At 42.8% G+C, this 71,423-nt stretch overlaps 3 protein-coding genes across 16 annotated transcripts in view; all 3 read left to right on the forward strand.

The window, feature by feature from the left end:
* The first annotated feature begins 854 nt into the window (after window positions 1–854).
* On the forward strand, window positions 855–47,379 carry LOC109895887 (AP2-associated protein kinase 1). Of its 13 annotated transcripts, XR_004210774.1 has the most exons (21): window positions 855–1,620; window positions 19,753–19,871; window positions 21,467–21,575; window positions 21,700–21,842; window positions 22,077–22,198; window positions 22,365–22,446; window positions 22,609–22,741; window positions 24,414–24,517; window positions 25,067–25,146; window positions 25,243–25,397; window positions 25,802–25,974; window positions 27,215–27,408; window positions 27,700–27,887; window positions 27,997–28,092; window positions 28,504–28,599; window positions 34,919–35,023; window positions 35,220–35,288; window positions 37,680–37,856; window positions 38,365–38,475; window positions 39,238–43,580; window positions 44,520–44,626. XR_004210774.1 is itself a non-coding variant. In XM_031830089.1 (20 exons), the coding sequence occupies exons 1-20, from the start codon at window positions 1,458–1,460 to the stop codon at window positions 45,347–45,349; spliced, it is 3,246 nt and encodes a 1,081-aa protein (XP_031685949.1). In that variant the 5' UTR covers window positions 856–1,457; the 3' UTR covers window positions 45,350–47,379. The 13 variants fall into 13 exon arrangements, 10 of the variants coding, with proteins under 10 accessions (XP_031685949.1, XP_020345547.1, XP_031685950.1 ...); XR_004210775.1 differs by lacking the exon at window positions 28,504–28,599 and having other exon boundaries at window positions 856–1,620; XM_031830089.1 differs by lacking the exon at window positions 39,238–43,580 and having other exon boundaries at window positions 856–1,620; window positions 35,223–35,288; window positions 44,520–47,379.
* A 1,045-nt stretch (window positions 47,380–48,424) lies between these two features.
* nfu1 (NFU1 iron-sulfur cluster scaffold homolog (S. cerevisiae)) lies at window positions 48,425–55,953 on the forward strand. The gene is made up of 8 exons (XM_020489955.2): window positions 48,425–49,029; window positions 49,633–49,733; window positions 49,845–49,980; window positions 50,122–50,188; window positions 50,287–50,404; window positions 54,787–54,850; window positions 54,974–55,148; window positions 55,252–55,953. The coding sequence occupies exons 1-8, from the start codon at window positions 48,971–48,973 to the stop codon at window positions 55,285–55,287; spliced, it is 756 nt and encodes a 251-aa protein (XP_020345544.1). The 5' UTR covers window positions 48,425–48,970; the 3' UTR covers window positions 55,288–55,953.
* Window positions 55,954–63,830: 7,877 nt separating this feature from the next.
* The window catches only part of LOC109895885 (glutamine--fructose-6-phosphate aminotransferase [isomerizing] 1), a 24,818-nt gene continuing 17,225 nt past the window's right edge, over window positions 63,831–71,423 (forward strand). Inside the window, exons 1-10 of one of the 2 annotated variants that reach the window (XM_020489951.2) lie at window positions 63,831–63,912; window positions 67,596–67,703; window positions 68,045–68,152; window positions 68,358–68,483; window positions 69,073–69,131; window positions 69,248–69,382; window positions 69,482–69,543; window positions 69,660–69,739; window positions 69,830–69,944; window positions 70,141–70,304. In XM_020489951.2, the coding sequence (XP_020345540.1) occupies window positions 63,906–63,912; window positions 67,596–67,703; window positions 68,045–68,152; window positions 68,358–68,483; window positions 69,073–69,131; window positions 69,248–69,382; window positions 69,482–69,543; window positions 69,660–69,739; window positions 69,830–69,944; window positions 70,141–70,304 (964 nt within the window). In that variant the 5' untranslated portion in view covers window positions 63,831–63,905. The remainder of the gene's footprint in view (window positions 63,913–67,595; window positions 67,704–68,044; window positions 68,153–68,357; window positions 68,484–69,072; window positions 69,132–69,247; window positions 69,383–69,481; window positions 69,544–69,659; window positions 69,740–69,829; window positions 69,945–70,140; window positions 70,305–71,423) is intronic. The other variant, XM_020489953.2, reaches the window with a different exon arrangement.

The raw sequence follows: 71,423 nt of genomic DNA on the forward strand, positions 1-71,423 counted from the left end.
ATGCATAATTGGGGTGATATAAACCTATGGCAACATGATTTTAGGATACTGCCTAAAAAAGTGTATTTGTGTGGCCAAGCGATTGACCTAATGCATTTTATGGCACTTGGCTGACAATTGCCTGATTTTAAATGTGTAAAGGAGCGCAGAAGGCTCATCACCACTATGATTATCTAGGTTGTTTGCAGCAGGTTTTCCCAAAGGTCCAGCAAAAAAATATGTGAAACACAACCAAAACAAATAGCAAGTGCATCCAACAAGTTTGTAGAGTTGCAAGCTTGACGTAGTCATTGCGTTCTAGGAATATGGGACCACATAATAAACGTTTGACTACTTTAATACACATATAAGTTCATTTGTCCCAATACTTTTGGTCCCTTGGAATGCTGTAATTTCTAAACTGTTCACACAATATGAGGAAAATAACCTCAAATTAAAGCTGCAGTCTGTACTTTAACTTGAATTATGGTCATTGTATCACTTCAAATCCAAAGTGCTGGAGTACAGAGCCAAAACAACAAAAATGTGTCACTTTCCCAATACTTTTGGAGCTCACTGTACATTCTACAGACCCTACTGGCTATTCTCTACAATACTTTTATTTGGCACCTATCTATTTCATATACAGGGATTTGCATTAGGGGCATTTATTTGACCTTGGGACAAGTTTAAAACCCAAATGTAGTGAAAATATCATTATGTCACTTAAATACGAACAAATATGAATCATTGTTCATGTTTAGACAATTATTGTTCATATAACATGAATAAATACAGGCTAATGTCACTTTTCTACGATTACGTGGGGGACTTTTATTTTGAAAACTAACCGAAATTCCGTGACCCGGAAGTACTTTTTTAGTGTCGCTGACGAGGCGCTGATTGCACCAAGTTGTTGTACTACGGGAGCAAATCGGGCAATGAATTACTAGCTAGTAGCTAGAACACCAAAGTAGCTAGATAGGCAGCTAATTATCGAATATAAACCAGGGAGGAGATTCAGGAGTCAACACCAAGAAAGAGCTCTCGATAAACAAGTGAAATAAATGCCTTTACGCTGAAAAATGGGTGGAGATGTGTGTAAATAGAAGCTAGTAACTTAGCAGGCTGTCAACGCAATTTTCAAAGCCAGATAGGTTTTTTTGTTTGTTGTTGATATCATTAGCTAATTGGTTGGCAAACATTAACTAGAAATTTATAAATCGATTAACCGTGTCATCTCGTGTGTTGATAGCTAGTTAACTATTTAACTAGCTTGCTATTATGACAGTCGAAACATTGGTAACTAGTTGCGCTTGGAAATCGAACGAGCAGGCTCTTCAAGAGGATAGCTTTAGTTAGCCTAAGGTGGCTACGGTCATTCAATTATCCAAAGCTGATCGTAAACAACATCTACGCGTTATTGTAAATAGGTATTGATTGCAAACCACTCGACACTTGGCAAACATCACCGGGAAATGAAGAAGTTCTTCGATTCACGCCGGGAACTTGTGAGTTCCGGGCCTGGTTCTGGAGCGGGTGGAGGAGGCACTGGGTCCGGCAGCAGCGGTGGCAGTTTCATTGGACGGGTATTCACCATTGGACGGTATCAAGTGACCGTTGATGAAACTGTTGCTGAAGGTGAGGTAACGTTAGAGTAATTGATCTGCTTTTTCATTAATTACATCCCAGGCAAGCTAATTTATCACTAAATTGCCCTAACTATCGCTAGTGACAATAATGCTCTTGCTTTGGGTTGGAAACAAGCTTACCTTGACATGACCTCCATCCTAAGGTCAGGCATACTGTTAAATTCTGATAACTGAATTCTTGATAACCCCAAGAATGTATCTACGTCAATTTATTTCACAATTTGCAAACAAAGGCTAGCAAGATACCATAGGATTGAGGCCATTTCAGGGTAAGCTTGATTCCAACCCAATGCATTGGGGCATGGTCTACAACTGTATCAGCTGTGAGCTCCTCAGACAGCTGTACTGTCACTGCTGGTGTCAGGATTCATTTGGAATGTATCTACCAGACTGATAAGAATGATGGAAATCTAAAAACTGGTCAGCCTGCATCCTGAAAGAGATGGGATCTAGGGTGTGGGTGGGGGTGTGAGGAACATGGAATTGGAATCTCACCTCATCGTGAATTACGAACATTATAGGCTAACTTTTCTAACCCCCATTGCTCAAGGCTAGGAGGAACAAAGTTTTCATTTTAAGGCTGATCAGACATATTACATTCAAAGTCTCAGCTCTCGATGACAAATGGAGAGGGAATCAAACATATGAGTTTCTGATGAGGGTATAAATGTAATTTGCTACATGGGGGAAGTCAACAGGGAGTGGTGAGGCCTATCACTTAATGTTAACACCTGCTCCACACCATACATTATCTTTCAGATTAGATTGGGAGTGTTCTGGTGGTTAGCCTCTTGTTTCTGGTCACTGACTGATATGGGTGTGTGCATTTGTCAGTGTTGGTTGGGACATTGAGGGGATTTGATTAGTGCCCCGGGTGAACCAGGTCAGCGTTGATTGCATTCGTTTTGGAATCGGGCTGCCTCCCGGGAGTGAGCCAGGTGCCCCGTTTTGGCTGACAGCGAAGTCCTCTCGAAACAAAAATGGCACAGGTTAAGCGTGTGGAGTAATGACTGGGATTCTGTTGTTTTCACATGCAAATGTGATTGCTTTTGATAAAAATGCCTTGTTTGCCTTCCCAATCAAACATATACAGTGTACTCCCCTATATTTGAAGGTGTCATAAGTATTTGGACAAATTCATTTATGGTGTATCACATTTATTTCAAAGTTAAGTATTTGGTCCCATATTCCTAGCACGCGATGACTACATCAAGCTTGTGACTCTACAAACTTGCTGGATGCATTTGCAGTTTTTTCAGGTTATTCTGGATTATGTTGTCCCTAATAGAAATGAATGATAAATAATGTATTGTCATTTTGGAGTCACATTAATTTATTTCTATTGGGCACAACATAATCACACAGTAAAGAACGTTGCGCTGCTTGCTTAGCGAGTACCACTTCCTCCTGAATCGGCCATAGCTGGCTGGAACTCGGGACCTCTGCCATGCTAGCACATGTGACCGCCCTCCTGAAGCGTCTTACCAGTCCACACCACGCGAAAAGCTAGCCATTCGTGTGCGCAAATGGGGACACTTCAGGCTGAGGAGTATGTTTCAGGCTGAGGACTACCTTCAACCCCTAAAACATAGTTAACAGCGACCCCAGCATTGAGCTGAGCACAACTCTAGATCTGAGTCACTAGGCACCACTGTAAAGGACATCACGCTGCTTGCTTAGAGAGTACTACTTCCTCTTTGCTTCAAATCCCCAAGACGCGTCTCCGAACGATGGGTGACCAAGCCTTCTGCTCCCTTGCCCCCTCGCCTATGGAGAGCCGTTCATCACTCATAACTTTTAAATCGGTCCTTAAAACCCACTTCTACATGCTCTATTTCATAGTCCTAGTCTAAAATGTATTTAGCACCTAGCCCACTATTGCTATTATACCTGACGGGGCAGCAGGTAGCCTAGTGGTTAGAGTGTTGGGCCAGTAACCGGAAGGTTGCTGGATCGTATCCCTGAGCTGACAAGATGAAAATCTGTTCTGCCCCTGAGCAAGGCAGGTACCCAACCCACTGTTCCCCGGGCACCGTCGACATGGATGTCGACTAAAGCAGCCCCCCCCACCTCTGATTCAGAGGGGTTAAATGCGGAAGACACATTTCAGTTGAATACTTTCAGTTGGACAGCTGACTAGGTATCCCCCTTTCCCCTAAATGTCTGTTGTTTTTATTGTATCTAATTAGTTTTTCCTCCGTAGAGCTTTGTAAGGAAAACCACCATACAAATTACATGTATTAATTATTATTATTTATATTGGGCACAACATAATCCAAAACACAACCAAACAAATCTGTAAATGCATCCAACAAGTTTGTAGTCACAAGATTGATGTAGTCATTGCGTGCAAGGAATATGGGACCAATACACCAAATACTAACCTTTTGACGAACATTAAGGGAATAAGTCCAAAGACTTATTACACCTTCAAATTGGGGGACTAGATGCATAAAGTGCATTAATTTCTAAACGGTCAAACAGACGTGGGAAAATACCCAAAAATAAAAGGTAACATTCTGTACTGTCACCTCCATATAAAAAATGTATCTTAAATATAAAATGCTGGAGTATAGAGACAAATTCAAAGTTTTAGCTTCACTGTCCAAATAAATATGTAGGGGAGTGTATTTTATGAAAAAATGTGTCTGTTTCTGAACGATGCATCATGCTGCTTTATTGACACATAACCCAGAGACGCAGATTACTGTTCAATTTGCGAAGGCCACTTCTCCCTCACCGCCTTTGCTCATTCAAGTCATGGGCCATATCCCAGTGCAACGCGGTTCACCTTACCTTTTTGAGCTTTGTATGTTCTCTTTAATCACAGGATGTTGATGAGCATCTTGCATTGTCTTTGTCATTCCTACAGTTCAACACAAAACACACAGATCCTGCCTCCTCAAAAGCCAGCTACTAGTGACTGTATAAGTATCTCTGACATCCCTGGACTCATTGTTTTTACTGGGTCTTTTTTCATATATTTGGTACCTTTGTGAAATTGATGAGTGTACTTACTGTAATATTCCAAATATAGGACTAGCCTAGATCAGAATATTAATGGGCTCTGTTTCACTGTCAAGATGCATGCTAGCATTAGCTCTTTTGTAAAACTCTCAGTCTTGCCTAATTTGATGGATTGTCCCAATTGTTTGTCAAGATTACAGCCTCGAGCCATCTTGGGTATGACGCTACAAGCTTGGCACACCTGTATTTGTGGAGTTTCTCCCATTCTTCTCTGCAAATCCTCTCAAGCTCTGTCAGGTTGGACTGGGAGCGTTGCTGCACAGCTATTTTCAGGTCTCTCCAGAGATGTTCGATCGGGCTCAAGTCCGGACTCTAGCTGGGCCCCTCAAGGACATTCAGAGACTTGTCCAGAATCCACGCCTGCATTGTCTTGGCTGTGTGCTTAGAGTCCTTGTCTTGTTGGAAGGTGAACCTTCGCCCCAGTCTGAGGTCCTGAGTGCTCAGGAGCAGGTTTTCATCAAGGATCTCTCTGTACTTTGCTCCATTCGTCTTTCCCTCGATCCTGACTAGTCTCCCAGTCCCTGCTGCTGAAAAACATCCCCGCAGCATGATGATGATGATGCTGCCACCACCATGCTTCCCCATCGGGATGGTATTGGCCAGGTGATGAGTTGTGCCTGGTTTCCTCCAGATGTGGCGCTTTGCATTCAGGCCAAATAGTGCTTTCATCAGACCAGAGAATCTTGTTTATCATGGTCTGAGTCCTTATAGGTGCCATTTGGCAAACTCCAAGCTCAAATCAAAGTTTATTTGTCACGAGAAGCCTCAGTCCTACCACTGTTGTGTCGTCTGCAAATGTAATGATGGTGTTGGAGTCGTGCCTGGCCATGCAGTCGTGGGTGAACAGGGAGTACAGGAGGGGACTGAGCACGCACCCCTGTGGGGCTCCAGTGTTGAGGATCAGCGTGGCAGATGTTGCTACCTACCCTCATCCCCTGGGAGAGGCCCGCCAGGAAGTCCAGGATCCAGTTGCAGAGGGAGGTGTTTAGTCCCAGGATCCTTAGCTTAGTGATGAAGCAGGCTGTCATGTGCCTTTTACTGAGGAGTGGCTTCCGCCTGGCCACCATTAAGGACTGATTTTTGGAGTGCTGCCGAGATGGTTGTCCTTCTGGAAGATTCTCCCATTTCCACAGAGGAACTCTAGAGCTCTGTCAGTGACCATCGGGTTCTTGATCACCTCCCTGACCAAGGTCCTTCTCCCCTGATTGCTCAGTTTGGCCGGGCGGCCAGCACTAGGAAGAGTCTTGGTGGTTCCAAACTTCTTCCATTTAGGAATAGAGTCCACTGTGTTCTTGGGGACCTTCAATAGAAAGACATTTTTTGGTGCCCTTCCCCAGATGTGTGCCTCAACACAATCCTGTCTTGGAGCTCTACGGACAGTTCCTTCGACCCCATGGCTTGGTTTTTGCTTTGACATGCACCGTTAACTGTGGGACCTTTTATATAGACAGGTGTGTGCCTTTCCAAATCATGTCCAATCAATTGAATTTACCACAGGTGGACTCCAATCACGTTGTAATATTTCAAGGAATATTTCAAGGATGATCAATGGAAATGGAATTTTGAGTCTCATAGCAAAGGCTCTCAATACTTATGTAAATAAGGTATTTCTGTTTGTTATTTTTAATATATTTGCTAACATTTCAAAAAACCTATTTTCGCTTTGACCTTATGGGGTATTGTGTGTAAATTGATGAGGGGGAAAAAACCAATTTAATACATTTTACAATAAGGCTGTAATGTGAAAAAGTGAAAGGGTCTGAGTACTTTCTGAATGCACTGTATACATGACATTACATTCACCACTAGCCTGTATCTTATTGAATGATGCTATTGGCTCAGTGTGCTGCTGTCTACGCTGCAGGGTTGAGTAATTAACTGAAATGTTGGTATTTTCTAGTTGTTTTTTTAAACAACTAATTGAACGAGGTCGGTTCAGTTATTTGAATTCCAATTTTTCTTTCTTTCTGTGAGCTCAAATCAAACACACACAATAGCACAATTGGTTAGGAGACTGTAAAACAGCAGCCATTCTCTCCGGCGCCATTCTTAACAAAGCTCAATGCACACACTACAATGCTTTTACTCCTGCTATGTAAAAGAGACAAAGGGATACGGCATCGAGAGGGATAGAGAGCAGTTGCTTCATGGGGGGTATCTCTACCTGAAAATAATGATCTACATGATTGAAAGTTGATATTCAGCAGTCATAAAAGTATGCTTTCTTTACTTTGAAGAACTAATAGTGATTCTGTCCGACAGCATTGGCAGCTCTATAGAGATGAGTTGACTTGGAATTAAATAATAAAGTAATCAAATGAAACTAATGTACATAACTGAAATATTGTATTAAAGTAATGTGAATAAATGATGGTTAACAGGTGATAAGCAGTAATGGGCCGTCACTAGGCCTACCATCATGAGACTGTTATGAATTGTTTTATCCTGTTACAGCATAATAATCTAACCGAACCGACCTCAAAAAGCACTAAGAGCTCAGCACTACTACATTGTTTACTCTTCTAGACTTACATCATTCGGCTACTTTGCTCTCCACACCATAGCCCCAGAGCTATGCTCTAGACCAGAGTTATCCAACTCTTAGACCTGGAGCCTGCTGGTTTTCTGTTCTACCTGATAATTAATTGCACTCGCCATGTCTCAGGTCTAAATCGGTCCCTGATTTTAGAGGGGAACAATTTCAATGCACTGGAACTGGCTTTGAGGTCCAGAGTTGAGTTTTAGGGCTCTAGACAGTATTGTCCCATCAATGGGCTATCTACACCCTCACTGTGTTGTCTAGTCTGCTGAGCCAGATGTTTGTCCCGCACGCTGGTGCTCTGCTTTAGGGACAATGCTATGCTGATCCATAAACCATGGTCAAAGTGAATGTGCCATTTTGTCAGCTGAGATGGCCTGCTGCTGAATAATGGATGGACAGAGTATGATTTATTCATCACTGGTATAGATGGGCACCATCTGTCGGTCCGCACCACGCCTGGTTAAATGCCTGGATCATAGAATTAGGAATTAGAGTACTTAAAGTATGATAAATAAAAACATACTATTAAATAATCTCTCTGGCCTGGATATCCTCACATTCAGTCCTCCGCAGGTTTAGGACCACTCCTCTATGAAAGTGAGTGTGCTGTTCAGAGGGGACAGTGACACATGGGGGTTGTTGGATGGTACAGTCAATTCACAGTGAAACAGCTCAGTATAAAATTAAATTGATAACTTTCTGTATATTCTCAAACCATGCATGAACAGGCTGCTTTCTGTATGCTGATGTGGTTTACCGGTCTGGGTCCAGTGGTGGAACCAGCTGAGCTGACTTCCTCAAACCGCTCCTGCTCTCCATTAGAGATTGTGCATTTTGAGAAATTACAGTTGGAATGTTTTTCGAGGGATCATATTTTCTGGCTGTAGATTTGCTCTCCAGTCAGGTTGTTTGTTCAGATGGTTTTGAGGTATTGCTTGGTCACATTTGCAAGAATTTTAAAAGCAGCTTTACGCCTGTTCACTCAGCAAACCAGAAAGCATTTAGCTGCAACTAGGCATGTTAACTGTTAATTAGACTGGTCATGCTTAACGGTCTATAGGGTAATTTGTGGAATTTAAATTGGGATGTGTGTTTCTGTTAGTTTTCATGCATTCTATTCATCACACATGCACAGCATACAGAGTGTAGTTTGAGGAGCAGAATAACCTACCACCTGTCAGACAGCTCAAGAGTAGCTCCTCAAAAGCCTGTAGGCTACTGGAGTGAAATCTGCTTTTGTAAGCCCAGTCATTGTGGAACAAACACCAATTCTAAATGCAATCACTTTGTTGGCCACGATTAAAATAAGCTATTTTTATACCTCAATCTCAACTCTTAATTAAAGTGTGCCTCCCATTTGGGTGTATAGGCTATAGCCTGCCTACCGTTGACTCTATCTGCGAGTCACCCACCACTTTGCAATGTGAGCTTCAAGCAGTATAATTGTTTGAAACCGGAGTGCTTTACTTTACTTCAAATAATGAAGCATGCCTTGCTTCAAAGTAGCCTTGTGAAAATCTGTCCGTAGAGACAATTATTTTATAAGGACTTCTTTATGCCATTAATCAGCATTTAGCTCCTGTTCTATTGGTTTTCATATCAACTTTCTTTCGTTGTCCAAAAGCCAAAGGCACAATCTTAGTCATATTAGCAACCCATCATAGTTGTGGCTATTAAATTCCCCCTCTTTCTAAATTTCTAACAGAGATTTTAATATTTGTCACAACTGCTCACATTAGGTGCGCTGTTTAGAATTGGTGTTTTCCTTTAATTGCATTTTGGCAAATGTTTAAAATGTTTTATTAGCAGCTTCTTTACAGGATTTGCATGTTCAATAATAAGCTATAGCCTTTTGAACTTTAAGACGATAGGCTTGCGATTGGTGCACATTTCCATTAAGTTCTCAATAAAAAATGTCCGGTCCTTGTATGGGTGCGTAGTATCAGAGAGGAAGAGGCAAAGCGAGAGGTTTCACTCTCTTCAAAATCTGTCCAAAAAAGCCCAATGTGTTTCTTTGGGCCTATGCTTCCTTTTTCCCGCACTATATTCAAATGTCAGTATGTGTTCTACAAACGGTGGAATAGGAAAAGTATAACACAACTGATGGCAGTAGCTAACTAGCCAGAAAACCTGTGTAGCTAGCAAGCAACGCTAAAGGGATTGCAAACGGCTTAGCATTCTTAATGTGTAAGAATTTGTGGGAGGGCTGATGACGTCGCACACTGTATGCACTTTCGGTAGCCTGATTAGTGTCCAGCCTGAGGATAAATCTGCACACATTGCATCCCTGACCACCTCCTGAAGTGGTATGCCAGATCTGTACACAATCTGACCACAAGCTTTTGTTTGTCTAGACATGTCTTTTCAATGCAATCTTCGTATTCTGATCGCAGAAGTCGCATGTACACTACCGGTCAAAAGTTTTCAAACATCTACTCATTCAAGGGTTTTTCTGTATTTTTACTATTTTCTACATTGTAGAATAAGACATCAAAACTGTGAAATAACAAATGGACTCATGTAGTAACCAAAAAAGTGTTAAACAAATAAACATTTTTTTATATATATTTGAGTTTCGTCATTGATGGTGCAGCAGCAGCAGCCAGGCTTCCTCCATGAGGAGAGAGTGATGGAGTGCTGCATCAGATGACCTGGCCTCCACTATCACCCGACCTCAACCCAATTGAGTTGGTTTGGGATGAGTTGAACTGCAGAGTGAAGGAAAAGCAGCCAACAAGTGCTCAGCATATGTGGGAACTCCTTTCAAGACTTTTGGAATAGCATTCCAGGTGAAGCTGGTTGAGTGAATGCCAAGAGTGCACAAAGCTTTCATCAAGGCAAAGGGTGGCTATTTGAAGAATAACAACTATATTTTAACATTTCTTTTGGATACTACATGATTCCATATGGATTGTTTCATAGTTTTGATGTCTTCACTATTATTCTACAATGTAGAAAATAGTACAAATTAAGAAAAACCCTTGAATGACTAGGTTTTCTAAAGCTTTTGACCAGTAATGTAAGTGTCAAGTGTAGACACAACCATATATGACTGGCATTGTCATGGAGGAAGCCTGCCTGCTGCTGCACCATCACACACACAATGCAGCCAATGGGGCATGCTAGGAAAATGCAAGGATCGAATTTTAATCTGACTGCCTTTCATTTTTCTATTTACCGATGAGTATCAGCTGGTGCAAGCTGGTTTAATATTAATGCCTACTGGAGACAAGACTTTGCCAGTAGAATTGTCTGCTCAATGCAGGATGCAGGGTAACGCATACTCCTCAGTGAGCGTGTTTGTAAACCAATGTAGTAGTTTTTTAAATTGTATAGTAGGCTACATGCTGTTACACAAGCTCCATTGCAGTGATGACGACCCTTTGTTTACTGAACTGTATTAAAAAAAAATCATTTGTATATGTTTGGTTGAGTGGACAACAACGTATTATACTGACTCATCAGTGTTGGGGGGTATTTTGTAGCTCTTGTTGTTGACCTGTCCAGTAAATCAGTGTGCTGGTGCATGTAATTTAAGAAGGTTGCTAATCCCTCTAAATTCACGCAGGCGCCCGAGATTAGACGGCGCGAACTAGCAGGTGCTTGGCAAGGCAAACCCAACATCAGCTGTGGCAGGAACACACTCTCTCTCTCTCTCTCTCTCTGTAGTGTGTACATGTTTGTGTGCTTGCCCTCGCAGTATATTCTGATGTTCAATTTGATTCAGGCACAAAACAAGCTTCGCTGGATACACTATTTTGCATACATTTGCATAAATGTGTTTGAACTTGTTCATATGAGACAGCCTATTTAAAAAAAACCTTCTCAATGCAGTCAATCATAAATAAGCAGCACGGGGTTTCTTTCAGCCCATTTTCCTCGTTTTTTAAATACGTAATTAATCACCATAGGACTAAGTATTATGGTGCGGGTATGATGAATAGAAAATACGTAAGGGAGTTGATTTTAGCCTGACCCATGGGTCATACATTTACCAATATCATGTGTACTTATGTAGAATACCATTCTACTGAGTGTACGTAATATTCACTCGAAGCCTCATTGGACAGCAGCAGCACCTACCGAACTGAAGGCTGTGGTGGAAAGCCTCAGATGATCAAACAGACTGATCACGTGGAGGGAGCTGTCCTTGGCTTAGTGATAAGATGCGAGCTGGATGACTCATCCCAGGGCATGGCTCAGCGCAAGCAACAACACATGGCATTCTGGCCTGGGAGAGGATGGGGCTGGCTACCCACAGGCCTCTCTGAGCAGCTGCAGCAGCCTCCTCTAGTAGGACTGACTGTGTGTCTGTCCGAGTGAGTAATAAAGATGGAGGCCTGTGTCTGAATGCCCATACTTGCGTCCTAAATAGTACGCTGTTTGAGTATGTGAAAATAGGAAGTGTTATCGTATGTGTTTAAAAATATATATATATATTGTGGTTTAAATGCCAGGATGTTCTCATTTCGGCTTTTCATCTTGTAGAATTCGCTGCACACTTTTCAGGAATTTAAAATGTATTTGAAGAGGGGTATGCATATATTTGCTAGATCTCTTTGAGTAAACAACTTGCAAGATAGTAAATAGTGAAGCTTCTGCGGTGGTCTTCAAATGGAAGTCACTTTTGTTCTCATTAAAATGATCACAACTATTTTCATTGTAACGGTTACTACTTTGGAAACAGATCTGCTGCCTGCCATGCCTTTAGTAAAGCTAGCTACATGTTTTAGCAGAACTCAAAGTTGCGTTAACGAGCATCAGCCATAGAGGCAGCATTTTCACTTTTGGATGAATAGCATGCCCAAATTAAACTGCCTGCTACCCATCCCCAGAATATAAGATATGCATATTATTAGTAGGTTTTGATAGAAAACACTCGAGTTTCTAAAACTGTTTGAATCATATCTGTGAGTATAACAGAACGTATGTAGCAGGCAAAACCCTGAGGACAAACCATTCCAAATTTTTTTTTGAGGTCACTCTTTTCAACAAATATTCATTGGGAAACCAGATTTCTAAGGGACTTGCTTGCAGTTCCTACAGCTTCCACTGGATGTCACCAGTTTTTAGAAATTGGTTGAGGTTTTTCCTTTTGTGTAATGAAGAAGTACGGCCATCTTCAATGAGTCACTTGAAGTGGACTGAATGCGAGAGGCACGTGACTAGAAAAGTAGCGTCAGTTTGTTTTCTTTTTGTATTGAACACAGATCATCCCGTCTTCAATTTGATTGATTATTTACGTTTAAAAATACCTAAAGTTGTACACAAAAGTAGTTTGAAATGTTTTGGCAAAGTTTACAGGTAACTTTTGAGATATTTTGTAGTGACGTTGGTCAAGTTGGAACCAGTGTTTTTCTGGATCAAACGTGCCAAATAAATGGACATTGGATATATATCGACGGAATTAATCGAACAAAAGGACCATTTGTGATGTTTATGGAACATATTGGAGTGCCAACAAAATAAGCTTGTCAAAGGTAAGGCATGAATTATAGTTTATTTCTGCGTTTTGTGGCGCCTGCATGGTTGAAATGGGAGTAGAAATATGCTACTCTCATTGTTTACTATTGTGCTATCCTCCGATAATAGCATCGTTTACTTTCGCCGAAAAGCCTTTTTGAAATCTGACATGTCGGCTGGATTCACAACGAGTGTAGCTTTAATTTGGTATCTTACATGTGTGATTTAATGAAAGTTAGATTTTTATAGTAATTTATTTGAATTTGGCGCTCTGCATTTTCCCTGGCTTTTGGCCAGGTGGGACGCAAGCATCCCGCCACTCCTAGAGAGGTTAAAATGATCACAACTCATTTAATTGTAACGTTACTTCTTTGAAAACAAATCTTCTGCCTGCCATGCCTTTAGTAAAGCTAGGACTCAAAGTTGCGTTAACGAGCATCAGCCATAGACTCCCAGTCATTGTGTGATCTGCTAGCATGCACCCATATAATTAGTCATTGTGCTAATGTTAGTTTAACGTCCTTCATACTAGACACAGACACAAAAATGGTATCCACAAGTTCATCTGACTCTGGGGAAGTAGATAAAGGGCCTCATTGCCAACATCCAGAAGTATCCTTTACATTAATTCATTTTCTACTGTTTTTGGTGAAGTCCTTTTGTAAAACCCAAAGTGGATTTCAGTTTTCTCATCAAAAAGTGTTTATTTGTAATAAATAAATAAAAATTGATACCAGTACATCTACTGTTGGTGTGTTTTACTTTCAACATTTCAACATAAAAAAAATTGCTTGCACGTCTGAGGTATCTTGTTGCAGGTGCATGGTTAAGCAATAAAGCCAGAGAGGGGTGTGGTATATGACCAATATACCACGGCTAAGGGACAACGCAATGCGGAGTGCCATATACCACAAACCCCCGAAGTGCCTTATTGCTATTATAAACTGGTTACCAACTTAATTGGAGCAGTAAAAATACATGTTTTGTCATACCCGTGGTATACGGTCTGATATACCACGGCTGTCAGCCAATCAGCATTCAGAGATCGAACCACACAGTTTATAAGTGGAAACAAAAAAGAAACCCGCACACTGCTCTTGCTAGTATCACTTTTGTATTGAAGCTTACGTGTTGGCCTCTTGGCCTTCGTCAGAACTTTTTGCTCTACTAAACATAATTTCAAAAGCAAACAAGCAATACATCATGAGTAGCAGAGCTATAGTTGACTAGTTCAACCGATAGAGGCCAAGTCTGAGTGCATGCATCCTCCAACGATGGAGAGGGACAGTTTCTGGCTTGATCAGAGGAAGGTTTTTAGGGAGATGGTTGATGAAGATTGAGTCTGGTAATGATCTTGTAGAGGGCTACTGGACTTCTCCTTCACAATGTATGGCACCCACTTGGGTGGTGCCTCATTAGCTCTGGGCGCCAGTAAGCTCACCACACACAGTTCAGAGTAGTAGCCAGTCATCCTCATTTAGAATCCCCCTGCTTCAGCACTGCATTCCTCCACTGCATCTCCCATTCCTCTCAAGCTTCAGGTGACTCTTCAGTTCATACATGCGTGGCCTATGGTACACTCAAGATTACTCAAAATACTTCATTCCAAATGCTAGGTACTTGGCTAATGTTAGCCCAAAACAACAACATGAAATGTCACTGGGTGGGGCTACAAACGATCTGTTCCACTTCATATGAAGCCATAACTGCTAAATAGTATGTGTACTACACACTGCTGTTTTAATTTAGTAGCAGGCAAGCCAGATTGTGTACATGGCCAGAGACTTTCTGCAGGGTTGAAATGCTTTTGCTGTGCTAGCAGTAGAAATAAACAAGGAAGCAGTTGTCCAATAAAATGCTCTCAAAGGCTTGATTTCGACCTTGCTTGTTTTACAGACTGCAGGTGCTCTGCATTCACATACACAGCCATCTCCCAGTTTGTATTCTGCCCAGAGCATGAAGGCCCCTTTTTTAAAAGAATAATCTACAAAATTCATGAGTACAGACAAGCCTGTTGTATGGTGCAGGGTGAGGAGCCACTGTGAAGTGTTTATGGTGCTTGTGTGTGGATGCAGAAGATGGGACTCAACGGAGGAGATGTCTGCCGTTTTGCGGGCTCCTAAATAATTGTGCTATTTTTGTGTGGTTTTTTTTCTGCATTATTTGTAACTTATTTTGTACATGTTTCTGCCACTGTCTCTTATGACAAATGAGCTTCTGTATATCAGAACAGCGATTACTCACCTCGAACTGCACAAAGATGTTTTTCTTTTAACGAGTCGGACAAATTAATTACTCCCGACACCCGACCCGTCCCAAATCCCCGTCATTCGGCTGAAGAGAAGACTCAGATGCAGGACCGGGTGCCTTGTGAGAATTTGTCGGCAAGTGGGTAACCTGCCTCTACCATCTGTCCTATTGGCCAATGTGCAATCATTGGAGAATAAACTCGGTTAGCTCCGTTCAAGACTATCCTACCAATGGGACATTTAACTGTAATGTCTTATGTATCACGAATCGTAGCTGAACGACGACATGGATAATATACAGTTGGCTGGTTTTTTCCGTGCATTGGCAAGACAGAACAGCTGCCTCCGGTAAGACAAGGGGTTGCAGTCTGTCTATTTGCCAATAACAGCTGGTGTGCAAAATCAAATATTAAGGAAGTCCCAAGGTTTTGCTCACCTGAAGTAAAGTATTTAATAATCTGTGGACCACATTATCTACCAAGAGAGCTCTCATCTATATTATTCGTAGCTGTCTATTTACCACCACAAACCAATGCTGGCACTAAGACCGCGCTCAACTGTATAAAGCCATAAGCAAACAAGAAAATGCTCATCCAGAGGTAGTGGCTGGGGACTTTAATGCAGGGACACTTGAATCCGTTTTACCTCATTTCTAACAACAAGATGGGAAAAAAACTCTACACTACCTTTACTCCACACACAGAGATGCATACAAAGCTCTCCCTCGCCCTCCATTTGGCAAATCTGACCATAATTCTTTCCTTTTGATTCCTGCTTACAAGCAAACACTAAAGCAGGAAGTACCAGTGACTCGCTCAATACGGAAGTGATCAGATGGTGCGGATGTTAAGCTACAGGACTGTTTTGCTACCACAGACTGGAATATGTTCCAGGACTCATCCGATGTCATTGAGGAGTATACCACATCAGTCACTGGCTTCATCAATAACTGCATTAATGATGTTGTCCACACAGTGACCGTACGCACAGTTGAAGTCGGAAGTTTACATACACCTTAGCCAAATACATTTACACTCCAATTTGCATACTGCCACAACAGATCCACAGATGACACAATCTCAATCTCACTCCACACTACCCTTTCCTACCTGGACAAAAGGAACACCTATGTGAGAATGCTGTTCATTGACTTTAGCTCAGCGTTCAACACCATCGTGCCCACAAAGCTCATCACTAAGCTAAGGACCCTGGGACTAAACACCTCCCTCTGCAATTGGATCCTGGACTTCCTGACCGGCCACCCCCAGGTGGTAAGGGTAGGACAAAACACATCTGCCACGCTCATCCATAACACGGGTGCCCCTTGTGTGTGTCTGCTTAGTCCCCTCCTGTACTCCCTGTTCCATGGCTGCTTGGCCAAGCACGACTCCAATACCATTAAGTGTGCCGACACTACAACTGTGGTATGCCTGATCACCGACAACGATGAGACAGCCTATAGGGAGGAGGTCAAAGTGTGGAAGTGTGGTGCCAGGACAACTTCTCCCTCAACGTGATCAAGACAAAGGAGGTGTTTGTGGACTACAGGAAAAGGAGGGCCGAGCACGCCCACATTCTCATCAACGGGGTTGTAGTGGAGCTTCAAGTTCCTTGGTGTCCACATCACCAACAATGGTCCATGGTCCATACACACCAAGACAGTCGTGAATAGGGCACGCCAATGACTATTCCCACGATTTGGCATGGGTCCTCCAGACCCTCAAAGTTATACAGCTGCACCATCGAGAGCATGGTAACTGCTACAGAGGGTAGTGTGTACGGCCCAGTACATCACTGGGGCCAAGCTTCCTGCCACCCAGGACCTCTATACCTGGCTGTGTCAGAGGAAGGCCCAAAAAATTGCCCAAGTCTCCAGCCACCTTAGTGTTAGGCTGTTTTCTCTGCTACCGCACGGTACCAGAGCGCCAAGTCTTGGTCCAAAAGGCTCCTAAACAAAAGCTACTCCCAAGCCATAAAGCCGCTGAACAGCTAATCAAATGGCTACCCAGACTATTCGCATTGACCCCCCCCCCCCCCCGACTGCTGCTACCCGCTGTTTATTATTCACTTTACCCGGACCTACATGCAGATCACCGACCATTTTGAATCCCACCGTACCTTCTCCACTATGCAATCTGGTTTCTGAGCTTGTCATGGGTGTACCTCAGTCACACTCAAGGTCCTATACGATATCTTAACCGCCATTGATAAAAGATAGTATTGTGCAACCGTCCTCATCAACTTGGCCAATGCTTTCGACTTGGCTTCTCAAATGACTGTTCACCAGCTACTTCTCAGACAGAGTTCAGTGTGTCAAATCGGAGGGCCTGTTGTCCGGACCTCTGGCAGTCTCTATGTGGGTGCCACAGGGTTCAATTCTCGGGACGACTCTTTTCTCTGTATATATCAATGATGTCGCTCTTGCTGCTGGTGATTCTCTGATCCACCTCTACGCAGACGACACCATAATGTATACATCTGGCCCTTCTTTGGACACTGCTAAACATACCCTCGTAAAACTGACTATCCTACCGATCCTTGACCCAGCGATGTCATTTACAAAATAGCCTCCAACACTCTACTCAGCAAATTGGATGTAGTCTACCAGAGTGCCATCCATTTGTCACCAAAGCCCCATATACTATCCACCACTGCGACCTGTATGCTCTCGTTGGCTGGCCCTCACTACATATTCGTTGCCAAACCCACTGGCTCCAGGTCATCGTTAAGTCTTTGCTAGGTAAAGCCCCGCCTTATCTCTGGTCACCATCAGCACCCACCCGTAGCACGCGCTCCAGCAAGTATATTTCACTGGTCATCCCCAAAGCCAACACTTCCTTTGGCCACCTTTCCTTCCAGTTCTCTGCTGCCAATGACTGGAACGAACTGCAAAATTCTCTGAAGCTGGAGACATTTACCTCCCTCACTAGGTTTAAGCACCAGCTGTCAGAGCAGCTCACAGATCACTGCACCTGTACATAGCTCATCTGTAAATAGCCCATCCAATCTACCTCATCCCCATACTGTATTTATTTATCTTGCTCCTTTGCACCCCAGTATCTGTACACATTCATCTTCTGCACATGCTACCATTCCAGTGTTTAATTGCTTTATTGTAATTACTTTGCCTCCATGGCCTATTTATTGCCTTACCTCTCTTATCCTACCTCATTTGCACATGCTGTATATAGATTTTTCTACTGTATGTTTGTTTATTCCATGTGTAACTCTGTGTTGTATGTGTTGGACTGCTTTGCTTTATCTTGGCCAGGTCGCAGTTGAAAATGAGAACTTGTTCTTAACTGGCCTACCTGGTTAAATAAAGGTGACATTTATTTTAAATGAATGAACATATTACCTCAACTAACCTGTACCCCTGCACATTGACCCGGTACCCCTTGTATATAGCCTCGTTATTTTATTGTTACTCTTTTATTTTGTACATATTGTTTCTTAACCAGCAATGCAGTTTTAAGAAAAATAAGAGTTAAGGTCTTGTAAGTAAGCGTTTCACGGCATAAATCAAATTTGATTTGAGAACTACTAATAGGACGTGAATTTCTTATTCAGATTAGTGAAACTTGATCCTGGCCCATGTCTGCTTCTGCTTTGATCAGAACCCTCCAGCTCAGCCAGTGGAGGCTGTGTGCCAGCCAGATGCAGGCCAGCCCGGGAGGTGCTGAGCCTAGTGCAGCAGCCCAGCAGAGCATTCAACCAACCCCTCAGAGCATTAGCTCACCTTCTACTAGCCTGTAATCAGACACAAATACTATCCACATCTTACAGCGCTGTGCTGCAATAACACTAGAGCCACCAGTCCTTCAAAACACTATCTGCATCACCAACATAATACACAACTGTTTTTTTCTCTTTGAACAATGTGAGATAATTCTAGTTAAAATACATGCTCAGTTTGTTTGGTTCCAGACAGTGCTTCTGCTGAACCCTGCCCTTTGGTGTTATTCTTTATGTAGGCAGAGCCAGCCCCCTCACTGTGTGAATGGTGTGTACATGAAAGAGACCAGTGTTGTATCACTCATGGTACAACACTGCCTCCTGGGTCACCAGAAACAAATAGTGTGCACAGCCAGCCACACAATCACTCATGGTTTTGTGTGTCTCCATATGTTTGAATTAGCATGCAAGAGGGAGAGAAATGGAGAGGCCCAGACAAAGGGCTGTTTTGGAGCCGTGTCGGCTGCCCAATGTGTCAGCACAATGTGCCTCTAATAGTCGGATAATGGACTCACACTCTCCACCTTCTCCAGTCACATTGCGGCTGCTACGCTACCTGCAGTTTTCCTCTGATTCTCATCTCTACTGCTGACTCACCAATGCTATGTTGAGCCTTATTTTACCACAGCTTCATCCACCCCTCTGGCTTAACACAGATTTCACAGCATTTCTTCCCAGCTAGCTCTGCCACTTGATCTGGGGTCATACAGTGTGTGTTTATATGACAGAGAGGACAAACGTTGCCAGGGTGGTGTGCTGCTATCAGGATGAGGTAATGGACAGACTGAAGGAGGCCTGCTCTGTTCTGCACACAGTCAGCCACTACAGTATCAGCAGCTCTGACACATCCAGGCTGACTGACCATGACTCAGGGCTAATTCAGTCACTGTTACTGATATTTGTTGAAGCAAAGCACGTCATTTAGCCGTTTGGCTTGAGGGGAAACCAGTGTCACGAAACACATTTTTGTTGCTCCATATTAAGCTGGTCTCTTGTTGTGTTTATTGTATTCTCTTGCTGTCAGGTTAGCTGACAAGGCCGCTGGCCTCCGTGGGGACCTGTGCCACTCCGTCACAGGTCAATGCTGAAATCTTTCTCTCTCTAGGAGGCTTTGCCATTGTGTTCCTGGTGCGGACCCACCAGGGGGTCCGCTGTGCCCTGAAGAGAATGTACGTCAACAACGAGCACGACCTGCATATCTGCAAGCTAGAGATCCAGATCATGGTGAGAACCGGTTCTGGGCTGGAGTTCTGATCAGTCTGTCACCCAGTCTACCTTATAATGCACAGGCTTTCTCAGACAAATGGACTTCACAAAGGGGGCAAATCACTGCCACTGCTGTAGTGAAGCTGATGTCGAACCACATAGATAAAATGACACAAATGAAAGAATAGGATTGTGTTTCTATTCTGGAAAAGGTGATATGGGAATGAGTTGCTGACTATGGAAGGGAAGGGTTGACAAGACTAACTTAAACAAACATATAAATATATTTATATATATATATATATATATGAGGGGGGGAGCAGAAGGGTGGGTAGTAACTGAGTCATACATTCTTCACTCCATTAGAGCCTGCTGCTGAATATGTTGATTTGGACGTCATGCAGATTAACTCCCCCAACCCCTTGGGCCTCAGTTCCCTAACTGGAGGCCATGCTGTAAGATAACCAGCCCCTGCAGCTACACCCTGGGGGGCATAATTGGTACAGGATGGCTATCATTATTGGGTCGTTCCACGAAATGGGTGCCTTTTGCCTCCCTTTGATCTTTTAAGTACACATTATGCACCAATATTGATTTTTAAAATGCCTGTCATATTAAATGAAGTGCACTATAATATAGACCACATGAAGAATTCAATACATCAGATTTTTTTTGTATGAATAATGGCTTGCTAAAGAGCCAAAATTCAGCATTTTGACATGTCCCTCCAACACTGTCACTTCTAAGGAAGGTTTCGACTCACTTAATCCCAAAATGTCTCCATGTTTCACCATTGTAAAGGCCTATTTATTTTTGCTGCTTTGACAGTAATTTCTGAAGGTTATTATTGCTATTAATGTGATTGGTGATGCATTTACGTATGTCCCTCATTTTAAGGCCAACCCTGTTATGCAAACCATTTATTCCTTTAAAATAATGGACCATTATTTGACTCACAGCATGGTGGAAAAGGAAGTAAGTCTTGTGTATAATTCCTAATTTTATGAACACCATGTGGTCCCATTCTCTTCACCACATGAGGAGTAATGGCCGATCTTAAACCTAAACTGTGTTATTGTCAACCCTGTTAGAGGCCCAACGGTAACTTTATCCATTTGATATTATATGGGAGTTTATTTGTACAAGGGATACTTGATCAATGAGAACATTTGGGATTCATCCAAACATGCTTTTAAATAATAGTTAAGCGGTTACATAAGTGTCCGTAACCATTTTGACAGTGTGGTACAACTGCAGATAAAATGCTCTTAGTTTATAGGATTTTAATACCCGAGACTGGACAATCTGTTTTTCCGTAAACTCAACATATCCTCCATGCAATTTAAATGTTGAAAGAAGATATATTTTAAAGTGAATTTCTTAAACGTTTGCATTTCCAAAAGGCACCCATTTTGTGGAACAACCCTATTACTTCCAGTCTTTTGGCCGATCCTCATAGTCAGCAAACAGAATACACTTGGGCAATCCAAAAAAACAAACAAAGATCACCATTGTTATGGCAGCCTGTTTGGAACTTGAAAGCAAACCAGAGACCTATGAGGTTCTTTCTACTCTTTGTAATATTAACCAATTGTGTGTGTGTGCATGTGCAGAGGGACCTTGTGGGCCACAGGAACATTGTGGGTTTCCTGGACTCCAGTATAACTGCAGTGGGATCAGGAGATGTCTGGGAGGTCCTCATCCTCATGGACTTCTGTCGTGGTAATTCTGCCCCTCTTTCCTTATCAATCACTTTCGTAGTTTCATTCATGTACAAACATAACATTACAGGAGCGTATCTACTTAGTTTCCAAACCCATTGTAAGCCCTCCCTGGTTTGTTACAGGCGGTCAGGTGGTGAACCTGATGAACCAGCGTCTGCAAACAGGCTTCACTGAGGCAGAAGTGCTGCAGATCTTCTGTGACACCTGTGAGGCTGTGGCCCGCCTCCACCAGTGCAAGACGCCAATCATCCATCGAGATCTCAAGGCACGAGCACTTGTCTTCACACACACACACACACACACACACACACCCTCAGAGTCGACACCCTACTAACACTTGTCCTCTATCTGTTTGTCTTTAATACATGTCCTAGCTGCATATGTGTGTTGCAGCATGAGAAGTGAACCATGAAGTGTATAAATATGTTACACACCATTCAAAGAGCAACTCAGGAGTCACCTGTCTCAGGAGTCATCTGTGTGTCGATCTCCTCTGCAGGTGGAGAATATCCTGCTCCATGACAGGGGACACTACGTGCTGTGTGACTTTGGTAGCGCCACCAACCGCTTCCAGGACCCTCAGGCAGAGGGCGTTCCACTGGTGGAGGAGGAAATCAAGAAGTGAGTGATTCTGAAGAGCTTCACCTCAGCTGGAACACTGAACTCATGGGTGTGGTTTGATAGTTTTAGTCTAGTGAACCAACAAGTACAACAGGTTGGGATGTTGTGGATTTACTGTGCCCTTTGAAGTCCATCCTAAATGAGTGTGCTCCCTTCCCATCTTAAGGTACACTACTCTGTCATACAGAGCCCCAGAGATGATCAACCTTTACAATGGCATGGTCATCACTACAAAGGCAGACATCTGGGTGAGTTGGCATACTGCTGAATCGACATGGGAGATTATGACTGGTTTCTCTCCACTAGAGTTATGTTGGCTTGATGCCAAGTACAGTGTAACTGACTTGCTGGGTTGCAAGTTTTGTGAGGTAATACAAGGTGTGCTGATGTCCACTGTGCTGTCTCTACAGGCTATGGGCTGCCTACTGTATAAACTGTGCTACTTCACCCTGCCATTTGGGGAGAGCCAGGTGGCCATCTGTGACGGCAGCTTCACTATACCAGACAACTCCCGCTATTCCCCGGACATGCACTGCCTCATCAGTGAGTAGCCATCCTCCCTGTCAACTCCTACTGACTGGTCCATGCATTTGTATGTAAGAGAGTTGTCTTTCTGGCTCTGTCTTTCTCTCTGTGCCCCTTCTCGATTACACAGTGCAAGTCCTTTAGTCCACAGAGAGAAATATGCAGTGCATTCAGAAAGTATTCAGACCCCCTGGCTTTTTTCATGTTTTGTCGTTATAGTTTTTCTCCCCTCGTCAATCTACACACAAATAGCCCATAATGACGAAGCAAAAACACATTTTTAGACATTTTTGCTAATTTATTCAAAATAAAATAACCTGAAATGTCACATTTACATAAGTATTCAGACCTTTACTCAGTACTTTGTTGAATCACCTTTGGCAGCGATTACAGCCTCAAGACTTCTTGGGTATGACGCTACAAGCCCGGCACACCTGTATTTGGGAGTTTCTCTCATTATTCTCAGCAGATCCTCTCAAGCTTTGTCAGGTTGGATGGGGAGCGTCGCTGCATAGCTATTTTCAGGTCTCTCCAGAGATGTTAGATTGGGTTCAAGTCCGGGCTCTGGCTGGGCCACTCAAGGACATTCAGAGACTTGTCCCAAAGCCACTCCTGCGTTGTCTTGACTGTGTGCTTAGGGTCGTTGTCCTGTTGGAGGTGAATCTTCGCCCCAGTCTGAGGTCCTCTGTACTTTGCTCCTTTCATCTTTCCCTCAATTCTGACTAGTCTCCCTGTCAGTATGTTGCCACCACCATACTTCACCGTAGGGATGGTGCCAGGTTTCTTCCAGATGTGACGCTTCGCATTCAGGCCAAAGTGTTCATTCTTTGTTTCATCACACCAGAGAATCTTGTTTCTCATGGTCTGAGAGTCCTTTAGGTGCCTTTTGGTAAACTTTAAGCGGGCTGTAATGTGCCTTGTACTGAGTGGCGGCTTCTGTCTGGCCACTCTACCATAAAGGCTTGATTGGTGGACTGCTGCAGCGATGGTTGTCCTTCTGGAAGGTTCTCCCATCTCCACGGAGGAACTCTGGAGCTCTGTCAGAGTGACCATTGGGTTCTTGGTCACCTTCCTGACCAAGGCCCTTCTCCTCCTATTGCTGAGATTGGCCGGGCGGATAGCTCTAGGAAGAGTTTTGGTGGTTCCAAACATCTTCAATTTAAGGATGATGGAGGCCACTGTGTTCTTGGGGAGCTTCAATGCTGCATAAATGTTTTGGTACCCTTTCCCAGATCTGTGCCTCGACACAATCCTGTCTCGGAACTCATGGCTTGGTTTTTGCTTTGACATGCATTGACAACTGTGGGACCTTTATTTTGACAGGTGTGTGCCTTTCCAAATCATGTCCAATCAATTGAAGTTACTACATGTGGACTCCAATCACGTTGTAGAAACATCTTAAGGATGATCAATGGAAACAAGATGCACCTAAGCTCAATTTCGCGTCACTTAGCAAAGGGTCTGAAAACTAATGTAAATAAACTATTTCTGTTTTTATTTTTAATAAATGTGCACATTTCTCTAAAAATCTGTTTTTGCTTTGTCATTATTGGTTATTGTGAGTAGATTTGGGGGTTATTTAATCAAGGCTGTAACGTAATCAAATGTGGAAAAAGTCAAAGGGTCTGAATATTTTTCGAATGCACTGTCAGTATCATAATTACCAACCATGTTTTCTTCCATTCATCAGGATACATGCTGGAGCCTGACCCAGAGCTGAGACCAGATATCTACCAAGTGTCCCACTTCTCCTTCAGGCTGGCCGGGATAGAATGCCCCATCCGGAACGTACATGTAAGTCACCTCACCCTCAGTAACGACAACAGGACTAGAAAATCTCCCCGGAGACGAAGGTTACAACCAAATAATTCAAAGAGCGAAAATGTAGAGGAACTTTTAACTTTATTTGAATTGTTACCTTGCCCTCCAAAATGCCAGGTGTAATGTTATTTAATTTCAAATGTAATAAGCTTCCACATTTTACTAAAGTTTTATTCATGTCTAATCTTTTTGGAAAGCAACATAAGTCTAGTGAAAATGCCAGAGGATGGGGGAACAAGGAGCTTTGTGGTTGTTGCCAGTTGGCTGCCCTCCATCCCCCAGGCCCCTTTGCTTTGCATTGAAGGAGCAATGTCAGCACTGAATCATCTGACACAGCACATTTCAGACGTCATTCCCAGTGGACATTCAAGAAGTTATTCAAGAAGTTATAATGATAAAGGGTTCTTGTTGCCTCGCTGTGACAAAAGGAAAACCATTACAATAGAAATCGGAGTGAAGCTGATTGATTAAAATTGAGTAGCATATATAAGCATACTACTGAAACTCTTCTCACCTTCACAGAACTCTCCTATTCCTACAAAACTCCCTGAACCAATCAGAGCCAGCGACGCTGTGGCCAAAAAGAGTCAATCCAAAGCCAGGTAAGTGAGGGGCATGAGAAACGGGGCTTTTTTATAGTTACAGATGTAAAGCTCCGGCAAAGGATAATCTGGCCTGCCCTTCCTCTCCCCTCCCAGGCTCTCAGACCCTGTCCCCACAATGGAGACGTCCATCACGCCCCGTTCACGCCCTAAAGCTGGAGGGGCCCAGTCCATAGGCATCCTGCCCATCCAGCCGGCCCTCACCCCACGCAAGAGACCCAACATGGCTGCAGGAGGGCCCCAGTCCATAGGTACGCATTAACTACTTTCTGTACCTGCTTTGTTTCTCAGTCACAGCTTGAACCACAACGACCTGATGATGTGGTGAGCAGAGAGGTGAGGCCTGCTAGCAGAGGAAGTCTCTTATCCTGTAACAAAACACTCACCAAGATAGACATCCTGTATTGAGCTTGATGTATTGAACTGTTCCAAGTGTTTGGCTGACATAACATGGCCTTGTAATCCCAGTGGTTCAATTTGTCTGTCCGGACAAGGCTTTAATAGTCTATTAATGAGCCCGTGAAGCCCCTGTAGTCTCTCTGAGCCCTTCTGTCCATCTGCTTGTATAGAGACAGATAGTAGCTGCAAGCTTGTCTGCTTTAGTCAATTGTTATGTCACCCTTACAAGACAAGCATCTTTTCCCCTGTACTACAGGTGTTTTAGGCACCGCCCAGCCTGCAGTTGCTGTCCAATTAGTCCAGCAGGTCACACCCCCACTGGCTCAGACCGCCCCTTCGCAGCCCATGGCCACGCCCCAGCATCAGCAGGGTCTCTTCATGAAGCAGCAGGCTGCAGCTTTCTTCAGCCCACAGCAGCAGACCAACCAGGTGGGCATATTACCTTGTGTTTGAGCTTCTTAACATATCAGAGTATCTTTTTACCATTTGCCAATAATATTAAGTCATTTGTTTTTTATGTATCTGTTTATTGCCTTCTAACTTATGATATTTCTATGGAGTGCACTTTTAGCAGGACCTCTGAATGACCTTGTGGTTTTGAATGAAATTGAATCCAACTGAATAACGTTATTGACTTTCCAGTAACTCATCTGATCTGTTCATTAAAATACACTGACATGTCATGTTTAACAAAAATCCAACTGCAAAAATGACAACTTTCATGAAAAACACATAAAAAGCAGCCAGCTGGCCCTGCGGCAGACCTCCCCCTCCCCCCAATCAGCAGCACCCCCTCAGCTTGCAGCCACAGGACCTGCACTTGACTGACTCTGAGCCCACAGTAACCCCCCTCCCCTCTGGCAGCCTGCTGCCTTGTGGGAGAGGGAGGGCTAACAGCCCCCTCCCCTCTGGCAGCCTGCTGCCTTGTGGGAGAGGGAGGGCTAACAGGCCCCTCCCTTCTGGCAGCCTGCTGCCTTGTGTGACAGGGAGGGATAACAGGCCCCTCCCCTCTGGCAGCCTGCTGGTCTGTAGGACAGGGAGGGCTAACAGGCCCCTCCCCTCTGGCAGCCTGCTGCCTTGTGGGACAGGGAGGGCTAACAGGCCCCTCTCCTCTGGCAGCCTGCTGGTCTGTAGGACAGGGAGGGCTAACAGGCCCCTCTCCTCTGGCAGCCTGCTGCCTTGTGGGACGGGGAGACTAACAGGCCCCTCTCCTCTGGCAGCCTGCTGGTCTGTAGGACAGGGAGGGCTAACAGGCCCTGACTCTCTGTCTGGGGCCTTAGAATCTAGCTAATCACCTAACACTGAAGACAGCCATTTCATGCTTTGCATAGTGATCAAATAGGATTCAGAAGCTGTCTAGCTGCTTTTCCTTTCACTGTAGTTATAATGTTTAAAGTTGTCATGAAACGTCTGTCACTGGAACCTGTCAACACTCAGTTCTGTCTCCTTTAGAATGTATTGTTCTAAATCCAATATGAATCAATAACATCCTGAAAACCATCCTTTGGTATTTTGCCACTAACTAACCATGTCTTTTCACTAACCAATAGAATAGCTAATCAACTTGAATCAGCCTGTAATTTTCTTCCTTCTCTCACTGATATTGATATTTGGTGTGATATTTTTCTTATCTCCATATTAAACCCTTTCTCTCGCTCTCTCCTCCCAGCATCTGGCTCCTGGACGTGGGCTCCATAAGGTTGGCACCCTGACACCCCCCTCCTCCCCAAAGATGCCCCCCCGAGGCAGTCACAGACGCATCCTGAGTGACGTCACCCACAGTGCTGTGTTTGGGGTCCCAATCAGCAAGTCAACCCAGCTACTGCAGGCGGCTGCAGCAGAGGCCAGCCTCAACAAGTCCAAGTGAGCTGAATTAACCCATCTCAATGAACTGAGGAATCAACTGTCCATTCATTAGAGAGAGAGAACGAACAAACACACAGGCATTCATTCAGAGAACCCTTTAAACACTCCCTTTTATAGTTCAACACAGGAATAAACAGTCCTTTCAATCTACAAATAACTTAATAGTCTTTTTAATCACCCATATTTGTATGCATGTTTTATATTTGGCACATACTTGTTTGTACTTGAGATAAATGAGATGGATGGTTTCCACTGCAACCTTTTTGTGTTTTCCTGTGTGTGTTGTAGGTCAGCAAGCACCACCCCCTCTGGCTCCCCCTGCTCCTCCCAGCAGAGTGTGTACCAGCCAGGGGAGGGCGGTGCCCAGACAGCCCCCTCTGTACCCACTGGCAGCTGGAACCCTTTTGGTGATGACAACTTCTCCAAGCTCTCTGCAGAGGAGCTGCTCAACAAGGACTTTGCCAAGCTGGCCGAGAGTAAGACCACAAAGTCCAGTCTGTGTATAGACATCTACAAGCGCAATGGATAGATAGGTCAATTATCAGAGGTGATGTTGTTTTCTAATTGTGTTTGTCTTTATGACAGCTACAACAGGGGAGAGGGCCAGCCTCTCCACAGAGAACCTCATCTCAGGGCTGCAGCCTGTCTCTGCTGCTGGGGCCACATGCAAGGCTTTCCCAGGTAAGACCCCACGTGTTCACCTTCCTCTCTCTCCCTGTGTCATACAGACGTCATTATTTCCCATGTGGGGTCCTTGTGATTTTTTTCTGCCGGCTTCTTCTCTGTAAATCTTTATTTTGAAGGCAGATGTTTCTCCAGCTCTGTAGAATTCTTTCATAGAGATGTATCGGTCTGAGCTGTTAAGTGAACCTCTCCAACCTTACTATGAGACAATTTTCTGAGCCCAACCCAAACCCAATTACTGTGGGTAATTTTTTCTCTTCAGCGCTGTTGTCCTCTTACATCTTGTTGACTTTCTATTAGATCAGTAACTGTCATAACCTGACCATCCCGTCTTCTCCAACATCCTTCCTCTCCCTATTCTCCTGCTTTCTCTCCTCCTTTCTCTCGTTCTCCCTGTGTAATGTTAAGCTGAGAGAACTGCTGACATCCTGGGTTTGGATGCAGGCTCAGCGATGTTGAGTGTCCCGGACCCCTTTAACGCCCTCTCCCTCTCTGACACCACAGGTAACGCCCTTTCCCAGCATGCAACATTGTTGTGGAATGTGTTAGAAGGTTCCACTTCTCAGTCCTGCCAGGATCCATACTTTACCATTAATCCTCCATCCAGTGTGTTTCAATTCCTGCACATAGATGTTCCGGAGACACTCATGTTGGTGGATTGTATGTGTCCTATATCTAATGTTTAAAGCCATTGTTTATAACATGAGTCTGGGGTGACATGGCTTTGCTCATTAGTCCTGTTGTCCCTGTCCTGTTAGTGTCATTGATTCCCTTTCTGTTCCTATGAATAGAGACCTTAGCTGGATCGCCTCACACTTGTGGACCCGTGCCTCTGACTACTGTTGCCTGGTTACCTGAAGGACACATTCTCCTTTGTTAATCGGATTGCTGTTCCTCTGGAGGTGCTTGCTTTAGAATGCCTCTGTCACTGAGAACATTGGGAAAGTTCAGCATCACATCTGAGCTCTTATTTCAGTTGGTAGTTGATTGCTTTTCAAAATGGCTCTGGGGCAATACTCTGTCCTCAGTTTGTCTTAGCCCGGGCTAGGCTGTATTCCCTGTATGGCCCACATAATCGCTCCAATGACAGTCAGTGGATGCCAGTGTTGTCAGTTAGTGGGGACTGAGCTGAGGGGTTAAAAGGCTGCCTGCGGCTGTTACATAATCTGGGTGTGGTTAATCTTTTCTGTCCTCTCCCCACACACACAGTCTTCTACACAGGTCACAAACAGAGTGAGAGCACTGAGGATTTACTGGCACACAGCACTGGTAGAGCCCACAACAGGAACTGCACCCCTGCTGTTAGGAAAGCACTGCACAGTGTCTACAGGAGTTCATATAGCCACAGGCCAGATGTAAAGCCCTTTCAGAAGGGATGGCCATACTGTCTAGTCTAGTTATTCAATTCTCATATGAAATGTGAGAAAGCGATTGGAAAGAGAACCCATTTCCTCACAGGTCAGTGCATGCTGCTGTTATATGGTGCCGCAAGAGCAGTACACCAGAGCCATACAGCTACACCGAACAAAAATATATTAACACAACATGCAACAATTCATATAAATATTTAATGAGGCCCTAATCTATGGATTTCACATGACTGGGAATACAGATATGCATCTGTTGGTCACAGATTGGGCTGTTGCGGTGAGTGTATTACCGCCACACCGGCGGTCACGAGTCATGACGGCAGTCGAATTCCACATGACCGTTTAGTCACGGAAATTAGGCTTCTACAAGCTCTGATGTTGCTGATGGTCATTAGTAGCCTACTAAACATGCTAACTGCCTGGTACTCAGCACTCTAGTGTCCCTCTAATCACTCTGACATCAATGAAAATCTATTTGAAAATCTAATCAAACATTTCATGAGAGCCCATGAGCTAATTTTGCGTAACATTTCTATAGGCTATGAAATTGCGGGTGATGGCCTCTAATAATAAGACATGGATCCCATCAGCTTTCTATAGACTAGGCCTACTATATTTATTTCTCAACTTTCCTAATATTAGGCACATTGCTTATATTTACAACAGGAGTAATGCCTACCTGGCTGTAATTAAAATAAACCATGATGAAAAGCATCCTCCATTCGATATTTAAGTGCACAGATGACGTACAGTTGAAGTTGGAAGTTTACATACATCTTAGCCAAATACATTTAAACTACGTTTTTCACAATTCCTGACATTTAATCTTAGTAAAAATTCTATGTTTTAGGTCAGTTAGGATCACCACTTTATTTTAAGAATGTGAAATGTCAGAATAATAATAGATTTATTTCAGCTTTTATTTCTTTCATCACATTCCCAGTGGGTCAGACGTTTACATACACTCAATTACAAATACAATTAGTATTTCGTAGCATTGCCTTTTAAATAGTTTAACTTGTGTCAAACGTTTTGTGTAGCCTTCCACAAGCTTGCCACAATAAGTTGGGTGAATTTTGGCCCATTCCTCCTGACAGAGCTGGTGTAACTGAGTCAGGTTTGTAGGCCTCCTTGCTCGGACATGTTTTTTCAGTTCTGCCCCCAAATTTTCTGTAGGTTTGAGGTCAGGGCTTTGCGATGGCCACTCCAATACCTTGACTTTGTTGTCCTTAAGCCATTTTGCCACCACTTTGGAAGTATGCTTGGGGTCATTATCTATTTGGAAGACCCATTTGCAACCAAGCTTTAACTTCCTGACTGATGTCTTGAGATGTTGCTTCAATATATCCACACAACTTTCCACCCTCATGATGCCATCTATTTTGTGAAGTGCACCAGTCCCTCCTGCAGCAGAGTACCCCCACAACATGATGCTGCCACCCATGTGCTTCAATGTTGGGATGGTGTTCTTCGGGCTTGCAAGCCTCCCCCTTTTTCCTCCAAACATAACGATGGTCATTATGGCCAAACAGTTTTATTTTTGTTTCATCAGACCAGAGGACATTTCTCCAAAAAGTACGGTCTTTGTCCCGCAGTTGCAAACCGTAGTCTGGCTTTTTTATGGTGGTTTTGGAGCAGTGGCTTCTTCCTTGCTGAGCGGTCTTTCAGGTTATGTCGAAATAGGACTAGTTTTACTGTGGATATAGATACTTTTGTACCTGTTTCCTCCAGCATCTTCACAAGGTCCTTTGCTGCTGTTCTGGGAATTTTTTGCACCACAGTAGTTAATCTCTAGGAGACAGAATGTGTCTCCTTCCTGAGCAGTATGACGCCTGCGTGGTCCCATGGTGTTTATACTTGCGTACTGTTGTTTGTACAGATGAACGTGGTACCTTCAGGCATTTGTAAATTGCTCCCAAGGATGAACCAGACCTTTTGGAGGTCGACAATATTTTCTCAGATCTTGGCTGATTTCTTTTGATTTTCCCATGATGTCAAGCAAAGATTGGTTTACTTTCGGCGCCGACAGAGATGGCCGCCTCGCTTATATGCATTATTTAGTTTTTTATGTGATATTTCTTAAATTGTTACCCCAGAAAATATTAGGTGTAATTACATAGTCGGGAGGAACTATTGGATATAAGAGCAACGTCAACTCACCAACATTACAACCAGGAATACGACTTTCTTGAAGCGGATCCTCTGTTTGGTCCACCATCCAGGACAATGGATCGGATCCCAGCCGGCGACCCAAAACAACGGCGCCGCAGAAGGGGCAGACAGAGCGGTCTTCTGGTCAGGCTCCGTAGACGGGCATATCGCGCACCGCTCCCGAGCATACTACTCGCCAGTGTCCAGTCTCTTGACAACAAGGTAGACGAAATCCGAGCAAGGGTTGCCTTCCAGAGACAGCAGAGAATGTAACGTTCTTTGTTTCACGGAAACATGGCTCACTCGGGATACGTCATCAGAGTCGGTACAGCCACCCGGCTTCCTCACACATCGCGCCGACAGAAACAAACATCTCTCTGTTAAGAAGAAGGTCGGGAGTGTATGCCTTATGATTAACGAGACGTGGTGTTATTATAACAACATACAGGAACTCCAGTCCTTTTGTTCACCTGACCTAGAATTCCTTACAATCAAAACATTTGATCTTTAATTTCAGCTCATGAAACATGGGACCAACACTTTACATGTTGCATTTATATTTTTGTTCAGCATAAATAAAGCTCTGGAGTTCAGACTTTGTCATAGCAGTTTATCATTGACCTGTGACCTATGACCTCTATCCCTTAGTAAAGGGGGCAAATGGGCAGCTGTGCTGTGTCATATTCTGAGCCCCCTGCCCCTGCCCCAGGTCCTCTGCCCCCCTGTCTCTCCATAGCAGCCAGTGACCTGTAAGTATGTATTGAGTTTAGGTTTTGACCCAGAAGATACTTACTCACATGCATGCACCTGGTTTGCACTGTTTGGATGCACTAACCTGCTGGAGAGGCACATCCTGAAGGCAGTCCTCCTGATTTGTCTGTGGCACGGAGCTGGGACACCCAGCAAAGTTACTTATTAACAAGGATGCTGTCAGTCAGGTGTCTAACAGTGCTGACTGATCCAACACTTGTTCAGTGATGAAAGTGGAGAAGAGACGTGTAAAGACGGTCAGTGATGTAGGCCTAGTCTGTGGAATGGTGCTATGGTAGCTAACCTTTTTTGTTGAGTGATGCTGAAATTTTGCTCTTTAGTCCGTCAACTAATGAGCCAATAAAGATGAAATACTGACTAGCTGCTGTGTGTTTGTATTCGTCTCCACGTCGTTGGTTGGTGGGATGGAATGATGTGTTGGTGATTTAAGGTTAGCAGTCCTTTTGAAGGCATGCTGTTTTTCTCCAATACTTGTTTGACATGAATGGTATTACCCGCCTGAAATTAACATGTCCTCTACTCAAGCATGGTCTGTGCACTCTCATCACCCTAGGAGTGATTTAGTTTTTCCTAACCTTCGAATGTGCCTGCTGAAGGAGTAAAGGAAAAGACCGGTGTCTTCATATCATTACTCATGGTAAAATACCCAGCCAATAGAATGACTTTGCAAACGTTACCAACTAATTCTCACCTTGATAGTATAACGATCATGTTCTCATTTGTACTTAGATGAGCCTAGTGTACGTACAGTGCATTCGGAAAGTTTTCAGACCCCTTCACTTTTTCCACATTTTGTTATGTTACAGCCTTATTCTAAAATGGATTAAATAAAAATGTTCCTCATCAATCTTCACACAATACCCCATAATGACACAGTGAAAACAGGTTTTTAGAAAATTGTGCTAATTTATTTTAAAAAAGAGGTATTCAGACCCTTTGCTATGAGACTCAAAATTGAGCTCAGGTGCATCCTGTTTCCATTGATCGTCCTTGACATGTTTCTACAACTTGATTGGAGTCCACCTGTGGTAAATTCAATTGATTGGACATGATTTGGAAAGGCACACACCTGTGTATATAAGCACAGTTGACAGGACATGTCAGAGCAAAAACCAAGCCATGAGGTTGAAGGAATTATCCATAGAGCTCTGAGACAGGATTATGTAGAGGCACAGATCTGGGGAAGGGCACCAAAACATTTCTGCAGCATTGAAGGACCCCAAGAACACAGTGGCCTCCTCCATTCTTAAATGGAAGAAATTTGGAGCCACCAAGACTCTTCCTAGATCTGTCTCTCTGGCCACACTGAGCAATCGGAGGAGAAGGGCCTTGATCAGGGAGGTGACCAAGAACCCGATGGTTACTCTGACAGAGCTCCAGAGTTCCTCTGTGGAGATGGGAGAACCTTCCAGAAGAACAACCATTTCTGCACCAACCAGGCCTTTATGGTAAATTGGCCAGATGGAAGCCACTCCTCAGTAAAAGGGACATGACATCCTACTTTAAAAAAATAATGTATTTAACCTTTAACTAGGCAAGTCAGTTAAAAACAAATTCTTATTGTCAATGACTGCCTTCCCCAGCCAAACCCAGATGATGCTGGGCCAATTGTCCACCTCCCTATGGGACTCCCAATCATGGCGAGTTTTGATACAGCCTGGAATCGAACCAGGGTCTGTAGTGGCACCTCTAGCACTGAGATGCAGTGCCTTAGACCACTGCGCCACATGGGAGCCCACTTGGAGTTTGTCTACTTTGAACCATGGTGGTGGCAGCATCATACTGTGGGAATGTTTTCAGGTGGCAGGGACTGGGAGACTAGTCAGGATTGAGGGAAAGATGAATGGACCAAAGTACAGGGAGAGATCCTTGATGAAAACATGCTCCAGATTGCTCAGGACCTCAGACTGTGGCGAAGGTTCACCTTCCAACAGGACAAGGACCTTATCCACACAGCCAAGACAACGCAGGAGTGGCTTTGGGAAAAGTCTCAATGTCCTTGAGTGGCCCGGTCTTGAACCCGATCGAACATCTCTTTAGAGACCTGAAAATAGCTGTGCAGCGATGCTCCCCATCCAACCTGACAGAGCTTGGGAGGATCTGCAGAGAAGAATGGGAGAAGCTCCACAAATACAGGTGTGCCAAGCTTGTAGCGTCAGACTCAAGGCTGTAATCAAAGCCAAAAGGGTCTGAACACTTATGTAAATGTTATATTTCAGTGTATTTTTTTTAAAATAAATGTTCAAAAATGCCAAACAGTTTTTGCTTTTTCATTATGAGATATTGTGTGTAGATTGATGAGGGGGAAAAAAATATTCAATCAATTTTAGAATAAGGCTAACGTAACAATGTGGAATAAGTCGAGGTGTCTGAATACTTTCCGAATGTACTGCATCTTCCCTTGTCCTCAGTCCTACATCGTCTCCCTTTTTCTCTCCCTGCTAATCTTTTTCTAATGCACATTCTCTTCTCTTTCAATGCCTTCCTCCCTGTCCTGTCCTCTCCTCTCGTCCCCCCTGTCCCTCTCACAGAGAAGCTGATTGAGGGACTGAAGTCCCCTGAGACATCTCTGCTGCTCCCTGACCTTTTACCCCTGGCTGACCCCTTCAGCAGCTCTGCAGAGGGCAACAGCAATGGTAACAGGCTCTTCTGCCTGTCTGCATGCCTTCCTCTCCCCTTCCTGTATCCTCTCCACACATGAGATGTTTCAGGTTGTTTATGAACTGAAGTCTGTCTCATCTACCTTTTATTCTCTGGAGCTGGGAGCTCTTTGGTTTCCTCTCTCTTCTCATTCATTTCCTTATTTGACCGTGTCTCCTCCTCTTTCATCAGCAGTGAAGGCTGAGATGTGTGTGGACTCTCTCATCCCGGGCCTGGATACAGTCTCAGCCAGCCTGCCAGGTTAGTGCCCTGTACTGTACCTTACTGTTCTTACCACACATTTGTGTCAGCCTTAAATAATATAGGCAATGTTATTACATTATCACTTGGCTTGCATTAATTAATATGACGTGTGCTCTGTGTGGTGCCACAAGGTAATGAGTTATTGGGATAACACTAAGATTGAATGGTTTTTTTTCTGGCACCAACATCATACAGGGATATGATTCTTAGTTCAGGAGCTCTGTTGCCGTTTCCTTTGTGTTAACTATTGCTTGGTGTTGAAAGGACCAGGTAATTTATCAGTAACCTGCGCAAACATACCCTGCCAAGGATAGCTGACAGGTTTCCCTGCACCAAATTAATATTCCCTGTCACCATTTCTTCAATGCTGTCCACTAAACTGTCTGGAACGGTTGCGACAGTGAGTGTCTAGGTTTATTGCAAGGATCCGTTACCATGATGTACTCTTGAGGGCGAACAGGAAAACATTTGCAGTGCACTTTTAATTAGAATTGCTGATTCTGCTCCAGATAAACTTGAGCACAGTGTGAATATTTGTGTCATGACTGACATTCCCCAGTGAATGTAGGCTGAATCTGGGGGCAAGGCCGCTACTGCTGAGTGATAGGGGCAGCAGACACGCTCTGAGTTTGACCTCTCAACATCACGCAGTAGGCAGTTTTTCCCTCCTCTCCCACCTTTTGCTAGTAGTGTCAATCTGCTCCTCTAGAGGGCACCAATGGTCCTGTCATTGGTCCAACTCCTACATACAGCAAAGTACCACTACTAGTCTGGGGTTTGATCAGGGGATATCTACTTTGAGGATGGACATACAGTACCAGTCAAAAGTTTGGAAGCACCTACTCATTCCAGGGTCTGTCTTGACTTTTATTTTTGTAGAATAATAGTGAAGGAATCAAATCTATGAAATAACACATGGAATCATGTAGTTACCAAAAAAGTGTTAAACATATCAAAATATATTTTATATTTGAGATTCTTCAAAGTAGCCACCCTTTACTGTGATAACAGCTTTGCACACTCTTGGCATTCTCTCAACCAACTTCATGAGGTAGTCACCTGGAATGCATTTCAATTAACAGGTGTGCCTTGTAAAAAGTTAATATGTGGACTATCATTCCTTCTAAATGTGTTTGAGCCAATCCGTTGTGTTGTGACATGGTAGGGGTAATATACAGAAGATAGCTGTATTTGGTAAAAGATCAAATCCATATTATGGCAAGAACAGCTCAAATAAGCAAAGAGAAATGACAGTCCATTATTTTAAGACATGGTCTGGAAAATGTCAAGAACTTTTAAAGTTAATTCAAGTGCAGTCGCAAAAACTATCAAGCACTATGAATAAACTGGCGCTCATGAGGACTGCCACAGGAATGGAAGACACAGAGTTACCTCTACTGCAGAGGATAAGTTCATTAGAGTTTTAACAGAACCTCCGATAGCACCCAAATAAATGCTTCAGAGTTTAAGTAACAGACACATCTCAACATCAATTGTTCAGAGGAGACTGCGTGAATCAGGCCTTCATGGTCAAATTCCTGAAAAGAAACCACTACTAAAGGACACCAATAATAAGAAGAGACTTGCTAGCACCAAGAGACACGAGCAATGGACATTAGATTGGTGGAAATCTGTCCTTTGGTTTGGTGAGTCCAAATTTGAGATTTTTGGTTCCGACCACCGTGTCTTTGTGAAACGCAGAGTAGATGAATGGATGATCTCTGCATGAGCGGTTCCCACCGTGAAGCATGGAGGAGGTATGATGGTGTGGGGGTGCTTTTCTGGTGGCACTGTCAGTGATTTTATTTAGAATTCAAGGCACACTTAACCAGCATGGCTACCACGGAATTCTGCAGCGATACTCCATCCCAACTGGTTTGCGCTTAGTGGGACTATCATTTGTTTTTCAACAGGACAATGACCCAACACACTTCCATGCTGTGTAAGGGCTATTTGACCAAGAAGGAGAGTGATGGAGTGCTGCATCAGATGACCTGGCCTACACAATCACCCAACCTCAACCCAATTGAGATGGTTTGGGATGAGTTGGACCGCAGAGTGAAGGAAAAGCAGCCAACAAGTGCTCAGCATATGTGGCAACTCCTTCAAGATGGTTGGAAAAGCATTTGAGGTGAAGCTGGTTAAGATTGTGCAAAGCTGTCAAGGCAATTTTGTAGTTTTGATGTCTTCACTATTATTGTAGACAATAGTGCAAATAAAGAAAAATCCTTGAATGAGTAGGTGTGTCCAAACTGTTGACTGGTACTGTATTTCTGAGAGTATGAAGCTCATTTTGGTCTAAACTATTTTCTGTGCTTAGGCTAATGGGCTTTCATTTTCGTTCCTTCTTCCTCTCTCCATCTTAACCCCTGGCCTCCGCTCCCTCAGACTCTCTGGCTGGAGAGGACTCTCTGCTGGGCTGCTCTCTGCTGTCTCACACCTCCACCCCTGGGGATCAAACTATCTGTGCACCACCCTCCTCCTGCTCCTCTGCCCCTCCTGGCTCTGCTTCCTGTCTGGACAAGCTAGCTCCAGTCTCATTTGGCACTGCCCAGACATCTGCTGGTAAGACCTCTCTCCAGCTGTCATATATTGCATACCTGTGGTGAAACTCCTCACAGCAAGTCTGACCTCTGATCACAGTACCACAGACCTGCAATATCGCTCAGCTGTAACACCAAGGCAGACTACTAATATATACATGTTCAAAGCCAAGCAACCTTTGAATGGATGATGTTAAACTACCCAGTTAACTATCATATTACTCATATCAACATGAACTATATCATTTCAACTGGGGAATGAGATATTGAGACAGACATGTTGGCAGCCTGTATCAAAGGGCCCTTTCTTTGTAGCGCTATACAGCTGCCACAACATTGTGGGACCTTCTGCAGACCCTTGACTCATTTACAAAAGCCACATCAGATGCATGGCTTAGTACTAATGCTGTGACTGCTCTGGCTGCCTCTGTCTCTGTACACCCTGCACTCTCCCCTCCTCCCTCGCTCTCTTCTGGGCTGCGCTAACCTCCCCCTCCATCACCCCTTCACCTCCTCTCCTCCACCTGCAGAATCTGCTTACCTCATGTTGGGCTTCCAGCCGCCCGAGGCTGGGGAGAAGGGCACTGAGGACGAGTTTGACCCCATCCCTGTGCTCATCTCCAAACACTCCAACAACCAAGGTATGTAAGGCAGGCCAGCAGTGTGTAGATGGATCCAACCCTATGTGTCTCATTGATCCACACAGAGGATCAAAGTACTGTTCTGTATGAGCTGCCTTCCTCAACCCACATAACTGCCAGGGGACCACGAATGAGCACAGCCATTACTGAGAAACCCTAGCTAACACCTTAGTTCATCACTTACACCTGCTGAGAACAAACATGGCTGGATGTGCTGTAACATTAACTAGCCCTCCCCATCCTAGCATGATTTCACATCAGTGTGTTTCTCATTTGACTTTTCACTGGTTGAACTTTGCCAATAAGAATTGGCAGTTCCTATCAACGGCAGGTACCATTATGCAGTTGTTTTATACAGTATGTCGGAACAGAAGCACCAAAGGCAGAGCATTAAGGCATCTTTTAAGAGTAGTGTCTTCTAGAGGTTAGGACGACATACAAGATGTCCTCCTCCCAGCACTCTTTCCCTGAAATGCTGCGGCTGCATATAGATAATCTTGGCTTACTTTCTCTCTTTTCTTCTCTTTCTACCCGTCTTCCTCATTCACTCCTTTATGCTCCTGTCATCCCACCCTCTCTCCTGTCCTATTTTATTTCACCAACTCTCAATTCTTTGCTAAACTGTCCTTTCTCCTATTCTCTCTCAAATACTCTCTAAATATTACTCTCTCCCGCTGGTTCCCCTTTCTCCCACTTCTCTCTTCCTTGCTCCGTCCATGTCCTCCTCTCTCTCTGTCCCTCTCTCTTTCTGGCACGTTTCAGGTGGTCACTCGCGCAGCAACAGTGGCACTTCAGAGTCCAGCATCCCCAACTTGGCCCGCTCCCTTCTGCTGGTGGATCAGCTCATCGACCTCTAGGGGGTGGGAGAGAGAGGTCGAAGGGGCAGCTTGCAGTCGTAACATGATGGGGAGAGGGGGCAGCAGAGGCACTTATGTAGCACCTTGCAAGGTGAAATGGAGGAGTTTTAGTGTGGACTAGAGAATACTTTCTCTGGTGTGCCTCTGTGCCCCCGCCTCCATCTCTTGCTTTCTTGATACGCTGGTTTCAAACCATTCATCCTGGCCGTTGGCATTCCCATGTTGGTAGCAACATGGCATTAACTCTCCGTCCTGACAGACTGTCTGCTTCTGTCTTGGCTGCACTGTGGTCTTTATCACGCTGTCGTCCATCTGTCAACATTCCTCTTTGTCCTGCCTTGCGGTTTCAACCCCACGCTATTCACATACTGCCTGGCTTGCCCATAACCCCATTGGCTTTGCTGTTTTACAATCTTTGATCAGGGTTTATGCAAACGTATGTGTCCCAGGTCTGACCATGTAACACAGCAGTATAGTACTTCTATCTCTCCTAGCTATCTGTATGCACTCTTCCTGTAGCAGCTATGACCATGTCTAGTCATTAGAGCAAAGCAGGCCTTTAGGAAAGCAGACATTGACTGAACTATCACGAGCTGCTTGCATGGGCCATACAGATGAGACCAATGAGCTGTCAGTCCTTAGGCCCCTGCTGTGTGTAACTTTTCTCAAACTGCTGTGGTTCACCGGTGCCCCCTGGGAATGTTTGGCTGTCTGTTGCAAATGGTCGAAGATGTCTGTCATTCTGAGGTCAAAAGCGCTTCTGCAACATGCCCTGTTATGGTGGACATCTACAGACTGTGTCTAGCTACCCCAAAACTGCCTCTGATTGTCTGGTCTTCTACAACAGCCATCTCCTTGACTGCACAACCATGTTTATCTTGGCTGTGCTTTATGTATCTGAACACGGGATTATTGTTCCCGTGTTGTGCATTTCCTGTAGTTTAAGGTCATATTGAGCGGGTGCATTTAGCCTCTTACTATACCTCTAATTATAATAATTATCTGGAAAGGTTGACTCCTTCGTGGTATTATTCTAAATGTGTGTAATTCATTTCAATGCCCTCGTCTTCTTGGTCATACTGTACATTAAGACGGGTGCTCAAGACATTTCTCTTATGGGCAGAATGCATGCTAACCAGTTATTGATCATCTGTATTCCAATAAGAGCTTTATCGTGGCTATTCTGTTTGATTTGGGTTTCTGTCCTCGGCCCATTGGCAAGGCTAACAGATCTACTTTTCCCAGAATGTGAGAGAAATTAGTCCCATATTGAGCATGGATACAGCTGAACAGTGCAATGGTTGTGTATCTCATTGGTTGTTTAGTGAGGGTCAGCTGATCTTTACCAGTGAGCCAGCAGAGTGAGTAGTAGGGTCAGCTGATCATTACCAGTGAGCCAGCAGAGTGAGAAGTAGGGTCAGCTGATCTTTACCAGTGAGCCAGCAGAGTGAGAAGTAGGGTCAGCTGATCTTTACCAGTGAGCCAGCAGAGTGAGAAGTAGGGTCAGCTGATCTTTACCAGTGAGCCAGCAGAGTGAGAAGTAGGGTCAGCTGATCTTTACCAGTGAGCCAGCAGAGTGAGAAGTAGGGTCAGCTGATCTTTACCAGTGAGCCAGCAGAGTGAGAAGTAGGGTCAGCTGATCTTGGGTTTTGTCTGCTTGTGTTGTGCTGGTGTTGTCCTACAGCCAATCACAGTTTCTCTTTTTGTTCCATGTGTCTCTGTTGCACATTTTATCCTCATCATTAATCTCCCTTCTTTCCAATCTACTCATCCATACTACACAAACACACATATACACCTTGATGTTGCTTGTGTATAGTGTAATGATCTGGTCAAATATCCATAACCAACTCATATGTATATAGAACCATTATTTCCTCGTTCTCCCATTGTAAAGAAGTAGTTAAAGTATACTGAACAAGAATAGAAACGCAACATGCAACAATTTCAACGATTTACAGTTCATATAAGGAAATCGGTAAATTTTAATAAATCCATTAGGCCCTACTCTATGGACTTCACATGACTGGGTAGGGGTGCACCCACTGGGGAGCCAGGCCAAGCCAATCAGAATGAGTTTTCCCCCACAAAAGGGCTTTATTCCAGACAGAAATACTCTGCAGGTATAGAGCTTCTTGATATGCCTCACCTGTCAGGTGGATGAATTGTCTTGGCAAAGGAAAAAGGTTTACGAACAGGGATGTAAACAAATTTGTGTACAAAAGTTTAAAGTAATACGCTTTTTGTGCACATTGCAAATTTTGGGATATTTTATTTCAGCTCATGAAACATGGGACCAACACTTTACATGTTGCATTTATATTTTTGTTCAGTATACATTTTAAAGTGCTTCATATTTAAAGACCTATCATAATATGAATAAATGTGACAGTGCTATAGAATGAATGAATGTATGAAGTGAGTATCAATATGAAATATATACAATTCATAAGTACATATTATAGGTAAATGGAAAAAAGTTTTTCTGTGTATTCTTTATGGGGCTGTATTTAAGAGTGCAAAGATATTGTGTCCCTCCTATTTGTCCAAAGTATTTTTGTCTATCCTTGGTCTTGTGGGAGACTATTTCAGCATAGGGAAGCCACTAGCCCCATGGTTTTAGCGATCTTCATTTGGTGGTGTTCTGAGAACAGCTCTGTGCTTGTGACTTGCCTTATTGGGGTATTATCTTAAACCTTCATCCTTGGTTTTCCCATCGTTTTTCCTGGTTTGATTTTCTTCCTCTGAGCTGTAGTTTATTTAACAAGAGTCCCCTCCCTCTGAAAACAGGGCTTATGACGGAAGGGTCTTCCTGATATCTCTGTCCTTTCCTCCTCCTTTACTGTTACCCCTAAATGCATAAAACAAGCAAAGCTATATCGCCTGCCTACTTACACGTTACAATGCAGTCTCATTTGTTGGAAACAGAACCAAAATGTGTCTTACTCTTGACACATCTTCATCATCCTCCCAGCCAGCATAATCAGGTGATATAATTTACTACATTGTACCCACACTTGATTTACCTGAGGAATATTCAAATTAGATGATACAATGTTTCAGAAATTAAACTGAAATGCAACCCATCTAAGAACTCTCAACTAGACAAAATGCATTTATTCAATTTCAAAAAGTATTGTTTCCATACTTGGAAAATACACCAAGCAAAAATCTACATTTCCATTTGAGGTGTTACTGCTAGTATCGCATACTTTAAGTTGAAGTAAACTTTAAACTTTGAAGTAAAAATGTGTTTTACCCCTCTCCAAACCATATATTGTTCAGTAAGTAGAAATTGGGCTGTGGCTTTTGAAGAGTGTCTGGAGAATCAGTAAAACTACTCTTATTTTGTTTTTCTCCGATCTACTTGTTGTACAGTCTTTTGCAGGTTTAGGTGTGGCTAACCAATGCAATTCTACAGTAGTGCTCATATTATCCTTAGACACCACAGTGCTGTATTCAGTAGAGGTCTAGCCTTGCCAGTAGAATTTGACTTGTGTTGCTGTGAAACTGATGTCCCTAGTGTGTTTGCTGGGGCAAATATATGAACACTGTTGTACTGCGCAAACAGCAGTTGTCCATATGTGAAAGCACAGAGCTATTATCTAGCGTATACCTTTATATTTTTATGAAATGAGAAAAATATTCAAAAAAAAAGGGACATTTAAATAAACATCTGAATGGAACTCTAGTCTCCTTGGTGTATTTTTAAATTCATCAGTAGGAAATTAAGTTCAATATATGGTGGTGTTATGAGATAATTGAAAGAGCAAGTATAGGTGGATAACACATCAGTCTTTTGCGTAGTCACACACCCACATAATTTACTAACCTAAAAATGTTAAGGCTCACACTTAAGACAGAAAACACAATCTGCTGTCAGTTTGCCAGTTTATGAATGCATTAATAGCTTTCGGAAGCCTTTTTTCCTCCTTTCGCCCTATCATAAACACTGTATCTCAGTACAGTATGGAAATGCTCACTCATCCTATTATGCCTTGGTGCTAGACTGAGCACCTAACACACACTGCACTCTTACATAGGGTTTGAGTACTCTCACACCTAACTTCTTGCCTTTCAAGCCACTGGAAGGTTGAGTATCTTAGAGCTACAGTTCTACCTCTTCTCTTACTCACACCCTGCCCAACTCTTTGCCCTCTGGCTGACTCTGAACTGTGCCCTAAATGGCTGCCACTAACCCTCTCCCCCTGGAGCTGCCGGCTAACTCCTGCTACCTGCACTACCAAGGTAAGACTGCCCCTGTTTCTGTCGCTCTGTCTGTCTGCTCCTGTCAATCTCACTCTCTGCTGGGACTCCAGTGAGTCCTCTCACTCTACCTTGTTTCCACGGGTCCATTTGCTCCTTATCAAGTCCCTATATCTTTATATAACTTAGCAATAAAGAACCTAAATCTTCCAGTATTACTCTTTGTAGTGGTGCGTGGAATTGTTTTGGTGAGGGGTTGTGTGTCTGCTTAGAGGATGTTGGAGATCTCCTGGAAAAACAAGTGGAAACAATGTATTTTTTTGTTGTAGTGATAGCGCTGAATAGTCGTCTGTCGCGTTGTGTTCATTGTGTTGTACAGAGTAGATCATGTTGTGTTTTTGGAGTCGTGCTGTGCTGGCTTGCTGCTGTTGGACCATTGTGCTGTTGTTGCTGTTTCCATGGTGTTTACTTGTTTGTAGTAGAACTGTTGTACGTGTCATCTTTGGGAGTGGCCTATTGATGCTCTGTTAGACCAAAGGACCACAGACTGTGTAGTTCAAAGCTGAGAGAGGGTTTTCAATGTAAACTAAGTTGGAGTCTTAACCACCAGTCATCTTGTCTCAGTGTACACATCTTAAAGGGCAACTCCACCACTAACATCCTTGTCATTATCTCCAGCACTATACTATTGTCTACATATGTGGAGACGGCACATTTCTATATTTTGTAGAAAAAGAATATCTCGTTTAAAGTCCTACCTGATTTGTGGTGACGTGGGAAGTCAGAAAATACTCTCCTGGCGAGAAAATGACAGGTTTTTCTACTTTTAATCCTGCCCTGTGATGTCACAGATCATAGAAACGTGCCATTTCCCCATAATGTAGACACTGGTATGGTGCTGGAGACAATGGATGAGGTTGAAAAGTGGCAGTATTGTCCTTTTTATGTCTCATCCTTTACTTTGTCTTCTCCCCTCTGCAGAGCTGAAAGGGGAGAGTAAAAGCCACGCTGTGCTAGACAAGGGGAGGTCAGAGATTGAGCTGCCTGAAGAAGGCCACAGAGCAGACCAGGGCTGTGTCCACTCCAGCGATGAGGAATTTGAGGAGGAAGACAAGAGAAAGGAGGAGCAATGCAGGAGGGCCAGTGAGAGTGATGAGGTGGGCCATGACTGCAGTGGTTCCAGACCTTTGCTGCTGGATTCAGATGAAGAGGAGGAGCACCGGTCTGAATTACACCTCCCACCCTCCCAGCCACGCCTATCACACCCACAACTCTCCACTCCCTCCCACCAACCTACCCCAGGCCCACATGTCCCATGCCAGAATAATTCCCAACAGATGCCCCAGAAAGCCAGGGGGGGTGAGGTTGTCCCTGATGTCTTCTCCAAAGCCCCCTTCAAGGTTGGACAGGAAGAGGCAGGCGATGTGTTCGCAAATGCCCCATTCCCACGTCCCCTTGTTGTGACTCAACAGCATCCAGATGTCTTCCTGCAGGCCCCCTTTGTGAAGCCCAAGACCCTCCACCCTCACCCAGCTGTGCTTTACCCTGTGGCCTCTGAAACAGCCCTCTTGAGCCAGGTGGCCCCACAGCCTTTCCGCCCACAGGCCCTGGCCAAGTACTCCCGACACTTTCAAGGCCCATTGCCTCAGCAGCCTGTGACAGCTCAGAGGGTGTTGTCCAGCGTGAGCAGGCAGACTGCTGTGAGCTCAGTACCCGTGGGACCCTTACACTCCTGGACTTCAGAGGTGAGTGCAGTAGACCCCTTTGTCTCTGCGCCCTTTCACCTCAAGGCCCCGCAAGAGAAGCCCTGAAAGCTCCCATCCTTCCCTACAAAGCAGGGGAGCCAGCATTGGAGGCCACACCTGTGCACACTACACTAAAGCATACACACTGCATGCTGTCACCAGCACCGGGGCTGGGCTGCAGGGTGGCATAAAACTCAAAGATCTTATCCTTTACAAACTCGGAAAGGTCTTGAAATTGCGCACGGTCATCATTGCACTTTTTTGCTGCATTAGAATAGAGGTTCCAGTCAGTCGCCGTTATCCCTGTGCTGGTAGCTGTCATATCCTTTGGTATGCATAGAGGATATGGCAGTTGTTGTTTTTTTCTGCCTACCTCAGTTTGTCCTCAGCTTTTCCATTTGAGCGAAAACATTGCTCAATTTAGAGAGCTTCTTGACGGGGGCCAGTGTTGGAGGTTTAAAATCAGACAGGACACACACACACACACATCCCCCGTTCTAGGGTTAACCGCTTAATGAAATTTGACCCTCTGCTCCTTTACTCAGTTCATCATCCATTGCTCTGTAAGGTCCAATAAGTATTCCCATGACAGCCCTGATCTCTGTGTGATGATGTCACTACTCATCCAGGGGTTATCCTCTCACAGGGGCCCAAGAAAGGCCTCCTGTATTGGTTCCTCTACATGTCTTATATACTTCTGTTTGTTTTGGAAGTTATCTGATGACCATTTTAGCCTATTTAGTGGTGTATACTTTATACGAGGTAGGTTAATGTACATCTGGCGGTGCTGTCATATTTTTATCATTTATAATATTCATCCGATGCTGGATTATGTTGCACATGTCAAACTATAATGCATTATGAGTTGACATTTTAGCCTTTGTTTTGATCCAATCCTTCTTTTCACTTGTGTTTATGGTCACCTGACTCAGGTTGACTTTAGCAGCACTAAGGCATCTGTCACCTACTGTACATGCAGGGCATATAGTACAGAGCATACCTTACTGAGGCCAAAGGTCAGAGTTTCACCTTAAACCTGTCATCGCTCGTGGGTGCCTCTGCTGTATGTCATTTGGTGTTAGTTGACTTTAATTTTGAACTGAGGTTGTTAATGTTGTAGCAGAGACGCCTTATAGAAGTCCTCAAATCTCACGACCAGCACTGTCGACAAAGTCCCAGTCAGCACCTCCACTACACTCTGTCAGCATCTATTGTTAATGCTATGTAACTCTATGCACTCACATTCCACACCTGCTCATTCAATCATTTTCTTAAATAGCAAGCCTACATTCTACCTGCACTCGATTCAATAAGATTTGGAAACCTTTACAATCAGCACCCCCTGTCAGAACATATCAGAATAACTAAAACCCTTGTGAAGCACCTCAAGCAAAACACACAACTTTCACCTGTGGCAAGTCAGACACACACTTTCCTACACATGCTCAAAAGACACAATTCCAAGTAAAGGGTCAACACATGGTTTCTTCATAAACCCATAAGCTTTCACACTTCTACACCAGATTTTGCATTCCTTTTTTATAGCCATATGAAATGCTGATATGGTATTCTGCTGACTATTGTAGAGTCTTGAAGCACTTTTCAATGTTTGCGATCCATTACATGACTTGGTGATGGTGTGGACCAATAGACTTTCTCAGCTACTTGATCCAAAATAAGAATCCCCGTCTTAAAAGGAGAAATTATTCTGATTTGCTTTTTGTCATTCGTGATTACTCTTTGTATAACATGTTAATTCATCTGCCGTGCAAATGAAGACTGAACACCATCAGCAGCAATGATAATGTACTCTACAATTACATGTGTTGAGGTGACACAGCTTTCTGAAGTTGTTGAAATAGTTTTTTTGTGTAGGTCCTTTCCTGGAAAACTTAAAAGCAGCATTTTTGTTTGATTTGTCTGACTGTAATATGTTGTGTAGTAAAGTGTGGTGGCTGATTCAACAGCAAGCCTCACCTGCTGAACCCTAAAGGCACCCATATCAAAATACTTGAGTCATGCAAAGCTTGCCATTCAACACCATATCTTGTATGTCCTTGCGTAAAGATGAAGATAAATAAATGTATGCAAAACAAGTAAATCTCAGTTGTATTTTGTTGCATTTGTGTATCATGAGATGCACCCATATGCAATGTATGTTATAAGCTGAACGTTCTCTACCTTGTGGTTATAGGTATGTATTACACTGAACTAAAATAAATGCAACATGTAAAGTGTTGGTCCCATGTTTGATGAGCTGACATTAAAGATCCTGGAAATCTTCCATACACACTCTTACTTTGCTCAAATTGTGGGGAAAAAAATAATCCTTTGACAAGATAATCCATCCACCTGACAGGTGTGGCATATCAAGAAGCTGATTAAACAGCATGATCATTACACAGTTGCACCTTGAGCTGGGGACAATAAAAGGCCATTAAAATGTGCAGTTTTGTCGCAACACAATGCCACAGATGTTTCAAGTATGCTAACTGCGGGAATGTCCACCAGAACTGTTGCTAGAGAATTTAATGTTAATGTATCTACCATAAGCCGCCCCCAACGTTGTTTTAGAAAATTTGGCAGTACATCCAACCTCACAATCGCAGACCATATGTAATGACACCAGCCCAGGATCTCCACATCTGGATTCTACACCTGCAGGATCATCTCAGATCAGCCACCCGGACAGCTTATGAAACTGTGGGTTTGCGCAACAGAATAATTTGTGCTGAAATTGTCTCAGGGAAGCTCATCATCATCCGCACCAGGGTCTTGACCTGACTGCAGTTTGGCGTCGTAACTTCAGTGGGAAAATGCTCACCTTCGATGGCCACTGGAACTCTGGAGAAGTTTGCTCTTTACGGAGGAGTCCCGGTTTCAACTGTACCAGGCAGATGACGTCGCGGCCGCGAGCAGTTTGCTGACGTCAACGTTGTGAATAGAGTGTCCCGTGGTGGTGGGGTAATGCTTTTGGCAGGCATAAGCTTCGGACAACGATCACAATTGCATTTTACTAATGGCAATTTGAATGCACAGTGATACCGTGACGAGATCCTGAGGCCCATTATCGTGCCATTCATCTGCCATCACCTCATGTTTCAGCATGATAATGCACGGCCCCTTGTCTCAAGGATCTGTACACAATTCCTGGAAGCTGAAAGTGTCCCAGTTCTTCCATGCCCTGCATACTCAGAAATGTCACCCATTGAGCATGTTTTGGATACTCTGGATCAACGTGTACGACAGCATGTTCCAGTTCCGGATAATATCCAGCAAGAGGAGTGGGACAACATTCCACATGCTATGTTCAACAGCCTGATCAACTACGTGAAGGAGCTGTCGCGCTGCATGAGGCAAATGGTGGTCACACCAGATACTGACTGGTTTTCTGATCCAAGCCCCTAACTTTTTTTTTTAAGGTATCTGTGACCAACATATGTATGTCTGTATTCTCAGTCATGTGAAATCCATAGATTAAGGCTTAATTTATTTATTTCAATTGACTGATTCCCTTGTGACTTATCATCACAATCTTAGAAGTTGTTGCATGTTGCATTTCTATTTTTGTTCAGTGTATACAGGAACCATGTTTTGGTTCCTACACAAAATGTGGTTCCAGGGAAATAATACAAGGACGGTTTCTTCCTTGGAGTTTACAGGAAATTGCGTATAAGCATCACAAACATGGCGACTTACAGGCAGGTCGGGAGGTTGTTGGGTATTTCTGCAAGAATTTCAAGTCCGTAAGTTGTGCTCTGTTGAACACTGACTGAGGATGTCTTTAAAGCTGTAGTAATGCATGTTTTCACCTTTTCCTCGCACTACGTGTTCGTCAACTAATTAGTTAGCGGCTAACCTTTAGCTAGCTCTGTTTCATAAGATAAGGTCTGACGCAGTTTAGGAGTAGCGAGGTAACGTGATTATTGTAGCTCAATTTCCAGTAAAAAGTTATTATAGTTGCAATATGATTGAACTGGTTTAATAAAACATTTAATTTGTAGCTAGCAAACTAGCTAGTTGCTCAGCTTGCCTCATTGGTGAAAAATGCATAACCCCACAGAGCTCAGCAAGCACAATAATATCCCTACTTGCATAATTAATACGGGTGCGTTTGATCACAGGAATATTTTCATACTGGATTTTTTTTTAAATAAATTGCTGCCCAGGTCTCCAACTAATTAAATTGTTAATTGTCAGCATGCTGTGTTCCAATAGTGTTGCATCATGTGACATATTGTCAAATCAAGCGTGATGTGACTGGTTCTGTTTTTATTTGGTCTGGTTGATCGCGGTGATCAATTTACCCTATTCTTATTCTAAATTGATCAAAAATGTTTTTTCTTTAGGCTTGCTGTGCGTGCATATCAGTTTGCTGGACTGCATTGGACTCCACACAACATTGGTGTTAACAGGAGATGGTCACTGCCACCATTTTCAGTTGTATCTGGTAGGCATGAAAACCCTGTACAGTGTATAGAAATGTCTTCGGGAGCTATCTAAAATGTGTTTTAGCACCACAATTGCTCAAATTACTTTGACACTATGCCCCTCTTTCCAGCAAGGACCATGTTTATTCAGACCCAGGACACTCCCAACCCAAACAGCTTGAAATTTCTGCCTGGTCGCATGGTCCTTGAACAAGGAACGATGGATTTTACTGCACCCCGTGAAGCCTATTGCTCCCCCCTCGCAAGGTTAATGACTTAGGCTACTGAAACCATGCCTACCAATATTGAAAATAACATTTAAACAATTAAAAGAACAAGCAGTCTGAGACATCTTGTTACAGCCCTAATTTATCTTGGGCAACATTGTAATACGTATTATTTCTTCAGGCAGCTATTTAGAATCGACGGTGTCAAGGGTGTCTTTTTGGGTCCTGACTTCATAACCATAACCAAGGTAATATTACCAGTCATTTACATGTATATTTTAACATGTCATGTCTGAATCATGGGTAGAAATGATTAGAATTGCTCTGTTTCTGGCTTCTTATTCAGACAGATGTAGATCTGGAATGGAAGTTAATCAAACCTGATGTGTTTGCTGCCATTATGGACTTCTTCACATCTGGACTCCCTGTTGTCAATGAGGAGGACACCCCTCGTGCAGATACAGGTATGGAACAGACAAACACTTTATAAGGCAGTACAATACCGCCACCTTACATAGGATAGGCGATAGATGCACACACACAAAAATGACTGTACTGAGTTATATTGTATGCAACAAAAAAAGGGGTGAAATTATACTTTTGTTTGTTTAAAAAATGTATTCTTGACATGGTAGGGGTCAATTATTGACACCTCTGTTTTCAATACCTTGTGGTGTATAATCTGGAGTCCAGAAGCAGAACTTGCAGTTGAACAAAATACATCTGGTGTTATTCCATTTTGTTTTACAGATCTAAACTTTAGGAGAAGTGGAACAAAAATCAAGAACAACATTCTTTCTCCCTTGCAGGTCTGCTACTGCCATGCCAAAAACAAGTTCCTTAGCCCCACACAAGTGTGTTAAATCTGCTCATTAAAAGCTCTGGTGGGGGCCTGGGTGCGGCCCAGTTGCATAGAGTGGCGCTCTCCACTGCCGTGGGGCTGAACTTTGTGACAGCTGTTTCTCCTGCGCTTTGTTGCGGTTGCTATCTGTGATCCTGAAAATAGTTTCTTCAGAATAGGCACATTCTCGCGCTCACGGGTTAACATGACATTCTTCATATAGTTACATAAAACTCTAGCCCGATGAACTTGGCCTTCTCAGTATTCATCCATTAGTTTAGTTCATATAAATACAACAATTGAATGGGTTTCTTTCGGAGAGTGTTAAATGACATTCTTATGCTCACTGAGCGTATCTTATCATCTCTTCCTCTGTGAACATCTCTTTTACATGTCCCGTCTTCCACATATGACATGGGATTTTGTATTTGTGCAACATCTCCAACCTTGAATGTGGCCTCGTTGGTTAACTTCTCCACACTTGTTCCTCATGTGCCTCTGTCTGCAGGATTGTCTTTCCCACTGCAGTGTCTCCATTTTCCTGGAAGTGTCAGACTTAGGATTTCATCCACTCTGTTAGCAATTAATGGTTTCCATTGTTTGACTGTGGTGTTGATCCAATGGAGTGTTATCATTGAGTCTGTCCAGTAGTGAACTTGTACATCACTCATCAAGTTGCTCATTAGATGGTTTCCTAATCTTGCTCCTATTGCTGCTTCTGGAAGTTCTAGTCTGGGTGGAGTTTTCAATGGAGAACTATTGTCTTGGCTGTGATTAGACCTGTAGTGCATTCTCCTTCTGCATTTGCTGTGTGCATGTACCTAGTGGATAAATCTTGTGGAAGCTCTTCATCCCATGATAGGCCCTGTTTCCACATTTCTTGGAATGGACACTTGATCCTAATGCTGACTGTGGATACAATCTGATTGAATATTCAAGCAGCTGATTGAAGTAGTCCTCGTTTTGTGATCTTGTCTTTCAGGAATTCAATCAAATCTGTCCTTTCAAACAGTCATCAGTGTCTGATCTCTATGTTAATCCTAGTAAGCAACTTTTTATGGAGTTTGACTTTCATCATGATTTCTTCATTTGTCATTGGCATGTCACTTTTCCATAAGAACCTCAAAATACTTCTGTCCATTTTGTTTAGAGAGATTTGCAAAAATGCTTTCGTGATGTCTGCCATTAGCTCCATTCTGTGCTGCCTGAACTTAATCAGAATACTCAACAGGTAATGGTTTAGATTTGGTCCTGTTAGTAAGCAGTCATTTAACAAAATACTAATATATACATATTTTTTACCTTTATTTAACTAGGCAAGTCAGTTAAGAACAAATTCTTATTTTCAATGACGGCCTTGGAACAGTGGGTTAACTGCCTTGTTCAGGAGCAGAACGACAGATTTTTACCTTGTCAGCTCGGGGATTCAATCTTGCAACCTTTCGGTTACGAGTCAAACGCTCTAACCACTAGGCTACCTGCTGCCCCACTATATCTCTCATGCGAGGATGCATCAACCACTACTCTGAGCTTGATAGTTGTCCTCTCCTTGATCACTGTGATCCGGTAAGTAGTATACAGGTTTATCTTGGCTAAGATTGATACAGTGCCTTCAGAAAATATTAATTCAGTCGCCCCTTTTTACACATTTTGCTGTGTTGCAGCCTGAATTCAAAATAGATTCAATAAATTTAAAAAATCTCACCCATCTACACACAATATCCCACAATGACAGTGAAAACATGTTTTATAGAAATGTAATGAAATACAGAAATCCAATTTACATAACTTCACACACCTGATTCAATACATGTTACAATCACCTTTGGCAGCGATTTACAGCTGTGATTCTTTTGGGGTGAGTTAAGAGCTTTGCACACCTGGATTGTACAATATTTGCACATTCTTTTTTTAAATTCTTCAACTGCTGTCAGGTTGGTTGTTAGTCATTGATTGCCATAAATGTTTAAGTCTTGCCATAGAATTTCAAGATGATTTTAAGTAATCTATAATTAGGCAACTCAGGAACATTCAATATAGTCTTGGTAAGGTAACCCCATTTAGTCGATAGGCTGTTGGTCGACAGGTTTATTTAGTCGAGCAGTAGCAAAAACACCTGTCTGAGTGGACTAATCCATAGTGTTGGCCGTGGGGATGGCACAGACCATCGCTCTAAGGCGTACTACTGAAATTGTATATGGTTATTACATAAGAACAATGGTGCAACACTAATAAAACAATGTTCTCCTGTGTTGGATAGTGGTCACTGTCCGTGGTTCTGAAACGCATCAGTGCGCTGTTGAACTGGCACCTTTTCCTAGACCATGTTGCTATGCGTTAACCAGCATATTGGTGTTGAGAAAAATACGGTGAGGCAGCAGCGGACTTAGGAGACGAGAAAACAGCCCTTGCTTTAATTGTCTAAGAAAAGTGAGGAGAGAGGATACCCCAACTTAATTAGGTGTATAATCAATAGCCTAACTGTTAAATGTGCCTGGTTTTATAAATGACCGTACCAGTCAAAAAGTAGTGAATACTGCAAAACCCATTGCCGTATTCACGACTTTGTTCAAGCTATCCATGGGAGTTTCATTTTCAGCGTTCAAGTCAATCTCATTCAATGTTTGTTGCTTTGCAATGAATTGTTCCAAACATTCCTCCAAGATACTCCCATCAGGGTTTTCCTCTCCCAGTACCTGATCAATACTGTTCAACAGCCTTGTTGCCGTCCTTGTCGTTTTTGACTCTGTTTCAATCGTGCAAGTTCCCTCATTGTTTCTCCTGGTCAACTCCACGTTTCCAATATAATCCTCAGTATCAATTTTTCTTGTCATTTTCTTTGAGGAATCCTTCCCTCGTGGGTTTTGGCATCAACTTGTGGCGTATATTCAGGAGTCCCGAAGTATTACTTGCAGTTTAAAATAAATCAGGTTTTATGCCCTATTGTTTTTCAAATCTTAACTTTAGGGGAAGTGGACCAATAATCAAAATGAAAATGCCATTATTTTGCCCTTGCAGGTCTGCTCCTGCCAGGACAAACACAGGTTTGGCATGGCACCTGTAGCCCAGCACAAGTGTATTGAAATTGATCATTAAAAGCTTTGGTGGGGGGCTCGGCGCAGTTCAGAGTGGCGCTGAACTCTGAGTGGTTTCTCCCGCACTTGCTTGCAGTCACACTCCGTGGTCCTGAAAATGTATTAGGATTAGGCACCTTTGGCTTGGGGGTTAACATGACATTCTTCATTAAGTTATAACATACCTCACCAACGAGAATAACCACACTGAACCTTTTTCTTTTTTTAGATGTAGGAATTGGAGAACTCATAGGGAGTGATTTTAGACCATTCCTCCACACTGAATCCTTCCACATTCTTGATATACTGTGCATAAGAACTGCCCTCTTCGATGCAAACCATATGTTTTAAAGTCCGGAGATTGCCATTGTAAGATGTTGATTTTGTTGGTGGGGGGGCCAATTAACCATTTCTTTGTGGATTTTGATGTTTGCTTGGTCTTGCTGGAAGATCAAAGTTTCCACCTCCTGGCAAAGGTGGCCGCTGGGTAAAGTTCACGATGCCGTTGACCTTAACAAGGGATCCAGGATCAGCGGACGCAAAATATCCCCATAACATAAGATCCACCACCATATTTTACAGTAGTTGTAGGGTTATTTTCTGCTGCATTATTATTTTGATGCCTAACCCACCACTGGTGTGCGTGGCCAAAGAGCTCTATTTTCATGTCATCTGACCAAAGCACTAGTTCCAATCCAAGTGCAGTTTAGCAAACTCCAGGCATTTACATTTGTTGGATGACATGAAAATAGAGCTCTTTGGTGGGTTTGACGTCGAAATGAGTGGCATATCAATCTACCATTTTCAACCCGTATACAAATTACAGGCTGTGAATGGAAAGGGCAACCTATTATATTAAAGATGGTTGCATTTATTTCCTGTGTTAAATGTAAGCATATTTTTGCATGAACTGTTCCTTTTGTCTTTACAGCACCATCAGATGATGATGATGAGGTGATTGCTATGATCAAAGAGCTTCTGGACACTCGAATCAGGTATCATTACTGTAGTTATACATAGCCTTTAGCTGATATCTCCCTCCCTGTCATCAGAAGTGTCTCTCTGCTCAATGCAGTATCTGTATGTATTAAATTCTTAACTCATGTGGCTTCCTCCAGGCCAACAGTGCAGGAGGATGGTGGAGATGTCCTTTATTGTGGCTTTGAGGATGGCATTGTAAAGCTGAAGCTGCAGGGCTCCTGCACCAGTTGCCCCAGCTCCATGGTCACTCTGAAGAGTGGCATCCAGAATATGTTGCAGTTCTATGTCCCTGAAGTGGAAGGGGTGGAGCAGGTTTGTACCCTGTACAAAAGAACGAGCAGAATTTTAGGTGGTTGCCTGTAGGTCTAGTTCTCGATTTCACAAGACAAACCTAACGTGTCGTGTACTTTTCCAGGTGAAGGATGAGCAAGAGGAGGTTGCACAAGGCTGAGTCCAATGGAAACTACTCAGACCCTATAGACATTCCTCTTACCCTCTCCCCTCCTGCAGCCACTCCTGACTCCAGTATAGCTGATTAATCCGCATCGTAGAGGCTTGTCTAAAGCACAGCAGTGACGAAGGAAGAACTTCGCTGTTATTTTGAGAGATTTGTCATTGGACTTCATAAGTTCCCAGAGATTGTCAGCTGTCAACCTTTCTGGCTATGGGACTCGGTGTGTAAGAGAGGACCCCACCTTGTCTGAAGTAGTGTCCTTGTCCTGCTGTTTTTTTGGGGGGGGGGGAAGGATTCCAGGCTGATGGAGTCCACAAACTTTTGTCTGACAATGTATTTATTGCAGTATCTCATATTATCACACCATATAACTCAGTAAGTATTGGTTATTAAAAAAACAACTCCATCTATATACAGCACAAATGTGCAGACTGTATAATGTAAATAAAGTACATTGAATTAAGTTTATGAAATTATTTTATAGAATTCCCTGAATATTGGCTACCAAACCCTTTGTCAATCTGACGGGAAAAAGTGCACATGTTGCACGGATAGAGGATACTCCTTTTGCCATTTATGGTCTGGAGGAAAGCTTGAGTTTGCATTGCTTTCTAAGTCTGTTATTGTACATTTAAATAAGTGATTAAAGACAATTTATACATTTCTGTATTTTTAAATTTTTATCGTCCACAAACCCTCATCTCTGTGCAGTCAACTATCTGCTAAGTAACTTTTCGGGGTGATCCAACCAAATTCACATAAAAATGTGATTGGTCATTCTCTGAGTGTTTACATGCACATTAATAATTTCATATTAAACTGATTATGGCAGTAGACAGATTATGGAAATAGTCATGTAAACACCTTACTCTGCTTATCTTAATCGGCATAAGGTCAGAAACAAAGCATATGCCTATTAAAACACTTGGTTTTCGGAGTACTTTAAAGAATTATCAGTGGCGTGTATCCATGGATGCCAAGGGAAGCTAAGCTTCCCCAAAGAATTGACCAAGAAAAATATATATTTTCTGTCTTTTGTCTCTGTTTCTCATGAATTTCATTCAATTCACAAAAGGCTGACTATCTCACCAGAGAAAGCATCTGAGCGAGCGAAACAGCGCCCCTCTTTCTCGGTATGTGTAGCTCATCTATCTGATGCTGTCTGGTCAAAAAGAGAATGACATTGTTGCCACCGTAGCATTGAATGCAAGGGAAGCCAGCGAGCATTTGGCCTCAATTAAAAATATATATAAAATAGGTAATTAGTGTTGAGAGAAACTGAGTGCGCTCCGCTGTGAATGGTCCTGTCTCATCAAAAAAGAAACATCTTGAATTGTTGCATCTTGTTGTCATCCTGTGGGTAGCTAGCTAGCTAAAATAGTCCCTTTCATAAATTAGCCATGGATGGAGATAGGGATTTAGACTTTTTTCTTAAGTTTCCATACTGGCCAATGATTATAACGGTGATTCCGATCCTACTACCCTACTGTACTTTGCTCCATCTTTCCTTTGATCCTGACTAGTTTCCCTGCCACTGAAAAACATCCCCACAGCATGATGCTGCCACCACCGTGCTTCACTGTAGGGATGGTGCCAGGTTTCCTCCAGATGTGATGCTTGGCATTCAGGCCAAAGATTTCAACCTTGGTTTCATCAGAACAGAGAATCACAAGTAAGCCCATACCTCCCAAGCTGAGTTCTGGATAAGATCTGTGATCATCACCAAAGCTAAGATGAGTTTTCATTAGTGTAGTTCGACCACTGGGAATAGCTTTGATCACATAAACTCTCTGAAAGGTATTGGATACTTATTCAATGTTATAAATTGTTCATATATGAAAGAATATTACCCCTATTGTTGAAAACATCATGAACAAAGTTAAAATTCCTCTCATACCAATTAGGCTAAAACAATGACTTATTCCTTACAGTTACAGTGCCTTGCGAAAGTATTCGGCCCCCTTGAACTTTGCGACCTTTTGCCACATTTCAGGCTTCAAACATAAAGATATAAAATTGTATTTTTTTGTGAAGAATCAACAAGTGGGACACAATCATGAAGTGGAACGACATTTATTGGATATTTCAAACTTTTTTAACAAATCAAAAACTGAAAAATTGGGCGTGCAAAATTATTCAGCCCCCTTAAGTTAATACTTTGTAGCGCCACCTTTTGCTGCGATTACAGCTCTAAGTCGCTTGGGGTATGTCTCTATCAGTTTTGCACATCGAGAGACTGACATTTTTTCCCATTCCTCCTTGCAAAACAGCTCGAGCTCAGTGAGGTTGGATGGAGAGCATTTGTGAACAGCAGTTTTCAGTTCTTTCCACAGATTCTCGATTGGATTCAGGTCTGGACTTTGACTTGGCCATTCTAACACCTGGATATGTTTATTTTTGAACCATTCCATTGTAGATTTTGCTTTATGTTTTGGATCATTGTCTTGTTGGAAGACAAATCTCCGTCCCAGTCTCAGGTCTTTTGTAGACTCCATCAGGTTTTCTTCCAGAATGGTCCTGTATTTGGCTCCATCCATCTTCCCATCAATTTTAACCATCTTCCCTGTCCCTGCTGAAGAAAAGCAGGCCCAAACCATGATGCTGCCACCACCATGTTTGACAGTGGGGATAATGTGTTCAGGGTGATGAGCTGTGTTGCTTTTACGCCAAACATAAAGTTTTGCATTGTTGCCAAAAAGTTCAATTTTGGTTTCATCTGACCAGAGCACCTTCTTCCACATGTTTGGTGTGTCTCCCAGGTGGCTTGTGGCAAACTTTAAATGACACTTTTTATGGATATCTTTAAAAAATTGCTTTCTTCTTGCCACTCTTCCATAAAGGCCAGATTTGTGCAATGAGACCTCTGAGACTATCACAGTGCAGGTGCATTTATACGGAGACTAGATTACACACAGGTGGATTGTATTTATCATCATTAGTCATTTAGATCAGCATTGGATCATTCAGGGATCCTCACTGAACTTCTGGAGAGAGTTTGCTGCACTGAAAGTAAAGGGGCTGAATAATTTTGCACACCCAATTTTTCAGTTTTTGATTTGTTAAAAAAGTTTGAAATATCCAATAAATGTCGTTCCACTTCATGATTGTGTCCCACTTGTTGTTGATTCTTCACAAAAAAATACAGTTTTATATCTTTATGTTTGAAGCCTGAAATGTGGCAAAAGGTCGCAAAGTTCAAGGGGGCCGAATACTTTCGCAAGGCACTGTATGTCTGAATTATTCCACAAAAGAGCTTTATCTGGGGAAAGGTTGTGCAGGAAACATATTTTCCAGGACATTAAAGCTTGTTGGTGAAACCTAGCCAATTTAGCAGGTAATCTTTCAGGAATATAATTACAAATTTAATTTAAAATGTAAGACCTCCAAATGTATTAAACACATTGTTTGGAATGAAATAGCAAATTGATTCTGTATTGACCAAACATATTTTCAACCAATTGATCTTGAAAGTGTTTGTCAACAAAATCCAACACTTCCAGACCTTCAGATCTTAGTTTTCTTAATTTTAGGAGAGAAATCCATGTTGTCGAACTGTTTTTTTTTATGTATTCCTAAATATTTAACAGTCCTTTACAGGAATATTTTATATTTCTTTATCAGTCATATAAACATAAGATTTCACGTTTAGAAATATTCTGTTTTAATCCAGACGGAATAGTGAATGCAGTGATAGCATTAAGGGCATGCACGACCTGGTCTTTGTCTTTTTTTAAAGAGTAGTATCATGAGCCAGTTGGGATATTTTCATTTTTCTGTTAAAAAAAAATAAAAAAACATGCAGATTTGCATTATTCAGAATATCTATAGGTAGAAGTTCCACTACCAAAATGACAAAATTGGGCATCCCTGTCAGACACTTCTGTTAATACTGAATCTTTTGGATGTATTAAGGTTAAGTATCACAGAACTATTTATATCTGTTAAACATGCGAATGACTTTGATAAAATGTTCACCGAAACCCAAACAATTTGAGACCAAAGAGAAATTAATGTTCAATTGAGTCGAAGTCTTTACAGAAGTCTAAAAATAAAAATAACAGCATTTGAGTCAATTGCATCTGAATAATCGAAAAGGTCCAAGGCTAAACGAATGTTGAAACTTATGTGATGGCCCTTCATAAAGCCTGTTTGAGTCTCTTTTAAAATGGTATCTATTCTTCTTTAATATTTTGGCATAAACCAGAGCAATCCATTTGTAATAAGTATTGAATAAAGTAATTGGTCTCCAATTGTCGATAAGATAAGGGACTCTATCAGGCTTGGGAATCAGTGAAATAAGGCCCTGTTTCATGGTGGAGACCATTTCACCATTTTCAATGCAATCTTGAAACAAAAAAAATAGGGTATTCTAGTAACTCCCAAAACTGTCTATAGAATTCAACTGACAGGCCATCAGGGCCAGGTGATTTCCATTTTTTTAAATTGAATTTAGAGCCTCTCTCATTTCCTTGATTGACACAGGTGATTCACAAACTGATGGGAAATCTTCCCCAATCACAGGGAAATAATTCTGAACGTGGCAAATGTAGCTTTCACAACAATCTTCCTGAAATTGTGAGTTGTAAAGATTTTCAGAAAAGGAAATGACAAATGTTGATATTGTAATGGGATCTTTGCATAATACATCATTAAGTTTGAGTGCCATTATATATTTTCTTTTGTATATTCTCTTTTCAAGCGCAAAGAAATAACTGGTGTTTCTTTTCCACTCTTCAATCAATTTTGCTCTTGATCTGACAAAGGCACCATTTGCCAGATTTGTGTAAAACTGTTCTAATTCTAGTTGTAAAGATTTAAATACAGACTTCTTGAGATAGAGAAAAACATTTGATGACCAAGATAATCTAAGGTTCTTCAGGTGCTTCAGCTCTTTGGATGGTTTAATGGCTACAACTCTGACTTGATATTTGAAGAAGTTTTTTCTTGCAAAGCAATATCTTTGGCTAACAATTTGATGTTTCCAATGAAAATAGGATCTTTAACAAGTGTTTTGTTTAATTTCAAAAATATTGAATACCCTTAGATTTTTTTTAGCAGCAAATTCAATTAAATTAAATGATCAGAAAAGGGAGCCAACTGATGATCTACATCTATAACGAATTGTAACAAAAAGGGGGAAATTAGGAAGAAATAGAATCTAAATTTTTGTATTGTAGTTTTATTGGTCCAGGTATAGCCCTTTACATCCAGATTGAAATAACGTCAGGCATCGTCAACGGAGAGTTCCTTGCATAACGATGTTATATTTCTTTTTTGGGAGCTTTGACTCATTCTAGGAGAAAAACTATCAGCCTCTGAGTATTTGTTGCATAAATCCTGTAATTTTCTGGTAAACTGGGCAAAAAGGGTCTTATTTGGAGCATGTGAGTTATGTCCATACACATTATAGATGAAAATAGTGTGATGGAAAATGTTATGTTTGTGCTTTTCTATCTACAATTTGGCAGTACGCCCAGAACCTTGTTTTGAGAACGAAAGATATCTCCGTTTCAAGGTCTCAGTTTACAGAGAAGCAGCCTTGTGAGGTATTGGTCTGTCACATGAATGAAACAAACTGAATGATAAATAAGCTAAATTATGCTGTATAGCTCAGCATTGACATGAATGGTTGAAGTAGGTGGGGGCGGGAGGCCCTGTATAAACAAGCTCACTTCCTTGACAACTAAATTCACAACAGCTCTGCGAAACCAAGAAGTATGAATGCCCTGGCTTCTGCAGAGGCCAAATGCAGATATCAGACTGATCATGCAGCTCCTTTCATCGTTACAAAATTTGGGAGGCGGTAAGGAGCTCGATTTGGCTTCTGCATCCCTTCGGAGACTCTGCTTTTGTGTCACACCCTCCATATGGAGCCTTCTATCACATTTTCGGATCAAGCATAAATTCACTTTTATGCCTATATATCACGGTGGCAAGGCATATGAACGAACAGGTTATAGATCAAACAATGCAAATATCACAACACAGGTTCTAATATTGATTATTTTTTCCTGGCTTGGCTTCCCCGGTGATTTTACCCATGCACCACTCTTGCAAAATTGGGAATTGTTAGGACATGTAAACAGTCTAATCCGCGTTCCAGCAGTGTATTTGATCTGCGCATGTGCTAGCACCGGTATTAGAGTATAAGGAAAAGCATGTATGCATCTTAGAAATAGTCTTCACAAACAAACTGTATACAGTCGTATGAAAAGGTTTGGGCGCCCCTGACAATTTCCATTTATAAATAATTGGGTGTTTGGATCAGCAATTTCATTTTGATCTATCAAATAACTGATTGACACAGTAATATTTCAGTAGTGAAATTAGGTTTATTGGATTAACAGAAAATGTGCAATATGCATCAAAACAAAATTAGACAGGTGCATCCATTTGGGCACCCCAATAGAAAAATCACATCAATATTTAGTAGAGCCTCCTTATGCTAAAATAACAGCCTCTAGACACTTCCCATAGCCTCTAATGAGTGTCTGGATTCTGGATGAAGGTATTTTGGACCCTTCTTCCTCACAAAACATCTCCAGTTCAGTTAGGTTTGATGGTTGCCTAGCATGGACAGCCCGCTTCAAATCATCCCACAGATTCTCAATGACATTCAGGTCTGGGGACTGGGATGGCCATTCCAGAACATTGTACTTGTTCCTCTGCATAAATTCCCAGGTAGATTTTGAGCAGTGTTTTGGGTCGTTGTCTTGTTGAAATATCCAGCCCCGGCGTAACTTCAACTTTGTGACTGATTCTTCAACATTGTTCTCAAGAATCTGCTGATATTGAGTGGAATCCATGCGACCCTCAACTTTAACAAGATTCCAAGTACCGGCACTGGCCACACTGCATGATGGAACCACCACCAAATTTTACTGTGGATAGCAAGTGTTTTTCTTGGAACGCTGCGTTCTTTTGCCGCCATCAAATCAAATTGATTTATATAGCCCTTCATACATCAGCTGATATCGCAAAGTGCTGTACAGAAACCCAGCCTAAAATCCCAAACAGCAAGCAATGCAGGTGTAGAAGCACAGTGGCTAGGAAAAACTCCCTAGAAAGGCCAAAACCTAGGACGAAACCTAGAGAGGAACCAGGCTATGTGGGGTGGCCAGTCCTCTTCTGGCTGTGCCGGGTGGAGATTATAACAGAACATGGCCAAGATGTTCAAATGGATGCACAAGAGGGGATGCATAACGTCCCTTGTTATGACCAAATAACTCAATCTTTGTTTCATTAGTCCAAAATTAAGCTGGCTATGTGTGTTTGCATACCTCAAGCGACCTTGTTTGTGGCGTGTGTGCAGAAAGGGCTTCTTCCGCATCACTCTCCCATACAGCTTCTCCTTGTGCAAAGTGTGCTGAATTGTTGAACAGTGACACCATCTGCAGCAAGATGAAGTTGTAGGTCTTTGGAGGTGGTCTGTGGGCTGTTTTTGACCGTTCTCACCATCCTTCGCCTTTGCCTCTCCGATATTTTACTTGGCCTGCCACTTCTGGCCTTAACAAGAACAGTGCCTGTGGTCTTCCATTTCCTCACTATGTTCCTCACAGTGGACACTGACAGCTTAAATCTCTGCGATACCTTTTTGTAGCCTTCCTCTAAACCATAATGTTGAACAATCTTTGTTTTCAGGTCATTTGAGAGTTGTTTTGAGGCCCCCATGTTGCCACTCTTCAGAGGAGAGTCAAAGAGAACAACAACTTGCAATTGGCCACCTTAAATACCTTTTCTCGTGATTGGATGCACTTGTCTATGAAGTTCAAGGCTTAATGAGCTCACCAAACCAAATGTGTGTTCCAATGAATCAGTGCTAAGTAGTTACAGGTATTCAAATCAACAGAATGCCAAGGGTGCCCACATTTTTGCATAGCCTATTTTTCACATCTGATTTAATTTCATACAACTTAATATTGCTACACTAAAAATCTTTGTCTGGACAATACCCCAGTACTCAGCTTTTATTAGAAAACGAATGGCATGCCACTGTGATCATTTTCTGTGACGACAGAGGAAATTATTATGCAGCCTCTGAGGGGTGGCCAAACCTTTTCATACGACTGTATGTCCAAACTCAGAATCAAATAGTCCTCATAAAAATAACATGGTAATTGTTTTTGCGCCCCATTTTACTTTCGGTTTTGTACACCAGTTTCAAACAGGAAAAAGTGATTTTCTACACTATACTTGCTTGTTTTGTCACATAAACTGAAATTAAGCCAACTATTACAATGTTTGCAACCAGGAAATAGCGGAGCGAGTCCTGTATAATACATCTTTAAAATTAGGCAGATATAAAGTAATAAACGAATATACTGACAAAGACCTACATAAATGTTATCATAAACTCTGAATAAATATTGGTTGACACTTTACAGATTTGCTTTCCATCCCCTCTTGTGCATACGGATATCTGCATCCTGCTGCCACGTCAGGGCTGTCTGTGTTGGCAGGTAAGAAGAAAGAGTGACAGCCGTTGCACCAATAGGAGAAGCGTACTGAGGAGAAACTTGGTTCCCATTCAATAGAATTTTAGGTGGGCGATGACTTTCATCGTTAGATGAGGAACTGAGTCACAGTTAGCTGTAGTTGGCAATCGAGGCGTAGACATGTGTGGTGAGTATTTAATAAGAATACATTTAATAATTGTACCTTTGCAACAATTTACAAAGATTATGGAAATTGTAAGTAGTTGTGAGATTAACACAACTGGTTTTGTAGAAGTATGTCTCAGTATTTGTAGCTAGCTAATGTGGACACATCAGCTTCCATCTCAAATCAAGAGAAGGCTACTAACGTTAACCTTAACCGCACTGATCACCTTATGGCTAATGGCTAACCTTTCATTTTTTTTTTACCATATATCCAAATTTGACTTTGGCTGTGTTATCTAGTGGAAACCCTGCCAGACGAAACAAGTTAACCGATAAAATGATTTATTTAATATATTTTAAATGGGCTTGTAAATTGGCTATCGGATCCATAGATAATGTTTTACAGCTCACAATGTTATCAGACAAATTGAGGGCGGCTAAGCGTTTTGATGTTTATTAGCAGTGTGCTATACACCCATAAAATCCATTGCTAGCTACTTGATTGACGCTGTGTTACCGTTCCATAATTCCTGTCATTGATGTTACAGCTTGGTATGATGTCGTCACGTTTTAATAGACTCTATATTAGGATTTATTAGCTACCTTTTCACCAGTTTACAAACCTGTTTGGTTTTGTCTGATGAGACAGAACTGCGCAAGTCGTACTGTTTCTTTAATTCGATTGCTAGAATAAATAGATCAACGCTGAAACTGGTGATAGTCTAAATGCCAGTTCTATAGTGATTGATCCCACATTGATTCGAATGAGTTACGAGGTCATTAGGGTGATACAAAATTATAGGTAACTAAACTATGTTTATTTTTGAACCTGTCTGAATGGTGATGGATTAGTTCTCCACTCTTCACCTCTCATATGCTGACTCTACACCTGGTTCATGAAGCACACAGTTGTGTTTTGTATAGCCAAACAGTATAAATAATTTGATTCATTCACTTTTGACGGTGGGGGGGGGGGGGGGGGGGGGACACTTGGCACTATTAAATCCGTTAGTAAAGAAGGAACACTGTCTTCTCTGTGTCACTTGTATCTGAGTAAGGACAAAAATGCCCAAATTAGATACTCCTCATACTGATAGGCTGCAGACTAATTCCTAAGGAAGGAATAATGATGACTGACATGCACTGAGATGTTATGAGGGCTCCTTATTTATTCTACTCTTTGCTAGGTAACCCTCGTTCTAAACAAAGCTGAGCCTTGTTTGTGTGCTCCCACCTTGCCTTGCCCATTCACCCCCCTGCTACCTTCCTCTGTCACCCTGTGCCCAGCTGCTTTCAATGGATGCTCTGTTGCACTGCTTCCATGGCACTTCTTGGTACATAGTCACTCTTTATTTTATCACAGCCCCTCTATATCCTCATCTTATTGGGAATTTATGTCATAGTGTTGTATTAGCCTAAAGAATAGCTACTGTCTCTTTGCGTTCATAATTTAGGCTAGTTTTATTTGACTGGTTTGTTTAAATTAGAGGTCGACCAATTATGATTTTTAAACGCCGATACCGATGCCGATTTATTGGAGGACCAAAAAGGCCGATTATCCGAATAATCGGCCAATTAATTTTTTGTAATAGTGACAATTACAACAATACTGAATGAACACTTATTTTAACTTAATGTAATACATCAATAAAATCAATTTAGCCTCAAGTAAATAATGAAACATGTTCAATTTGGTTTAAATAATGCAAAAACAGTGTTGGATAAGAAAGTAAAAGTGCAATATGTGCTATGTAAGAAAGCTAACGTTTCAGTTCCTTGCTCAGAACATGAGAACATATGAAACATAAGTCCTCAATATTCTCAGGTAAGAAGTTTTAGGTTGTAGTTATTATAGGAATTTTAGAACTATTTCCCTCTATACCGTTTGTATTCCATTAACCTTTGACTATTGGATGTTCTTATAGGCACTTTAGTATTGCCAGTGTAACAGTATAGCTTCCGTCCCTCTCCTCGCTCCTCCCTGGGCTCGAACTAGCAACACAACGACAACAGCCACCATCGAAGCAGCGTTACCCATACAGAGCAAGGGGAACAACTACTAGAAGGCTCAGAGCGAGTGGCGTTTGAAACGCTATTAGCGCGCGCTAACTTGCTAGTCATTTCACTTCGGTTACACCAGCCTCATCTCGGGAGTTGATAGGCTTGAAGTCATAAACAGCGCAATGCTTGACGCACAACGAAGAGCTGCTGGCAAAATGCACGAAAGTGCTGTTTGAATTAATGTTTACGCGCCTGCTTCTGCCTACCACCGCTCAGTCAGATAATTGTATGCTTGTATGCTCAGTCAGATTATATGCAACGCAGGACACGCTAGATAGCATCTAATAATATCATCAACCATGTGTAGTTAACTAGTGATTATGATTGATTGTTTTTTATAAGATAAGTTTAATGCTAGCTAGCAACTTTCCTTGGCTTACTGCATTCGCGTAACAGGCAGTCTCCTTGTGGAGTGCAACGAGAGAGGCAGGTCGTTATTGAGTTGGACTAGTTAACTGTAAGGTTGCAAGATTGGATCCCCCGAGCTGACAAGGTGAAAATCTGTCATTCTGCCCCTGAACAAGGCACCGTTCCTTGGCCGTCATTGAAAATAAGAATGTGCTCTAAACTGACTTGCCTAGTTACATAAAGGTATATAAAAAAATCGTCGCCCAAAAATACTGATTTCCGATTGTTATGAAAACTTGAAATCGGTCCTAATTAATCGGCCATTCCAATTAATCGGTCAACCTCTAGTTTAAACCCTCTGCCATTGTTCTTGCTGTGAGTTAATGTATGTGGGTTGTTGAAGGTAATGGGGCTGGACACAGGTAAAGGGGCACAAATAGGCATATGTAGGCAAACCTCTTTTCATCCTGTCATTTTTAGAATAAATGTCATTGTTTTCAATTGGTATCATATTCCTTTCAGATGAGTTCTAAACTTCACAGAAGCATAACCTAGAGCAGCTCCTGTGTAATAGTAGTGTAGTACCCTGCACCTGGTCCTTCTGTCAACATATTGCCCCAATACTAGAATGCCCTGTTCCACTTTCCACTGAGTCTCCTACATCTCAAGGTGACTCCCCATGTAAAACCTGTCTGGTAGCCTAACATCCAGGGCAGGCTGTGCCCTCAGCAACTGATGGGTGTGTGAACTACTGTGTAGTTCCACACACAACTGTTTCCAATTAGGCCCAACTACCAGTTCTGAAACACCATCCCAATCCACAAGAGGTTGAACAAGTCGGACTGGTTTCTGTTCTTGTTTGTTGACTTACTGTCAATGTATACATAGTTTCAGGTCACTGTTAAACTGCAATTCCTACAAGATGACTGACTCCATAGCTGCTTTACTTGGGTTACTATTTGAATGTTTTCACCTGTGGAAATTCTTGGTGTAGTTGTTGTTTTTAAGGTTGCTGTGAATTTTAATGAGACTGTAATATGCAGGCTGTTCAATGACTATCAGCTAGGCTAGCTAGTCAATGGAACTGTCAGTGTCTCCTACACAATACTCCTATTTGAAAAGAAAGCATGCATATTGTTTTTAGTTTTATTAACTTAATCAAAGAAAAACCAAAAGCAAACCAGTATTAGGCTTTGTTCACTTAATCCCTTAAAACAGTTGTGAAATTCCTTTGCTGTATATTTTGTTTGTGTTCCCTAGTTGAAATCTGTTTCTCTGTTCCTTCCTTCCCGTCAGGAATTTTTGCCTATCTGAACTACCATGTGCCACGGACTCGCCGGGAGATCCTGGAGATCCTCCTCAAAGGCCTGCTCCGTCTGGAGTACCGTGGCTACGACTCTGCCGGTGAGCTGATAGAGGCGGCTTGTGTCAACACACTGGCTGCGTCTGTCTCCATGTTTATCTGCTGCCTTTCCCTGTCACTGTAGACCCGTCGGCAGGCATCAGTTATTCTGCTGCTTATCTACAGGAGTCCATGTTTTTGTTCTTTCTCTCCTAATGATAAAAAAAAAAGATTGTCCGTTGGCTTCACTGTATGCCCAAGTCTTGAGCAGGACTATCTAATCACAGTTAAATTTCTGCTCCGTCTGCTGTCAGACTGTAGCATATGTAAAATAACTTCCAAAATCACACAACAGAGGCATATTTGAGTACTCTGTAGAAATACAATTCTCTCTCCTTGCCAGGTGTTGGAATTGATGGCGGGAACGGCAAGGAATGGGAGGCCAATGCCCGGTCTATTCAGCTGATCAAGCAGAGTGGAAAAGTGAAGGCTCTTGACGATGAGATCACCAGTAAGACCACATTTTATGTGTCTTTGACGGCTTATGTCTGTGTTCAGCATTTGTAGGAATGTTTACTGATTAGATAAGTGGATTTGACTGAAATGAATAGAAGGCATACAGTACAATGAAAATGGCTCAAACCTACTTCATGTAGGGTCCATTTGAATTGATTTATGAAGCTTGCCTTTCAACAGTGTTTGTGTTGGTCCCACAGAGCAGCAGGACATGGACATGGATGTGGAGTTTGATGTCCACCTTGGCATCGCCCACACTCGCTGGGCTACCCATGGTGCCCCCAGCCCTGTCAACAGCCATCCGCAAAGGTCTGACAAGAGCAACGGTCAGTACTTTAGACATCCCCTAAACTTGTAGTACAATGAAGGCCTCTCTTCGGTGTAGTCAACACATTCTGTTAGATATTGACTGACTATATAGAGTAAATCGGGATTTATTTAGAAATTGTATTTTAATTTCGGTTTTGTCTCATCGCTGCAACTCCCCAATGGGCTCGGGAGGTGACGGTCGAGTCATGCGTCCTCTGAAACATGACCCACCAAACCTCGCTTCTTAACCACCCGCTTAACCTGGAAGCCAGCCGCACCAATTTGTCGGAGGAAATTCTGCTCAATTGACGACGAGGTCCGACTGCGGGCGCCCGGCCCGCCCTAAGAAGTCTTTAGAGCGCGATGAGCCAAGTAAGGCCCCCCGGCAAAGCCCTCCCCTAACCCTGACGTTGCTGGGCCAATTGTGCACCGCCCTATGGGACACGTGATCACAGCCGGTTGTGATACAGCCTGGGACCGAACCCAGGTCTGTAGTGACTCCTATAGCACTACGATGCAGTGCCTTAGACCGCTGCGCCACTCAGGAGGCCCAAATAGGGATGTTTTTATTAAAAAAGTGTATGTGTGTATCGTCTTTTTCTTTAGAGTTCATTGTCATTCATAATGGAATTATCACAAACTACAAAGACCTGCGGAAATTCCTGGTAAGCAGAGCAACATTTCAACATATTAAATGTTTTGCCTAAAGCAGTCTTTCATTAATCAAGACTACCAGCAAGAGTGATCAGACTTCCATGACTGACATTCTACCATTCCACAGGAGAGCAAGGGTTATGAGTTTGAGTCTGAGACGGACACAGAGACCATTGCCAAGCTGGTGAAGTACATGTATGACAACCGTGAGAGTGAAGACCTCAGCTTTGCTACTCTGGTGGAGAGAGTGACCCAGCAGCTGGTAAGAGCCTGTTTCTCTACAGAGATTCTCCTAAAACTGTCCAGAGATCAGGTCTCGTGACCCGTCTCGTGATTAACACTGTTCTATCTTATCTCTTAGGAGGGAGCTTTTGTCCTAGTCTTCAAGAGTGTCCATTACCCTGGGGAGGCAGTAGGCACTCGGTACATTGCTACTACACTTCTAGTTACTCCTTGAATTGTAGAGGAATACTATCCAGTCATGATGCATCTTTCATTTTCTGTAATGATTGTAATTGTTTGTGTTTCTATGTAAATAGGAGGGGAGGTCCTCTGCTTATTGGGGTGAAAAGTGACCACAAGCTGTCCACAGATCACATTCCTATCCTGTATCGATCATGTACGTTATTAAAGTAACTGTTATCAATGTCAGAATGGAAGAAGGTAAGCAGCTGTTGTGTGTCTAACGTACTGTATTGTATGTCCCCAGCCGGTAAAGACAAGAAGGGCTGCCCCACCCTGCCCAGGATGGAGCAGGACACCTGCCACACACTCTTCGCTGAGGACAAGAAGTCTGTGGAGTACTACTTTGCCTCTGATGCCAGGTCAGACTCCTCAGTCTTTTACTCTATAGTAGTGATATCCCACTCATACATTGTTAGGTTTATTTTACAATACCCTCAGAATCAGTCTAGACAATTGTTTGGTCAAGGTCTCCTCCTAGGAAAGTGGGAATGAACAACTTCATAACATTTGCTTAACAACTAATTGGTGTTGACTGTTGCTCTGTTGTCATGGCAGCGCGGTGATTGAGCACACCAATCGGGTGATCTTCCTGGAGGATGATGACGTGGCAGCGGTGACGAATGGACGACTCACCATCCACCGCATCAAGCGTACAGCCGGAGACCACCCTGCCCGCGCCATCCAGACCCTGCAGATGGAGCTGCAGCAGATCATGAAGGGTGAGGGGAAGGTGGAGGGTAGAGGCTGGGTGCACAGCACTGTCATGGGTAACCCTCTGTAAAGACGATGGCGTTACTGAGGAATTGATGAGAGCCCTAGAATGCTTGTAATTGATTATTATCATTGTCACAAATAGTACAGTATACAAGGGTGATATTTACTTTGGCCTCTACTGCACTCTACAGTAATAATGTAGAAACAATGCTTGTTATTGCAACACATAGCACTCACACAATTTCCCCTGCCTCTTTCAAGTATCTAAGGCCATATGTGTACAGGTACACCACCATATTCTAATGTTTCAGTATCCTGCCCCGTAATTTTAGTCCAGGAGCCTGTTTTTACTGTGCAGCTGTAAATAGCAGCAGGTTTCAGATCTGTTGTACTTTTGAGGCGCACACACACACACACACAGCTGGGTGTTTATGGGGCTGACTCTGGTCCCCAGGGAAGAGGCCTGCATCAAAGGTAAGGGCTCAGACACCCTGGCTCCATCGCAGAGATCACACCAAGCACTTCTATATTGAGCTCACTGCTTGGAAACATCAGTTTCCTGTGGAGTAGACTGTGACTAAAGCTTTCATGATCTGAATTTTCAGAGTTCTGCTGTAAAGAGATGATTTTCCTCATGAAAATCAGATTTCTCCCACTTCTCCATGTCTCCAGCAGAGGATGCTGATACACTACCTGTCAGTTTCAGGAGACATTCCTTTGAGGTCCTGTCATTTAAGCCCCTGCCTCTCTCTCCTCCTAAGCCTCCATTCCAGGAGCTCTGCTGAAATAACCTAATTTGCATGACTTAAATTACGGTCAGCGCAAAAGCAGTCTGCAAAACATTCTCGTATTTCATTGTCACAAAGGGTGGTGCAAGGAAACCGCCATTTCCCTGTTGCCTCTTGTTTATTTTATTTAGTGAAGACATGCCTGATGATGTAAGTCTGCATTTAAAGACACAAGATCATTGTTATTTATCTCCAGTGTTATTTAACTCCCAACAGCTATAAAAGGCTGAATTAGATCAGCAAAACAACATGGTTTCCAGACTGGCTTACTTTAGTAGTCATTATGTGGCAACAGTAACCTTTACAAAATCTTTTTTTGTGATGTTGTTGAAGACT

The sequence above is a fragment of the Oncorhynchus kisutch genome, linkage group LG8 (genome assembly GCF_002021735.2).
Source record: "Oncorhynchus kisutch isolate 150728-3 linkage group LG8, Okis_V2, whole genome shotgun sequence".
NCBI lineage: Eukaryota > Metazoa > Chordata > Actinopteri > Salmoniformes > Salmonidae > Oncorhynchus > Oncorhynchus kisutch.

What these genes read in the sequence shown, in the direction of transcription:
- LOC109895887 (XM_020489956.2), top strand. Translation starts at nt 1,458, where the DNA reads ATGAAGAAGTTCTTCGATTCACGCCGGGAACTTGTGAGTTCCGGGCCT. An exon ending in AGGAGGGCCCCAGTCCATAG is followed by an intron (nt 25,398 to 25,801) that starts GTACGCATTAAC and finishes CCTGTACTACAG; the next exon opens with GTGTTTTAGGCACCGCCCAG. An exon ending in CACTGCCCAGACATCTGCTG is followed by an intron (nt 37,857 to 38,364) that starts GTAAGACCTCTC and finishes CTCCACCTGCAG; the next exon opens with AATCTGCTTACCTCATGTTG.
- nfu1 (XM_020489955.2), top strand. Translation starts at nt 48,971, where the DNA reads ATGGCGACTTACAGGCAGGTCGGGAGGTTGTTGGGTATTTCTGCAAGA. An exon ending in TCTGCAAGAATTTCAAGTCC is followed by an intron (nt 49,030 to 49,632) that starts GTAAGTTGTGCT and finishes TTTTTTCTTTAG; the next exon opens with GCTTGCTGTGCGTGCATATC. An exon ending in ACTTCATAACCATAACCAAG is followed by an intron (nt 50,189 to 50,286) that starts GTAATATTACCA and finishes CTTCTTATTCAG; the next exon opens with ACAGATGTAGATCTGGAATG.